Here is a 71263-nt window from a genome sequence, read left to right as displayed (position 1 = left end):
CTCAACCGCCTATTTGCCGAGGAGAAGTCCCTTCGGGAGGCCGAGGTTGCTCGAGCCAGGAAGGCTGCCAAAAGGGAGGTTACCGAAGAGTTCGCCAAGCAGATCAAAACGATCGAGGCAAAGCTGGAACAGTTCGACCAGGTCGCTGATCGATACATGTACTTCTCCCAAGCTAAGGCTAACGCCGAGCTGATTGCCGAGCTCGAGGAGGGCAAGTCGATCGAAGACGAGAAGAAAGAGGTAGAGGCATGGAAAGAAGAGTTCGGGGACGCCGAAGCGGAGTATTCTCAGCTCGCGGTCGAGCTGCTCGAAACTTTGAAGATTCCTCCGGTGTCGCCCGACTCTGCTCATGATAGCCTTGGGAATAGGTCGGTGGAGGGCGAGGCGATCGAAGTTGGAGTTATCGATCAAGCAGGGACGAACCTGGGCTCCGAGGCTGCGCTTGTTCCAGACGAGGAGCAGGATAAGTGATCCTGAGGCGCCCCTTCTTTTATGTTCTGGATTTGTTTTGATTCTTCTCCTTTTTGTAAGACTTGTGCCTGGACGGCTTTATCCCTTTTGAATGCATGTTTCTTTAAATACTTGAATTGTTTCGTTCATCTTGAGTTGCTTCCGAAGTAACTTCGGAAACATGACTTGTTCATCGAGGAGTTAGTCTTTTCCGAGTCGTTTTAACTTCCGAACCGAATTATACACCAATGTCAATGTAATTGGGTTTTGGTAAAAATGAGTTTCGGTTCAGTAGAAGTTATCTTTCGGAATAGCGAACCAGTGTTAAGATAACTGGGTTTTTGTAAGTGTGATGTGAAAAAGTTAATTCTCCCGAACCGTTTCCACTTCCGAACTGAAAGTGAAATGGATCGTTCACCAGTGTTAAGATAACTAGGTTTTGGTTATATGGGACTAATCTCTATCGGTTGCGACCCGAGCTGATATAGTCGAAGCCAGTGCTTAGAAGCGAACTGGGGTACCAGTGTCGAAGTCGACTGGGTTTTCCGAAGACAATCTCTTGGTGGTCAGATATCTCCGACCGAATTGTCTCGAATACTTATATAGCGCGCTGTAACCGAAGCGGTGAAATGAGCTCTCTGTTCGTGGACGTGGCCATCATCCGAATGAACTGTTGGCTTTGTGGGTCGATAAGAGGATAGTAAAAGTTCCCGAGATGAGTTTTGGGAAAAATGTCGAGGTGGATTTGAGTTGAAAACCCGAAGGGTAAACTTTAGAAAGAATGAAATTTTAGTGGGAGTATATGTATACAGACCCACTCCCCCCCCCCTTTTTTAATTAGGGGGGTAGCTGAACTCGTCCGAGGACGAGCTGCCTACGTACCCTTTTCAGGGATCAAGCCACCCCGTAGTTCAAGTACATGCGTACCTTAGGTTTTTAGCGGTAATATTTCCTTAGATGCATTGTGTTCCAGGATCTAGGTACCGCTTTGCCGTTCATGTTGATGAGTTCGTAGACGCTGGGACGGATTACCTTTGCGATCGTGTAAGGTCCCTCCCAATTCGTGCCGAGCTTACCTGCGTTCTGCTCGGCGGTATTCTGGAAAACTTTGCGCAGTACGAGCTCTCCTTCGTGGAAGCGGCGATGCTTCACGTGAGAATTGTAGTACCGAGCCGTTGCATTCTGATAGTTCTGCATACGGATCAAAGCCAAATCTCTTCTTTCGTCAATTAAGTCCAGCTCGTCCAGCATCATCTGAGTGTTGGAATTTTCCTGCTCGGGGAGAAAACGTCTTCTCAGTCCCGGAATCTCGGCTTCGGTGGGAATCACACACTCCGTGCCGTAGACAAGGGCGAAAGGTGTTTCTCCCGTGGCCCGCCGCGGCGTGGTTCTGTGCGACCATAGTACTCCTTCTAATTCATCGGCCCAGCGGCCTTTCTTCGCGTCGAGGCGCTTTTTTATTCCGTCGAGAATTGTCTTGTTTGCCGCTTCGGCTTGTCCGTTCCCTTGAGGATACCGAGGCGTAGACTTGCTGAGGCGAATTCCCCATTTCTCGCAGAATCCTTCGAACCGAGCCGAAATAAACTGCGATCCGTTGTCTGTAACGATCTCGTAAGGTATCCCGTGGCGGCATATGATGTTCTTCCAGACGAAGTTCTCGACCTGCGCGTCTTTGATGCTGGCGTAAGAGTCCGCCTCGATCCATTTGGAGAAGTAGTCTGTCAGTACGAGGACGAGTTTCTTCTGCTTGGAGTCGTGTAGAGGTCCGATGATGTCCATGGACCATCGCATGAATGGATAAGGCGAACTGATGGAAGAGAGGAGCTCGGCGGGTTGATGAATGGTTTGTGCGTGTCTCTGGCATTTATCACACCGTTGAGAAAACTTCTCACAGTCTTTGACCATTGTCGGCCAAAAATATCCGTGGCGTTTGATCTTTATAGCCAGGGCTCTCCCGCCAGAATGGTTCCCACAAGATCCGTCGTGTACTTCTTCCATGACTCTCCGAGCCTCATTTCCTTCGACACAGATAAGGAGGGGACCGGAAAATCTCCATTTAAAGAGTTCTCCGTTGATCAGAGTATACCGAGCCGCTTTGGCTTTAAGCTTCCGAGCTGCCCATTTTTCAGTAGGAACTTTTCCATCGGCTATGTAGCTTCGGATGGCTCCGATCCATTTGGCGTCGCTTCCGTATTCGGGCTCAGTTGCGTCCGTAGTTTGCTGGTTTAGTAGTTCGATGTCCATTTCTTCCGGTTCTTCTGTCTCCCGAGCTGTTAGAACTTGATCCTTGCTAATTTCTTCAATGCTCGGCTTTTCGATGAACTCGACCGGTATGATTCTTTTCAGATTCGGGTCGGAGGTTGAAGCCAGAGCTGCTAAGGCATCGGCCGATGTGTTTTTACCTCGTGGGATTCTGGTTAATTCGAACTCGCCGAACTTTTTCACCAAGTCTTGCGTGAGAGCAAGATACGCTTCCATTCGTTCGTCGCGAGCCGCATATTCTCCATTAAATTGATTAGCCACGAGCTGGGAGTCGCAAAAGGCTCGCAGCTTGTTGATCTTAAGTCCCCGATCCAGCTTAAGTCCTGCTATCAGCGCTTCGTACTCAGCCACGTTGTTAGTCGCGTCGAAATTCAGCCGAAAGGATTGTTCAAGGATTTCACCCTCTGGTGATGATAGGCGGATTCCGACGCCAGAACCTTGTTTCGAGGATGAGCCGTCGACGTGGAGGATCCAAACAGCGTTGGGTGACTCTTCTCGGGCGTTCTCTATTGGCAGCTCGATGATAAAATTGGCCAGGACTTGAGATTTCGCACATGTTTTGTTCCTGTATTCGATGTCGTACTCGCTGAGTTCTACTGCCCATTTGGCCAGGCCTCCCGATTTGCTCGGACTGTGCAGGATGGTTCGGAGTGATACGGGCGCCATGACGACAATTGAGTGAGACTGGAAATATGGCCGTAGCTTCCGAGCTGACATTACTACGGCGAAGGCGAGCTTTTCAGTTTGCGGGTAGCGTGTCTCCGCGTCGGTGAAGGTTTGCGAGACATAAAATATCGGCTTCTGCTCTCCTCTGTCTTCCCTGACTATGACTCCACTTATCGCCGTATCAGAGACTGCGATGTACAGAAATAATGGCTCGCCTGGGACTGGTTTCGCCAACACCGGTGGATTAGCCAAATACTTCTTCAGTTCCTGGAAAGCTTCTTCGCAGCGATCGGTCCATTCGAATTTCTTGTTTCCGCGCAGAGTATCGTAGAAAGCCAGGCATTTGTCAGTGGACCGCGAGATGAATTGGTTCAAGGCTGCGACTCTCCCGGTGAGACGTTGGACTTCGCGCTTGTTCTGTGGTGAGGGCATGTTCAGTAGAGCATCGATTTGCTTCGGGTTTGCCTCGATGCCTCGGTGAGTTACGAGATATCCCAAGAATTCTCCCGACTTTACCGCGAAACGACATTTTGCCGGGTTGAGCTTCATGTTGTGCTTGTTGAGCTGGCGAAAACAGTCGCGTAGATGGGCTATGTGATCGCTCTCTTCAAGGGATTTGACTAACATGTCGTCGATAAAAACTTCCATCGTCTTCCCGAGCTGCTCGGAGACATCCTGTTGACGAGCCGTTGATACGTTGCGCCAGCGTTCTTGAGTCCGAAGGGCATGCCTGTGTAACAGTAGATACCTCGGTCTGTGATGAAAGCTGTCTTCTCGCGATCGTCGGGATGCATGAGAATCTGATTGTATCCTGCGAAAGCATCCATGAACGATAGCAACTTATTTCCCGCAATTGCTTCCACTAAGCGATCGATATGTGGGAGTGGAAAACTGTCTTTAGGGCAAGCTTTGTTCAAATCGGTGAAATCGACGCAGACTCTCCACTTGCCGTTCTTCTTTTTAACCACGACAGGATTTGCTAACCAGTCCGGGTATCTTGCTTCGGAGATCGAGCCGATCTTTAAGAGCTTTTCTACTTCGGCGTTCACGGCATCTGCGCGATCCCGACCCAATTTTCTTCGCTTCTGCTTGATGGGTTTGAAAGATGGGTCAACATTCAGCTCGTGGCAGATTACGTCGATGCTTACCCCAGGTAGATCTTCAGCCGACCAGGCGAAGGTGTTGATGTTCTCTTTGAGGAATGAGATGAGCTCGGTCTTGATTTCCTCGGTTAAATCGCTGCCAATTTCCACGCATCGTTCGGGCCGTTCGTCGTCGAGGCTAATGGAGATTACAGGATCCGAGGTAGGCTTCTTCTCCTCGCGCGCCTCCTCGATCTATAATTGCTATAATTGTTTAGATTTAGCCTTCTCTTCACTCCGACCAAGTTTTGATTTCTTGTGATCGGTTTCAGCCTTCGCTTCAGTGACAGGGTTTCAGAGTTTGTGTGCTGCCATGAAACACATCCGAGAATTTTTCTGACTGCCCCAGATTGTTTTCACGCCATTGGGGGTCGGGAATTTGACACACAGATGATATGTTGATGCGACAGCTTGCATTAGATTTAACCACGGAGTTCCCATTATGACGTTGTAGATGGTAGGTTGATCGGTGACTGAGAAGTTGACGATCTTTGTTACCCCGCCGGCTCGGACTGGTAGTTGGATGGTTCCAAGCGTCATCAAATTTTCCCTGAAAACCCGAGGACAGGCCTCGGGGTCGGAATCACCTGTGACATGTCGATGTTCATTTGTCAGAGCGTTTCGCGAAAGATTACGTCGATGGTGCTGCCGGTGTCGATTAATACTCGGTAAATATCGTGGTCTCCTATCGCTAACGTGACGACGATTGGATCGTTATGAAGCATGTCGAGCCCGTTTGTCTCGCTTTCTTCGAATGTGATCATGTCGTTAGGTCGATCAAATTGTCTTGTCCAGTTGCTAGGCGTCTCGGCTCGGCGTTGATAAGCTTTGATTGCCGCTACGGTGTCAGGACAGTATGGCGATCCACCCATTATGGTGAGAACCTTCTGCCGCGTACCATCTCGGTCTTCGTCTTCCGTCCCCTGGGTTCTTTTCTGAGACTCCTGGTTCCTTGGTTCGGGATCTCTTCCCGGGTTGGTCTGCTCGGGCTCTGGCTCTGGCTCGAGGTCCTTAAGAGTAACGTTTGTCCCGAGCTCTCCAGCTAGGAATTTGGTTGCTAACTTGGCTCCGAGGCTTCGGCATCTCGAGGTATGATAGCCGAAAATTTTGTGGTGTTCGCAATATTCTTGATCATTGCTCGGTGGCTGATCCCTTGTCCAAGTAAAGGACTCTCTTCCTCGCCCACGGCCTCGGCCTCTGCCGCGGCCACGGCCTCGGGGCGTGTCAATCTGGTAGCTATGGTATCCTGAGAAATTGCGCCCTTCGTGATGCGTATACGTACCGCTCTCACGCGTTTTCTTCTGGACCGGAGGTGTCGCTTGGGCTTTCTCGGTTTTCTCGGCTCGGGGCGCCTGTTTCGTTGGCTCGTGCCTCTTTGCTAGTAGCGCCATTTCTTCTTCGTGGGCGACGAAATCCGAGGCTCGATGCAGCGCGTCGCGAATTGTTGTTGGTTTAGACAGGTTCAACTCTTTCCTGAATTCTGACTTGTACCAGAGAGCTTTCTTCAAAGCCGAGAGAGCTGCTACATCTGTAATTCCTTCGACCTTGGCTAGCGTCGATTTGAAGGTCTTGAGGAAATCTCTTAATGGCTCGGTGGGCTGTTGAGACAAGGACCACAGATCCGCGTCGGAAGTTCCGGGGTCGATGAGCACAGAGTATTGTTTGAGGAACAATGTCGACAGCTCGTCGAAACTATCAATCGAGTTTCGTTCCAATCTTGAAAACCACTCTAATGCGGGTCCTTTGAGGTGTTCCACGAACAGTAAGCACAGACCTGCGTCTTTTTCCCCGGGCTTGAACCTGGCTCGGGCCACAGATATCACGAACGATTTAATGTGGCACTTCGGGTCGGTTGATCCGTTGTAAGAGTCGATTTTGAACTTCCCCAGATTGGACATCGTCGTTTCGGAAATTCTTTTGGTGAAAGGCGTATTCCGAGATTCTTCCAAAATTCGGTTGATGTTCGGTGCGGAGGATGAAACGCTATGCATCTGGGTTTTGACGAGCTTCATATCAGCTTCCGCCTTGGCTAGGGAGGCTCGGATCTTGCTCAGCTCGTCTTCTCTTTCGGATTCTTCGGCTCACCTTATGTTTTCCTCAGTTTCTTCGTTATCAGTAAGGTCCGTTCGCTCGGTGGAGTTAGCTCCTGCTCGGGTGCGCTCGTCTTGCAAATCATCTGGTTCGTCCGTCAAGTCCACTGCGTCTGGCTCGGTGGGATCATCTTGGTTCTCGCGTCTGGCAGGGTCGGCTCGGGTTGCGACTCTGGTGTTTTCGGTTGGTGTCGCGAACGTGAGTCTTGTTGGGTTGATGCCAGGCAAATCCCTCCGAGCTCGTGGCGGCCGAGTCTGGAAGCGCGTGGTTTTTGGTTGCCCACGTGTTGCGATTTCGTCGACTCGCTGTGCCAAGGTTTTGTTAGCTTTCTCTTGGTCGTCAGCTTTCTTCTGGAATTTAACCATCAGGTCTTTCAGTTCGGCTAGGGTCGCTATGATCGTCAGATCGGCTTGAGGATTTTGAGGGTTCGGAGCATTGGGGTTCCCTTCTCCGGCTGATGGTGTCTGACGACCGTCTTCGTTCATCGTCCTTTTCGGTAATCGAGTTCTGCGTCTCAGGGTAAGAGAATTCTAAAGTATCCCCACAGACGGCGCCAAACTGTGGAAGTCGAAACTAACACAATCGAGATTTGTCTAGGGTTTTAATTTAGGGATACGATTTGCGAGAATTCTCAAAGAGCGACAGAATCAATTGATACGAAAGATGGTGTTCTTGATATTATTAAGGAAAAGATGACTTTGATCGTACAAGAGTTTGATCGTAAAGAAAAAGATGTTAGTGCTGTGAGAGCTTTGTGTAGTGTAAATTCTAGAGAGATATTGCCCCCTTCTCCGCTTGAGCCTTGAGTTCTTTATATAGGGGTGATAAACCGCCTCTCCCGCGATATTCTCGGAAGATTTCCATTTATCTTGAAGTCGGCTTAGAATATCGCGGAATAAGGATAATTTCCTTATTCTTCGGAGTTTCTTGGAAGATATCCTAATTTGAGTCGATCCTTTGAGATTCTTCCTTATCATTTCCGGGTTTATCGGAAATGATCCTTCTCTTTCGGAAATGACGACCTACTTGGAAATGGTACTTTGAAGACGAATATTTTACCAAGTCTTTGCCTCGGGTGACTTGTGCAATCGGCTCGGGGACAAGAGAGGCACGGCCCAAGCTCCCGAGGGAAACCGGCTCGGGTCCACGGAAGGAGCCAGCTCGGGGGTCTTGACACGAACCGGCTCGGATTCCCGGAGTGAACCGGCTCGGGCACTTGAAGGGAGCCGGCTCGGGTTCACAAGCTTGCTGACAGACCCCGAGCAGACTACGGGCGTTCCCCGAGGCAACCAATGCAATGACCCGAGGTGAATGGCAGTTTGCACCGAGATGAATGGCAGTTTGCACCGAGGTGAATGGCTCGCTTCGCTGAGGTGTCTTCAGAAGTTCCCTGAGGCGTTCGAAGTTCGGCTCGGTGCTATGGGATGAAATCCGACCCCAACAGGAGACTTCTCAAAAGACTGACGCCTTGCTATCCATGGTGGAGTGTAAGCGTTGGAGGCGTGCTCATGTCCAAGGAAACTGGTAGAAGCTGCAGCGTCCTTTGTACCTTTTCCTGCATCAACAACAGAAGAAACAAGCACTCGAGAATCTCGTGGCTTGTTAACCTGTGAAGCCTTCTTCGAAGATATGGAAGTATTAACTGAAGAAGGGGAAGGATGAGGAGGAGAGGAGCAATACCTTTGCTGATCAAGGCGTGGAAAGCGGGGGCGAGGTGTTGTGTATGGCTCGGGAACAGCTCCCGAATACTTGGTATTTTCTGCAGTCCCACAAGAAATGTTTGCTAAAATCTTCTTCTTTGCTCGTCGTTTGTGTCGATCGACACAGTTGGTGTCGGTCGACACCCGTTCGTCTGAACGATGCTGAGTTGCAGGCTGAGCAGTTTCAGCCTCTGCTGGTGCAGTAGAATCCAATTGCCTTGCAAATGATTCCTTTATAGATTCAACAGAGAAGGACTTACCACTGAGAATTGGAGGTGATTTAGAGCCATCCATGTCAAAATTCATCTTCACATCACACACATCCAATGAAATTTGTCCCTTCTTCACATCAATCTTCGCACCAGCTGTGGCTAAGAAAGCTCTACCCAAGATAAGAGGATCCTTGGGTTCTTCATCGTAGTCTAGTACTACGAAATCAGCAGGTATGAGGCATTCACCAATCTGCACTACAACATCTTCTAGGATTCCTTCGAGAATTCGCTTAGAACGATCCGCTAGAAGCAAGGTGATCCGTGTTGGCTTGTAAGCTGTCATAGCGAGGCGCACAACAACTGAATGTGGCATCAGATTGATAATGGAGATCTCACAACGATTTAGGGAACCGACCTATGGAGATGGAGCAATCAAGAACAAAGCTTCTTGGATCAGGTAGCTTTTCAGGCATCTGACTTTGAATTATTGAGCTAATGTGTTCAGACATAATCACTTTCTTTTTCTTTTTCTTCTTGGCCTCTTGCAGCACAATCAAACAGATATCCTTGGTGAGCAACGCAGCTTCTTCAGCACAGATTCCATTGTTGACCAATCGCTTGACATAGCGCTGAAGTGGTGGAGAAGATGTCTCGGGATTGACTTTAGGAATTGTAGTCAATATCTTCTCCATGATAGCCTTGCATCGCTCATCGTGAATCTCCTGCTTAGATCGACGCTTATTAGGAAAAGGGACTAGAGGCGTGTAGAAAGGTTTCGCAGGCGGAAAGACAATTACATAAGGAATTATGCGGACCTAGTGTCGATCGACACTAGGTGAGTGTCGGTCTACACTCCGAGATGGTGTCGACTCCTCTGTGTCGTGCTCAATCGATCTTTGTCCGTTGTACATCGAAACTGTCTCGTGGGGGAGATGGTGTCGATCGACACCCTTGTAGTGTCAGTCGACATTGCTGCTTTGTGTCGAGCGGCTCGAGTCTGTATAAGTCGATAACTCTCCCTCGAACGTCGTGTTCCACACGAATCGAGTGGGTGTCGATCGACAGCCTGGGGTGTCAAGCGGGCCAATAGCCCACGGGCTTTGTCCAAGTAGCCCACAGCGGGGCGGGCTTGGACATCATTTTTCATGCCCATAAAATAGCGGGCCTCGCGTACAAGCCCATGCGGATTGCGGGTTTTTGCGGGTTTTGTCCGCGGATTTGCGGGCCGGCCCGCGGACTACAAATATTTAATAAAAATAATTAATTAATATAAATAAATAAATATTTTTACATAATTCTAATTTCTAAAAATATATATGTGAAATATATGAACATATAACGAAATTTAATGTATAAATTATAAGATTTACAAAAAAATTAATTCTAAAAGTTTTTTTATTGAAAAATTGTTAATTTTAAAAATTAATTTTATTTTTTCAATTATTTTTAAAATATTTAAAGCTAAGCCCGCGGGCCGGCCCGCTAACCTGTTGGGCTTAGCGGGGCGGGCCTGGACATATTATTTTTGCCCGCGGTCCTAGCGGGCCGGCCCGCCGCGGTCTCATAAATTTAAATGCCCATCGCGGGCTGGCCCAGATGGACGCGGGCCGGCCCGTTATACACCTCTAGATACTGGCTCTACATCGGTCGACACTAGCTCTGCAGCAGCGAGCTCAAGCTCGTCTTCGGTGTCCAATTCTTCCCAAACATCATCTCTATCGCTGACTAGAATTGCATTGCAGGCTCTTTTGGGATTAGTATCAGGCATACCAGGAAGAATACCATCTTGTCTCTTAACAGTGGCGGCGGTTTGAGCAACTTAAACATCGAGCTTCTTCATGTGATTATTCAAAGTATCAATCTTGCCATTCAAATCAGAATAGATGGTGTCAAACTTCCCGTTGAACTCAACCGTAAGCTTAGTCTGAACCTCTAGAATCTGCTCAAGCATCGTCTCCATCTTACTCTCGGGAGTGAGTGCAAGTGGGTTCTGGTAGGTTGTGTTCCCGTAGGTTCTCTAGAAGCTACTACTCTGTGGATATGTCTTCTGAAACGCAGGCCTATTGTTGAAACCGAAGTTGTTCTGATTTCCTATGAACCTCTGACCGCTGAAGTTACTCTATGGAGGACCGAATTTCTGGTATCCTTGGCCATCAATGTAAAACACTCCTTCTTCAGACTCTTCTTTTGGCTTAATAGTCTCAACCTATGCAGCAAAGTGAACAGCTTTCTTACCTGTGGGGAGGCTGTAGACGGAATCCAACTTGGCTTTAACCTCTGCAAACTGACTACCCGTAATTGCATCTGTGGTTTTCTTCCTTCCGAAGTTTGCATTCTTCGTGCTGTTGCTACAGGCGAGATTCTCAATCAAAGCTACAACATCGTCGGGGTACCTGTTGTTGAAGTTGCCATTGCTTGCAGCATCTAGAGCCATCTGATATCTCCTATCAACTCCTCTGAAGAATGTACCTATGAGCTGAACTTCACTGAAACCGTGATGCAGGCAATCTCGTTGGTACTCCTTGAATCTGACCCAAGCAGCTTTGAAGGCTTCTGCTGGTCCTTGACTGAATGTAGATAACTTGTTGCGCAGCTCCTCAGACTTACCATCATCGTAGAAGTTGTTGAGAAAGGCTACCTTTATCTTCCTCCAGCTAGTCAAAGATCCTTCCTTCAACTGCTTTAACCAAGAAGCTGCTTCCCCAGCAAGTGAGTATGGGAAGAGCTTGCAAAGAAGATAGTCATCTAAAACTCCATTACCTTTGATGGTAGATACCAATTCCTCGAAGCGCTCGATGTGGTCCATTGGCTGTTCGTTAGAGAAGCCATGGAAAGGTCGCTGTCCCATAAGAGTAAAGTATGCAGGATGCAGGTTTCAGCTCAAAGTCGTTTCTCTGGAAGACGGGGGCGGGGGGGGGGGGGGGGGGTAGGGTACGATCACTGATCGATTAGCATAGAACAGGTCTGGCCTGTTGTAATCCCCAAGAGTCATGTGACGTTTCGCCGCGACAGGCGGTTGTTATTGACCCTGCTGGCCAACTCTTTTCTGCTCGTCTGCTGGGAGTGGGTGTCGAGCGACACCCTGATGGTGTCAGTCGATACCAAGAACGTGTCCAGCTGCTGCGTCATGTGGAGCAGCAATCTGGGCGTTAGGATCATCCACAATCTGATCCTCAGGTATGACGATTCCATGATCGTCCAATCTCTGTCCAGCCTCATTGTAGGCTTGTCCATCATCATCTCTCAAAATCCCTTGTTCATCAGCTCTGATTTCTCCACGAACCATTGTTGATGATTTTGGAGCTTTGCGGTTAGTGCGTTCTAACTTTGCCAATTCAAGAGTAGAGTAATTGACGAGGTCTTTTTTTTTGCTGCTCGAGTTATGCGTTTAGGCATGCACCTGAAACACAAGAAAAAGAAAAGAAAGAAACGCGTAAGTATCAAAGGAAAAGAAATTTTTTGACAAAATTTATAAACTAAACTTAATAGTGATTCCCAAGAACTTCGGCAACGGCGCCAAATTTGATAAGGTTCAAATTGAATCCTAAAACTACTCTCTCAAATAAGAGATCAATTGCAGTATTTTAGGGTCGAATTCCACAAAGTTTTTTTGTTCACACAATAAGCTAACAGTTTCGAAATTATGCTAAATAAAATAATAAGAATTAAATTAAACGCAAGCAAATAAATCAAGTAACAAATCAATAGATTAAAGCGTCAGATTTAGGAAAATTCTCAGGAAATAAACTAATAGTAAATCTAGCAAATAAACTAATGTATAGCCAACCACTTCTTGAATGTATTGACTAACTAATCTAATATCAGGTAGTTCCTCCTCTCGAATGTAAACTCCTAGATTTAGACTAGCATTAAAAACAGGTTTGATATGTTCACATATATTCCTAGACCACCTCTCGAATGAATCTAGTAATTTCTGCCCACCTAAGATAGTTCAAGTAACAGACGCCCTCTCGGATCAAAACATATTATCCTATGATCAAGTTCTAGTTAGCTACTCTAGAACTAGCATTAAGAACAACCTAAGGCGAAAAACTCTATAGATTAATCCTAACAGGTAATCGATCTACTAATTCATCTAAATCCCTAATGAGAATCCCTAAACCTAATAGGGAGATTACTCAGACATGATTAATGAAACAGAAAACATGTTTGAATAGATTGCAAATAATAAATCAAAAGAAGGAAAGAGTTTAGAATAAATCTTCTCTCTACAGGGTTTTGAAATCTCTGAAAAGTTGCTCTCTCCAATTATCTTCCAAAGGGTTCAACAACTTGCTATTCTACTTCAAGAATAGAAACAGCGTGTCGTTTCTAATTGTAAGATCAGTGTTTGAGTACCACAAACCAAAACCATTCACCATCTTATTAATAAACCAATTCATAGATACACAACTAATCCAAACAATCAATTCATCATTATGAATAAAAAAAAATTACAAAACTATGATATAAATTACAACCCCAAAGAATTGAAATAATGAATTAACAAATTTTTTTTAACTCAAAAAAATGATCACTCCCATCTTCTTCACGGCCATACCCGGCAAGAGATATTAAAACATATTACTTCAATGCTTCCATAAGCTGAAAAACAAAACCAAAATTCGAAGACAAATAGCGTATAACTCCCACAGAATACAATACCTGCAATAACAATTGTTGGACCAGTTCAAGAGATTAGTTTTTCATCAAACACCAACGTGAAAAAAAAATTCCGAGTTTTCAGACAAACCTTATCAAAACTGAAAACTGATGCCAGCTGATATAAAGACTGTTTCGTCACTGAGGCCCTGAAAACACATTTTCTAAAATATCATGAAGTTTTGGTGACCGTCTCCGGAACAAAGGTTCTAGCCGGAACGATGGGACACCGATCTGCCATCTTTTGGCATCATACATTTCATTCCATGCCTGTACTATCTCATCGATCTTGAATCCCATACCTGCAGTTGATGTTTTGATTATTATGTATTGCCCATATTCGTCAAGTAATTTTCGACTTTAGTATTCATATATTAAATAACGTAATTACCTTCAAGTGCATTGTCACTTGAGCAATGGTTCTTTACCATGACAGCTATATCGGTTGCAGAAGCTCCAGCTAGTTCAAATTTCTCCACTGCAACCTCCAAACATTCATCCCAGGTTGGTAGGCCAAGCTTATACTCCACGATGGACCGTTCATACAGTAAGGAACCCCACAAAAGATTGATCTGGGAACTCATATTAGCTGTTTGTTCTGCGCTTTCTTCATCAGACGCTTCACTAAAGACTCCATCCAAGCCTAACTTCTGTAGCAGTTCTTTATGTTTATCGAAATTGGAGATTCCATTCAGACGGCGTTCTTCCATCTCTTCCCATATTTGCATGCCCTTTTCCATGCTCTCCTCAGCTTTGTTATAGAGCTTTAGAACATCCTGGGAAACATCGGTTTCTATATCTATCTCGCCACTCAATGCATGATACCAGCAAAGCTTAGCCTGTTCAAACTGTTGTTGCCCGAGTGCTAGAAGAGCTTCATAGAAATCAGATTTAATTTTAATCGCGCCTTCGTATTTTTCTGCAGCTTTGTTGTACTCATTCTTTGCCCACTCAAATCCGGCCTCAACTTTCTCTAGTATAGTTTCTCTTGAACCATCCTCGGGAAAATAGATCTGCCTTCTTGCCTTGGACATATGAACATTCCCCCAGTTAAACATTGCAAGCGCAGCCATTTCTTGAAACTTATCAGCAGCAATATCAAAGAGTTGTTGCGCATCTTCGCCAGTGACAATATCTTCCATTGCTTCTGTATACAGTTTCATCCCAAGGTTATGAAGTTCCAAGTAAGAATCAGAATCAAACCCGACATGGTTCTTAAACAGTTGCGCAAACTGGAAAATCCAGTGCTCAAGGGTGGTAGATGCTTTCTCAGATTCCACATAGTCTCCGACACTTCCATTATCAGCAACACTACTCGATCCCTTGGCAAACTTATCAGTTGATTCATCATTTGCGATGACATCATAAGTTGGTTCTTGATTGGGGCTAACTTCAGCTATATACAATCTAAAGGAGCCAAGTTTCTCCCTAGTAGATGCAGCCAGCCTCAACTCATCTGTCGTAGTAATGGTAACCAAATCACCCTCTGAGTCCCTATATTTGATCAGGAAACCCTTCAGAGCAGGAAACCGATCCCTGATAACGTCTCTTACAAGTCTAACACTAGAATCCAACGGCAATTGTGCCCACCTTATATCATCTCCATGAACCAACTTCACTGTCCTAGTCACTGTTGCGTCTTCCTTAGCGCTCTCAACAATCTCTGAAGCAATGACCTCTTTATCCATGACAGGACTCACTTTCTTTTCCTCAACCACAACCTTATCCTCTACCTTCCTTTTCTCTTTCGACTTCCCGCTATCCGCTTCCTCTCCATTCTCAACTTTCGCATCCTCAACAACAGCTTCAACACTATTCCTTTCACCATCATTTCCACCATTCATCGTCATGGTCTTCTTCTTCTTCTTCCTCAACCTCTCCTTAACAATCTTTCTCAACCTCGCCGCACCAACAGGCTGAACATTAACCAAATTCTTCTCCATCTCCTCAACATCAATCCCTTTACCAACCAAAACCTTCTTCACCCTCTCAAAAATCTCATTAGCAGAAACATTCTCAGGCTCCATATTCAAAACAACGCGCGAATCCCGAAAGGCGAAATCCAATTTATTCAAAGCCTCATAACAACGAGCTCGTTTCAACAAAGCTTTACTAAACCTAGGAGAAGCCTCTAAAGCCAAATTACATTCGTTAATCGCATTTGGATACTCTCCTAATCCCATTTGCATATAACAAGAAGCCATACTTGTTCTCAAATAAGCTACATCTCCATGATCTCTAGGTAATAGCTTAACGGCTTTATCATACCTAAACATTGCTCCTTCGTTATCACGTTTCTGGAATAATTTGTTGCCTTCTTCTTTGAGTTCTAATGCTCGATTTATGAAGATTGTCATATCGTTGTCGAATGATTTGGTGGTTGATCGATCGAAGCTTTTTCTGGTTTTACCTCCGCCGCTGGTGGAAGAATCCGTCGCCGGGATCTCGGAGTTATTCTTCTTCTTCCCCGTTGGTTTCCCCATTTGAAATTTGAATCGCGATTGAAACAGAGAATTTGAATTTCTTAGAAATGTTAACAATTTTTGATCGGAGAGAGAGAGAGAGGAATGTGTTTTTTTTTTTTTGGATTGAGTGATCTCTAATCCACGAATAAAATTAGAAGGAAGAAAGAAGTGTGTATAACAATATACCGACAACTTTTTAAAAATTTAGAAAAGTCAAAACTTTATGTTTTGTTGAGAAAAAAAAAAAAAAAAATTGATATTAGTTTATGTGCCGTTTCATTGCAACAACATTCTTTGTATTGAAAAAATTGTATGTTGGGAAACTTATTGGACCAATGGGTGATATCTTTTTTTGCGCAAACATTTTTGTTATCCATTCGTTCAATTCCAATGGAAGATAAAGAGTAAAAATTTACCGTTAGGTTATAAAATGCTAATCAAACACAAACTTACAATAAAAGTAGATAGATAGAATGGAAAAGTATTATGCTTCCTTGATAGATCCATAGAAGTTTGGAGACAGAGACGCTAAGGTGCAACATGCCATAGACGAGATCATGGTGTGTCAACGACACTTCCGCAAACACTTCAGAGAATTTAACATTAGCCACTATCAACAGATTTCATGACGTTCAAAAAGGTTTTTTAGTTTCATTGGTTGTCGGCGCAAACCACTTGGAGATAGCTAAGAGACGTGGACATGTTCTCTCCACAAGAGAGGAAGACGGAGCCGAGGTTATCTCCATGATGGAGAAGCTTGGATGCCAAAGACCTTCAAAGTCAAATAAGAGTGGAATTTTATCAACAAGACTTGGTTCAGTATCTAATTGAATTGGACATAGTCTAGATTAAAGAATTAGATCCGAACTCCTAGGGTATGGGGAATTGAGAGTTGCAATTGCTTGAGGCCAATGAGATAATAATAGACTAGATATTGTATCGATGTTGACACAAGCCATGGAAAGTGTCCTCGGCCAGCCATGGCAATATGTCGTAACATCAAGATAGAAGGACTAATCGAAAGATAAATTCATATCTTGGTGCAGATGGAAATATCTCCAGTAAAACTATTAGTGACGTGATAATGTACTATGTTTAAAATGATATACTAGAGATGTGCATTGATATATCGTGGGTTTTACCGTTTTTAGCCATGATATATGTGTCAGTTTTAGAGTCTTTTTGTTGTTCCTAGAGTCTTTTTGAGTCTTTTCAGGTTTACACGTTCGGGACAAATTTGGAGATAATGAACCATTCTGGAGCTAAACCGGAGATTAAGAGCTGAAGGAACGAATTCGGTATCAGACCAAGGCATGAGTGTCGACCGACACCCCCTAGTGTCGATCGACACCACACGCGTCCCAGCAAGAGCCTCGACGGTTTAAGAGTTTTAAAGCCCGTAGAATCAACCTAGAAGACTTCCCTATTTGCAACTTTAGTCCCTGCACGTTTTTGGAGATATTATAAATAGTTTTTAGGAGTTTCTATTTCACTATCTTGCATCTTGCTTTTTTGCTTTTGGCTTTGAAATTCTCTGAGCTTGAAGCTTGGGCATATTAACCAGAACCGAGCCGAAATTTGGTAAAACAATGAACGGTACCCATAAAACCCCGAAATAATACAAAACACTAGGATATGACCCGCGGTACACCGCGGGTTAATTATTTGATTTTTTTATTTTTATAAATTGATGAATTTATTGTGTATAATATTTTTTGTTGTATACCGCGGGTCACATGCGTTGTATCTAAAATAAAAAATTTTAAGTTGTATTTGTTTTGTTTAGTGTTTAAGATTGTATAATTGTATTTTGATTTGTTATTTATAGGATTTCACCTGTGGTATATTGTCTCGTATTAATATTGACCCAAACCCGACCAACCATATAATCTAAAATGAAATTAAACATCATTTTGTTATTTTTTTAATAACAATTTTATTTAAATGTCATATAATTCGAGTTAATTTGAAAGTTGCTTTCAAATAGTTTCCATGTATATTTTTAAATTAGTGTGTGTTTTTGGACCAACCAGTAAAAACAATTTATAATTGTATCTTAAAATACTAATTAGGATTTCACCCGTGATATACTGTCCTATTTTAGATAATTGTAAAAATTAAAGAAAGATCCGAATGACTCAATTTCGGGTATGAATAAAATAACGACATGATTAAATGCTCAATTTGTTCTTAAAAATGTTAATATAGATTACACACATATTTTTATTCATCGATTGAGTAATATATGTCCGTTTTAAAAAATTTGAATTGTAACATATGCAGAAAAAAAAAAACTAAAATTTACTAACTATTTATATATTTTATAATAATTTAAAATAATATAAATATAAGATCAAATAAAAGTGAAAGAATCATATATTTATGTTTAAATTAGGTAGAGAGGTTTTAGGAAATTAGTGCAAATTTGTTATATTAGCATTAAATCATCATATTTGATTTCTTTATCTATAAAAATCGTGGAGAATATACCATAAATAAAGCGTTTAAATATAGTAATTAGTTGAGAAAGTATATATATTTTAGATTTTATTAATTATTTTCGTTTTTTAATTTTGCCAAAATTTAAGGAAAGATCCGATTGAAGATTTTCGGGTCAAAATTAAACAAATTTGACTCGATTTGGGTACCCCAAAAACTGCTGCAAAAATGTATAGTAGATTACTCATGGTTCTCGCTTCGGTTCAGATTGAAGTGGTTTTGACCATATGTTTATGGTTTTGTATGGGTATTTTTGGTTAAATCGGGTAGTTTGCAGACCCAAATTACCCGAAAACCGAAAGAACCGAGCACCCAGACATTTATAGGAAACAGCACGTATGTTTATAGGAAACAACAATAAAACGGCACACAGTTTTTCACTGAGTCTCTTCCCCGAGTTGGCGAAGAAAACCAGAGAAACAACAACACAGAAGTAGAATCTTCTTTAGTCATCTCCCGCAAGTTAAGGAAGCTCTGAAATTAGGGGTTTTAGTCTGCGATCACGATCCTTCAATTACTTTGGCAATAATGGAGAAAGTGAGACAACCAACGCATGCAGGCTCTTGGTATACCGATAACCGTAAGTTCTGATTTTTTTCTCGCTTACTTACAATCTCTCACTTGCATGCTCAAGCATCCTATTTTGGGCTGAAATTAGGTTTTAGATTTCATCATTCTTATTTCTGGTGTTCTCTATTTGTTGATCACTGATTATGGGTTAAAGTTTTGATCTTGTGATTACTGAAATTCGTTTACTAAATGGGTTTAATTTGATCTGATGTTTAGTATCAGTGACTTTGTTTTTAGAAACAAATGCATTTAACAGTGAGCTTTGACTTTTCTTAATCTTTCTAGATTTGTCCGCTATCTATTTGAAAGATTTGATTAAGAATCTCGAGCCTGTTTTATGTTTCTTTAACAGCTACGAAGTTGTCATCTGATCTTGAAGAATGGCTTAGTGCAACTGGTTTGACCAAATCTCCTCATGTTCGAGGCGTCATTGCACCGTAAGCTGTTCTTGCTTATCTCATTTCGCTTAAAATATGATTACACTTGCACTAACCTTTTGAAGGGAACCAGACACGCAGGTTATTCGTATTCCGGTCGTGCCGCTGCTTATGCTTTTGCAAACATTGATCCTACTAATATGTAAGATCAATTGTTCTTTCATTCAAAACATGTTTGCTTCCGAAGACTGTCATGAATTAGAATTCATGGATTCACTCTTGTTATTCTGTCTGACTAGTGCTGTGTTTTTTTCGAGTCTCGTTTCAGTTCGCGGATATTTCTTCTTGGTCCATCTCACCATTTTTATACTCCAAAATGTGCCCTTTCGACTGCAACAGTTTACAAAACCCCCATTGGAGATCTACCCGTTGATGTGGAGAGTAAGTTTGGCTACATTAGCTTATCTTACCAAATAAATATTTTTCACTTGATGAGGAAAGATGTTCTCTTTTGGTTTTCTTATGAATTCACCAGTGATTAAGGAGATAAGAGCTATGGGAAAATTTGGAATGATGGATCTACGGGTCGATGAGGCTGAACACAGCATGGAAATGCACTTACCGTATTTGGCCAAAGTATTTAAAGGGTAATCACAGGGGTAGTAACGTTAAGGTTCTCAATTACTTTAAATAACGTGGCGGAATTTTCTGAGACTGGCCCATTTTAATATTTGATCAGGCACGATGTGAAAGTTGTACCCATCTTGGTCGGAGCAGTAAGTGCAGAAAATGAAGCCATGTACGGTGAATTGCTTGCCAAATATGTGGATGATCCCAAGAATTTTTTCTCAGTGTCCTCTGACTTTTGCCACTGGGGCTCAAGGTTTGTCTTAGCTCTTCATCTCCTTCCCCTCATTGAAATACCACATTCTGATGAAACTTTACTTATATTCATATGTTTTTGCTTATAGGTTCAATTACATGCATTATGACAACACTCATGGTGCTATACACAAATCGATTGAGGCTCTAGACAAGAAGGGAATGGATATAATAGAGACAGGAGATCCAGATGCCTTTAAGAAGTATCTTCTGGAATTTGAGAACACGATTTGTGGGCGCCACCCAATCAGTATTTTTCTCCATGTAAGCGGTTGTCAATAACTTCATGAAAAATAGCCTTAAGCTTCTAGATCTAGTTGTTGCCTTCATATTTATCTAGAAGTTTTTCTTTTAGATGCAATCAATATGATGGATGAATATAAAGGTGAATCTGGTACTCGACTAGGCTACTTTAGCCCGTATCGAGTGTGTAGATTCCTGAAAACTTACTGCTTCTGTTTTATGTTTGTGATTGCTTTCAGATGCTAAAACATTCCTCAAGCAAGATTAAGATCAATTTCCTGCGGTACGAGCAGTCAAGTCAATGCCAGACAATGCGGGACAGCAGTGTCAGTTATGCATCTGCTGCAGCCAAGTTGGAAACTTGAACTAAAGAAACTCGAAAACTTGGTGTGCAAAATTTCCCATTCGGTTTTTACATTTCGGTTTCAAGGTCTTTCATGGTCAAAAAGTTTCATCTAAATGCTTGTGAGCAATGTAAAGAACCTTAGAAAACCAAAGGCTTCGTGTTTACAATCCTCTGTAATAACAACAACAAAATCACAAGACCCTTTTCCATTGACTGATATCTAATTTTTAATTGTTCAGACAAGAAAGCACAATTCAAATGTGTTGAGACTTAAAACACTTTGCTTAAGATCTACAGAGACATACATCAAAAGTTAACTCTTACAATCTCCTTGCTGTCTGAAAATTCAGGTAGAGCTTCCTTCCGATGCCTTCTCTCTCTACTGTAAATAATCCAGAACATGAGTGAGAGCATCACAGCGGTCGCTAATATGGCCAGACCCACATAGACCCAATAGCCATAACGTTGGAGTCCAGGACAATGGTCATTGGTTATGTCTCTAAAGGTCTGCTTTGCATATGAACAGTCCTGAAGCTCGACAAGGAACGGTGCATCCCTGATCAACCCCGTGCTGATGTTCACTCCTGATGCCATCTGACTGTACAGCGCCGGTGTGAGCCTCCCTGTTGTGGCGCAAGTCCCGTTCTGGCTCACTTGGCACACAAAACTGGTCCATGCCTGTGAGTGTTGTGACATCACTAAGATTTCTTTGTACAAGTGCAATTTTTATTCCTGCCCCTTGACTAGTGACGGTTTCAAACAATAAAAAAATTGGACAGAGGGACTTACTTGAGTAGCATTGTTCAAATCGAGCTCACCAGGGGAACAAGAACGATCGGTAAGGTCATGGTTAAAAGGATTGCAGAGCAATGGAAGCAACGGTCCAGATTGGTTATAATACATTGGGACAAAGACTGGAGAGAAGTTGATGTTAGAGACATTAGTAATGACTGTGTTGATTAGATCCACGAGCTGACCGGTCACCTCTCTGCTACGCATCAAGGTTTCCTGAGCTGTGGCATTGTCTGTACAAGGCAAGATCTCGTCCAAAGCCGTGTTGCTTGATGGTCTCTCAACCCATTCGCTCATTGCCACACATGTGTCCGCAGTTGCACTGACGGTGAAAGGAACACATTGAAGGTTTTTTTAATTTATTCAGTTATGTTTTAATAGAGAACAAGTTGATGAAGAGTCATGAGACATACTTGTGTAGCACAAGGAATGTTCCGCTCAAAATGAATGTACCAGTCACCAGAATCCATCCCAAAATCACAAGGCTGCACAAGAGGAAAAAGATTCAGATAGTTTTTACGAATGGCAGTTGCACGGAGAACATTTCAGAACATAACAGTTACTCACGTGTAAACGATGACCTGCATCCCAAAAATTGAAGAAACTGCAAGAGAAATGATAACAAGATCACTAGAGTCAATACATTAGTTGATAGTTGAGAAACATGTAGTCAAAAGATGTTGAACTTTCAGGATTCATAGATGAAAACATTACCAAAGATACGGATTTGTGACTTACCGAGACCAAGAAATGTCACGACAAGCATGACGATTGAAACTACGATAAGCGCCACCCTCCTGCAAGAACAGAAATCACCGTTATACATTGTTTTTCAAGATCCAAAAACCAGGTTCCTGTAACAGATAGAATGTTAGGAGGAGTTTGTTTACACAGAATCAAGGAAATGTCTAATGTTATTGGAGCTATTAGTCGATTTCTCAGTGATGGTAGCTACAGAAGAATTCAGTTTCGCTCCGATCTGATCGATTTCAGTTTGGACATTTGCAGGTAAAAGAACCTGAAGAACTGCAGCCTGCTTAGCTGAAGCAAGATAATCTGAGATAGCTCTAAGCTGTGAAATCGTGCTATCCGCTTGACTCATGACATACTCTAATGTCTCTGTCGTGCTTTTGTTGTACCTGATCTGACCCGAATATAGAAGAACACATCCGATTCTGCGATAAGATGAACTCATAAGATAAGTATTTAACACAACATTTGCAACTTTTGAGTATGTTATAGGTTTTGTTCACCTCTTACTCACATTGCAATAACAGTGAAGATGAGGAGGAATATGAGGGACACAACATAAGCAACTTTAGAGTATCCAACAGAGTTGGTTCTATGGCAAATGTGACACATACAGATGACTAATAAACAGATGCCAAACCCAAGAAACCAAACAGCAGCAAGAACAAAGAGAGGAACAGCTGTATAGCTCACTGACTGCAATATCAAAAACAAATAATCTAAAAATGACAGCAACACAAACAAGACCAACATCTAATTGAAGTGGAAAGATCTTACAGCCCAGTAATGTTGGTTGCTGATATTCCATCCTCCAGTATATTTCTCAAAACCATTAAGAGGATCTTTTCTATATGTTCTTTGAGCAGCTAAAGCTACTGAAGCAACTTCATTTACTTGAGGGTTGTTGAAACCTCCAGGTCCCAATAATGGCGCCTCTGCCACTATAAATTTCATTACAGAACCAGTTTTCTCTGAAGCTGAAAAGAGACAAATCAGATTAAAATTCAAGAAACAAAAACATTGTAGTAAAGACTGAAACTTTTGTTTGTCAACCCTAGAAATTGCATAGATAATGTTCATGAGTCATCAAGTTCTAGAAGCTACAGAGAAAATTCAGATTATAGACAAAACCCATTGTGAAATCAGTTGAAAATCTGTAAAAGGATTAAGCAAAGTTTTGAACTTTTGAGCATTTTCATGGAATCAAGAAACAGAGAATGTAGAAGATAAGAGAGATAGCTTTCTCAAGAGAGGAAACACAAACCTGTTGGAGGCTGAGTAGGAGAAATGTGAATAGTAGAAGCTTCATGAGAAAGAGAAAGAAAGGTCAAGAAGCAACAGAAGAAGAAGAGAAGAAGAGACATTAGTACTACTGTGACGCAATTTTGAATGAAGAGAGAAAGAAGAGTTGCAGAGGAGAGAGACAGAGTGAGAAGAAAGACAATAAACTTAAATGTGCTTTTTTAGAATTTCTATGACCCACAAAAGACTTTTTGCAGTTTTTCTGTAATGAGTTTAGACTTTGATGAAACACAAAACCAGGTTTTTTAGAATTTCTGAAGTGAATTATTGGACAAGGGTTTGATTGGTGAACAAAAATAAAGTATTATAAGTTGTACAGCTTTTATTTTTATCGCTCACCAAAATTTTATCAAAAGCGTTACTAAAAGTTTTATTTCAGTTTTTTTACAGCTTTTGGTTACCAATCAGACCCGAAATCTTTGTAGAATTAACTTTTATCGACAATATTATGTTAACTTACAAAATCCTTCAATTTTTACAAGACATTGAAGTTTAAAGATTATGTTCATTTGGAAACCCCTTCCATTATCCTAAAGATATTGATGTCAAAACTCTTACGTTAATTTTGATATCATGCTCTTCCTCTCCAGACTATTTTAAATAATTGCCCACTCGTCAATGACTGGCTTCTTGGGAGCAAATTCAATCTGATGAGTGTTGTTTTTGTACTTTTGTAACAGAGTATGGGATCACCTCATGCTCCTCTGTGAGATCTTTCGAGGTATGGAATTTGGTTTTCTCTAGGATTTATCCTCGACAAAGATTGTTTTGATTTTGGACTGAGATACTTCTTGGACCGACACTCTTCTACCCATGAGATACTTAAATAATTGTCAACTCGTCAAAGATTGGGTTCTTGGGAGCAAATTCAATCAAATGAGTGTTGTCTATGCACTTTTTCAGCGGAGTCTCGGGATCACCTCATGCTCCTCTGTGAGCTCTTCCTAGGTGTGGAATTTAGTTTTCGCTAGGCTTTATCCTCGACAAAGGTTGTTGTGCTCCTGGACTAAGCTACTTTCTTGGACCCGGCACTCTTTCTCTCTAAAGTCACTTAAATAATTGCCGACTCGTAAAAGACTGGCTTCTTGGGGACAAATTTAATCCGATGAGTGTTGTCTTTGTACTTTTGTAACGGAGTCCCGAGATCACCTCTTGCTCCTCTGTGAGCTTTTCCCAGGTGTGAAATTTAGTTTTCTATAGGTTTTTTCCTCGACAAAGATTGTTTTGCTCTTGGCCTGAGCTACTTTCATGGACCGTCGAGAGTCACTTAAATAATTGCCCACTCATCAAAGACTGGCTTCTTGGGGCCAAGTGCTGTATTTTCACTTTTGCAACGGAGTCTCGGGATCACCTCGTGTTCTTCTGTGAGATTTTTCAAGGTGTGGAATTTGGTTTTCTCTAAGATTTATCCTCCACAAAGGTTGTTTTGCTCTTGGGTTGAGCTACTTTTTGGCACCTGACGCTCTTTTTCTGTTGTGACACTTAAATAAATCTCGCTCCAATCGTCCTCTTCAGTCGTTAAAGACTGGTTTCCTGGGGACAAATTCAATTCGAGGAGTGTTGTCTACGCACTTTTGCAACGGAGTCTCAGGATCACCTCATGCTCCTCTGTGAGCTCTTTCGAGGTGGGAAATTTGATTTTCTCTAGACCTTATCCTTAACAAAGGTTGTTTTAATCTTGGGCTGAGCTACTTTATTGGACCCAACGCTCTTCCTCTCCTTACACTTTTAAATAATTGCCGACTCGTAAAAGACTGGCTTCTTGGAGATAAATTCAATCCGATGAGTGTTGCCTTTGTACTTTTGCAACAGAGTCTCGAGATCACCTCTTGCTCCTCTGTGAGCTCTTCCCAGGTGTGTAATTTAGTTTTCTCTAGGCTTTGTCCTCGACAAAGGTTGTTTTGCTCTTGGCTTGAGCTACTTTCTTGAACCGTCGAGAGTCACTTAAATAATTGTCCACTCATCAAAGACTGGCTTCTTGGGGGCAAGTGTTGTATTTGCACTTTTGCAACGGAGTCTCTGGATCACCTCGTGTTCCTCTGTGAGCTTTTTCAAGTTGTGGAATTTGGTTTTCTCTAGGATTTATCCTCCACAAAAGGTTGTTTTGCTCTTGGGTTGAGCTACTTTCTAGCACCTGATGCTCTTCTTCTATTGAGACACTTAAATAAATCTCCAATCATCCTCTCCAGTCGTCAAAGACTGGTTTCCTAGGGAAAAATTCAATCTGATGAGTGTTGTTTATGCACTTTTGCTACGGAGTCTCAGGATCACATCCTGCTCCTCTATGAGCTTTTTTGAGGTGGGAAATTTGATTTTCTCTAGGCCTTATCCTCAACAAAGGTTGTTATACTCTTGGGCTGAGCTACTTTATTGGACCCAACGCTCTTCCTCTCCTTACACTTTTAAAGAATTGCCCACTCATCAAAGACTGGCTTCTTGGGAACAAATTCAATCTGATGAGTGTTGTCTTTACACTTTTGCAACAGAGTCTCGGTATCACCTCATGCTCCTCTGTGAGCTCTTCCCAGGTGTGGAATTTAGTTTTCTCTAGGCTTTGTTCTCGACAAAAGTTGTTTTGCTCTTAGGCTGAGTTACTTTCTTTGTCCTAACGCTCTTCCTCTCCAGAGTCACTTAAATAATTGCCCACTCGTCAAAGACTGGCTTCTTGAGGACAAATTCAATCTGATGAGTGTCGTCTTTGCATTTTTGTAACGAAGTCTCATGATCACCTTTTGCTCCTTTGTGAGCTCTTTCCAGGTGTGGAATTTAGTTTTCTCTAGGATTTTTCCGCAACAAAGGTTGTTTTGCTCTTGGATTGAGCTATTTTCTTGGACCTGACGCTCTTCCAGTCATGTGCCTTCTTTGCTTAGAAAAGTAGCATCTCAAGTGGTGGTCTATAAGTTCTGGCGACAGCGTAATAACATTCTCCATAACTCCTTGCGGCTGGCTGCTCAAATCATTTTCAAGATGGTGGAGTGGAGCTACGAAACATCATCACTTCGAGATGAACAAAGCTTATGCTTATTTGGATTCGTTATCTATTTCCAAATCTTTCTTTACTCTACTGTAGTCTTGTTTTTATCTCTTTTTTTGCCAAAGTTGCTTTTGTGTAATTATTTATCTTTTGTAAAGCCTCAAACTTCATTTTAGATCAATTGAAACATCACCTGAATCTTCTTCATGCATCGTGGTTGCTTTCATTCATCCAAAACATACAATCGTTTAAAAATACAAACACTATTAGAATTTATAGTAACGAAAATAATATGTATAGCCAAAAAACAAGAAGATGAGCATCCCAAGGCTCCTCGGAGGCAACGATTGGTGTCTGAAAATTTTAGCAGCGTTGTGCCTCTTGTTGGTTGGAATTGGAACACCAGCTGGTGTATAAGGATCACACATAACCTGCATGTATCAATAATCAATAATTTCATGGATCTGATATAGTTCCAATTGAATTTGGTACACTAATCAGATAAAACAAACCAACCAAGATGTTGTTGCCTTTATTGAAGTTTAATATAATAATTGATGATTAAGCGTTACATAGATGGATAAAGACGTGACAAATAAAAAAAGATAGATAAAAGCAAGCTTTACGTTTTTACACGCCTTGATTCAAGGCAAGACACCGAAACACCCCGTGAAACGAACCATGTTCATACCTAAATGAAAAATCCATAAAGAGATCAGTATTTAAAAAAAGAGATAAAACTTCTGATCGCATCAATACAAAGAAATAATAATAATTGAGACTCCTGATGAAAGATAATCAAAGAGAAGCAAGAGAAAAAGAAGAGTTCCCAACGATTATAGTCTATTGGGGTTGTTGAGAGGCCGTAATTTGCATCATGATGGAACCAATAATCAAACTGATATCAAATTATGTAAATACAAAATCAAAGCTTCTTTTTTTTTAGTGAAGAATATGGTAAATACAAAATCAAAGCTTCTTTTTTTGTTTACTGAAGAATATGAAATCTAAGCTGCTCGCAAAATATTATGGGAAAGCTTATAAATTTCTCAATACATCCAAGCATAATTTAAATATTAAACATGAAAGTACTAAAGTGAAAAACTCACCATATGTTCGATTGAATCAACAATTTAATTGTCCTGGAATTGTTTAACGACGTTGCATCCGTAACCTATAACCATACATAAACACCATGAATTCATATGTGTAAAGCCAAATAAAATAAAACGCAAAAAAAAAATAGAAAGCAAAAAAAATGGGGTTAGTTATGATTTGAAAGTGAAACCTAGAGAAGGTATTTATATTAAACTGAAAGGCGGTGTACGATCTAAATTTTTTAATTTTTGAAGATAATTACAACAACAAGAAAGGAAGATTTATATATTGTGTTAGATCAAATCTTTATCAAAACAATTAATATTCCTAAAAACAATTAATAACTACTATGGATATTAATTATAAAAAATATTCCTTATTTTATTTGTTAAAAAGTGGAAAAATAACATAATTTTTTTTAGATTTACAATTATATTTGACATTTATTTAGATACACCATCATTATCGGTATAAAATATAATAGAAAGTTTCTTTTATTTTATCAGATTTGTGAATTTAAAGAATATATGATAGTTGTTTTGATATTATCGGCAATATCTATATATTTTAGAAAAGTAAATTTTACTTTTAAAAACAATTGGCTCGTAATTATCACAAAATAAATTTATCATTAATATATCAAAAATATAATTAAACGATTAATTATGAGACACATCTTTTGTTGAAAAAAAAACAAAAAGAACCAAAAAGGAAAAAAAAAAAAAAACACGGAAAAGGAAGAGAAAAGAAGAAGACACGACCAATCATTTCTCCGACGTAATTGTATGTGACTCACGACCATGATTAGATTGGTGGAGATTAATATACCCGTCGATTTTGTGCATGCTCCAAAACGAATATCCTGAAAATCTTTCCCACGAGACTCATTAGTCTCTTTATTATCTAAGGTAATTTAAAAGAATAGTTTGTTTGATTGGTTGCAATTGTAGGATGCAAGATCATAGCAATATGATGGTTTAAAGAAAAAAGATGGCCAATAAGATGGTTTTCTATGATGATTCAACATATCAAAAGGTGGTTTTCTATCATTAAATTGCCAAATTTCTGTTATTGCTATGAATATATGTTTTATGGTAGGGTAACAAGTTCTTAGTGGTCATTGGATGTTCTTGGTCGAACGATAAACCGTCATAAAAAAAGGTATGTAAACTACATTTGAGCCAAATTTATTTATTTTTTTTTTATTTTTTCGTGTTTAAGAATATTACTATTTTTTAAAATGTAAAATATATCGAATTTTTATATTTTAGGGTCAGTTATTTTTTTAATTTTAATTAATATTCGAATTAATTTAATAGAAGGTATTTAAGTAATTACGCAAAATCAATGGCTCAACAAAAGCCGAGAGTCCGACACGTCAGCAAAAACACTTCTCAAATATTGTTATTATAGAGAAAGCTTATAGATTTCTCAATACATCCAAGCATAATTTAAATATTAAACATGAAAGTACTAAAGTGAAAAACTCACCATATGTTCGATTGAATCAACAATTTAATTGTCCTGGAATTGTTTAACGACGTTGCATCCGTAACCTATAACCATACATAAACACCATGAATTCATATGTGTAAAACCAAATAAAATAAAACGCAAAAAAAAAAATAGAAAGCAAAAAAAATGGGGTTAGTTATGATTTGAAATTGAAACCTAGAGAAGGTATTTATATTAAACTGAAAGGCGGTATACGATCTAAATTTTTTAATTTTTGAAGATAATTACAACAACAAGAAAGGAAGATTTATATATTGTGTTAGATCAAATCTTTATCAAAACAATTAATATTCCTAAAAACAATTAATAACTACTATGGATATTAATTATAAAAAATATTCCTTATTTTATTTGTTAAAAAGTGGAAAAATAACATAATTTTTTTTAGATTTACAATTATATTTGACATTTATTTAGATACACCATCATTATCGGTATAAAATATAATAGAAAGTTTCTTTTATTTTATCAGATTTGTGAATTTAAAGAATATATGATAGTTGTTTTGATATTATCGGCAATATCTATATATTTTAGAAAAGTAAATTTTACTTTTAAAAACAATTGGCTCGTAATTATCACAAAATAAATTTATCATTAATATATCAAAAATATAATTAAACGATTAATTATGAGACACATCTTTTGTTGAAAAAAAAACAAAAAGAACCAAAAAGGAAAAAAAAAAAAAAACACGGAAAAGGAAGAGAAAAGAAGAAGACACGACCAATCATTTCTCCGACGTAATTGTATGTGACTCACGACCATGATTAGATTGGTGGAGATTAATATACCCGTCGATTTTGTGCATGCTCCAAAACGAATATCCTGAAAATCTTTCCCACGAGACTCATTAGTCTCTTTATTATCTAAGGTAATTTAAAAGAATAGTTTGTTTGATTGGTTGCAATTGTAGGATGCAAGATCATAGCAATATGATGGTTTAAAGAAAAAAGATGGCCAATAAGATGGTTTTCTATGATGATTCAACAGATCAAAAGGTGGTTTTCTATCATTAAATTGCCAAATTTCTGTTATTGCTATGAATATATGTTTTATGGTAGGGTAACAAGTTCTTAGTGGTCATTGGATGTTCTTGGTCGAACGATAAACCGTCATAAAAAAAGGTATGTAAACTACATTTGAGCCAAATTTATTTATTTTTTTTTTATTTTTTCGTGTTTAAGAATATTACTATTTTTTAAAATGTAAAATATATCGAATTTTTATATTTTAGGGTCAGTTATTTTTTTAATTTTAATTAATATTCGAATTAATTTAATAGAAGGTATTTAAGTAATTACGCAAAATCAATGGCTCAACAAAAGCCGAGAGTCCGACACGTCAGCAAAAACACTTCTCAAATATTGTTATTATAGAGAAAGCTTATAGATTTCTCAATACATCCAAGCATAATTTAAATATTAAACATGAAAGTACTAAAGTGAAAAACTCACCATATGTTCGATTGAATCAACAATTTAATTGTCCTGGAATTGTTTAACGACGTTGCATCCGTAACCTATAACCATACATAAACACCATGAATTCATATGTGTAAAACCAAATAAAATAAAACGCAAAAAAAAAAATAGAAAGCAAAAAAAATGGGGTTAGTTATGATTTGAAATTGAAACCTAGAGAAGGTATTTATATTAAACTGAAAGGCGGTATACGATCTAAATTTTTTAATTTTTGAAGATAATTACAACAACAAGAAAGGAAGATTTATATATTGTGTTAGATCAAATCTTTATCAAAACAATTAATATTCCTAAAAACAATTAATAACTACTATGGATATTAATTATAAAAAATATTCCTTATTTTATTTGTTAAAAAGTGGAAAAATAACATAATTTTTTTTAGATTTACAATTATATTTGACATTTATTTAGATACACCATCATTATCGGTATAAAATATAATAGAAAGTTTCTTTTATTTTATCAGATTTGTGAATTTAAAGAATATATGATAGTTGTTTTGATATTATCGGCAATATCTATATATTTTAGAAAAGTAAATTTTACTTTTAAAAACAATTGGCTCGTAATTATCACAACATAAATTTATCATTAATATATCAAAAATATAATTAAACGATTAATTATGAGACACATCTTTTGTTGAAAAAAAAACAAAAAGAACCAAAAAAGAAAAAAAAAAAAACACGGAAAAGGAAGAGAAAAGAAGAAGACACGACCAATCATTTCTCCGACGTAATTGTATGTGACTCACGACCATGATTAGATTGGTGGAGATTAATATACCCGTCGATTTTGTGCATGCTCCAAAACGAATATCCTGAAAATCTTTCCCACGAGACTCATTAGTCTCTTTATTATCTAAGGTAATTTAAAAGAATAGTTTGTTTGATTGGTTGCAATTGTAGGATGCAAGATCATATCAATACGATGGTTTAAAGAAAAAAGATGGCCAATATGATGGTTTTCTATGATGATTCAACAGATCAAAAGGTGGTTTTCTATCATTAAATTGCCAAATTTCTGTTATTGCTATGAATATATGTTTTATCGTAGGGTAACAAGTTCTTGGTGGTCATTGGATGTTCTTGGTCGAACGATAAACTGTCATAAAAAAAAGGTATGTAAACTACATTTGAGCCAAATTTATTTATTTTTTTTTATTTTTTCATGTTTAAGAATATTACTATTTTTTAAAATGTAAAATATATCGAATTTTTATATTTTAGGGTCAGTTATTTTTTTAATTTTAATTAATATTCGAATTAATTTAATAGAAGGTATTTAAGTAATTACGCAAAATCAATGGCTCAACAAGAGCCGAGAGTCCGACACGTCAGCAAAAACACTTCTCAAATATTGTTATTATTATAGATTATCAGATTATGTGTATTAGAAATTTAATTAGATCTGTTGCTTTAAATGTTTACATATTATCTAAGTAGATTAAAGTAGATATGTTGTTAAAAAAGAAGAAGATAAAAGAATCGATGTATTTTTAAAGCTATATATTTTTTTTTTGCTATAGAGATATGACTATTTAAAAAAATTTAAGTCAAAACTTCTAAAATTTGATTGGATTGTTTATCAAAAAAAAAAAAAAAGTTTGATTGGATCCAATTTAAAGCTTTAGAATTTTTTTTTACTTTGTAAAGCTTCTAAAAAACTTGCCAATCAAGCCCATCATCTATATAGATAACTGATGAATATGTTTAAATCAAAGAACTTCATAAAGACAACCGATCACAACTTTCCGAATGGAAGTCCGCCACTCAAGTTTTTGACGGAATTATAAACAATCGATAACTCAAATAATGTATTCAGAAAATGAAACATAACATTTTATAACAGTATTTTTAGAATTTTATAGATGCATGATCATATATAAGTAGATAATGCATAATCTCATAGTGGAGTTTAGATCATAGGAGAGAATATGTTGTTTTAGAAACAACTTCAAATTCAATCTCAACATTCAAAGTGCCGTCCTCATCCAAGTAAGTCTTCCTTAGTTCAGCTATAGAAAGAAATTGATCCCAACCCCAACCGGTGTTTGACTTGACGTGCCAGTCCATAACTGCAACATGATGAATGAGTATGCAAGGTTATAAATTAAAGATGAACGCTAAATAAAACTCAGTGTAAGTTTTAGATGTAGTGATCTCATATCAAAAACTGGTGTTAGGTAAAAAAAGAAACTATAGTGTAATAAACAATTATCATATGACGTACGTTCACGTGAGAAGTTATTCAATCCAACTGGGTCTAGAATTCGAATATGCCCTTGGGCAAAGATCTTCTCATCTTCTGCTAGTGATTCACTTTCAGCTGAAAACAGATAAATGGATAACCATTTGCCATCTTGTTTAGTTTGGCCTTGGGGATACAACATTATAGCCTTAGATAACATTTTAGTGCAAATGTTAACAATTATTCACTACATATACTCCTTGTTTGAAAAATCGCTAGGCGCTAGTCGGGCGCTCGGCATGGGCCTAGCGATTAATCGGAAAATCGGATTAAAATCAGGGATTAATCGGGGATTAGTTTTAGGGTTATTTTAATATTTTTAAATTATATTAATCCAATATTGTAAAAATTTATGATTTTTATTACAAATTTATGATTTTTATTAAAATTTGAACACAAGTTATTGTAAAACATTACAAACTCTCCATTCAAATGATTGAATAACAAAAATTAAAAGTTTTTTTATACTTGCAATCTAAAAAATAATCGGAGTATATAAGATTAGGCGGGAAGTAATCGGATTAAGCGGAGAATAATCGGGTTACTGATTTTTTAGGGGATTAGTCATTAATCGAGGCGGATAGGGTGGGCCTAGCGATTAAGCGGGGAGTAATCGGGGCTAGGCGGGGATTTTTAGAACAGTGCATATACTATAATATAAAATAATTATTCCAAACAAAAGAATCCTTTAGTATACTCACCAATTGCTTCCTCCCATTGCAAAACAGTTTGATGTGTATACATACTCCAACTCAGAGAAATTCTTGATAGTCCAAGAGAACTTTGGATTAATAAGTTTTGCATCAAAAGAGATAGTTTCCCATTTGGTAGGAGGTGGAGCAACAATGACATCAACACCAAACTCACATTGATCTCCCCCAAAAATATATCCATTTTTGGGGTCATTGAATGTAACAAACTGAAGCACTTGAGGCAATCCCCACACCGGTCTTAAACTATTGAACGGCTTCGATTCAACATCTAAATATGAAAACACATATTGACTAAATAGTAGACTAAAAGAAGACATATATGTATAGTAAGACATGTACATATACCTTGAATAGTAAAATATTTGTTTTCGTTTTTATTAAAGACGAAAAACCGAACATCTGCAAACACCTCGCTTGGTGGTGTGGACATGAGGCTTTCTCCATCTATTTCCACATACATTGAAATAAAGCCACTTCCGTTATCCTTGTTGTTTCCATTTGGGTATATGATCATTCTCCTGTATTATTTATGAACAATAATATTGCATAACTTAAGATGATGCATGCATCTTTTTCAATTTTCATGGTCAAGAAAAAAGGTTGAAACAAAAGTTATTTTGATGATGAAAATGTCATACTTACCAGTTGTATCCACCAGAAGAGAAAAGACGAGATTGATATTGGCCGTCAGAGGAGAGTGTTGATTTCTTGAGTTGGGAGAAGTTTTGGATCTTAAGTGAATAGGAAGAAGGAGAACGTTCTCTCTAGGTCTGCACAATTGTTGAAGACACTCTTGAACTCATTATTTGCACAAAAGCGACCTTTCTGAATCCAAAACTGTTTTTTTTTTTCCAATGTATATAGTATAGAGAGAGAGAGAATAGGAAGCGTTGAAGGACAGATTATATTTTTGTCATCAATAGATGTTATTTAAAAAGAGAGGTGTCTTGGAAATAACATTGGAGGGAAGACGAAGCAGTCACATAACACGCTACTAGAATACAAAGAGCCATTCCTCTAAGTGTTCAGTTTCTAAGCAGTGTTCTAAAAAGCGGTCTAGGCGGTCGCCTAGGCCCCGACTAGGCGCTAGGCTCTCATGCGACGCCTAGATTACCGTCTTGACCGCCTAAAATCACATAGATCTTGTTTAATGTATTTTTTCAATTTCAATTAGAGATTTATTTATATATATAGTTATAAATATTCATATATTTTTTTAATATAAATATAAATAAATGTTTTATCTAGTTTTTGTTTATAATTTCATAATTTTTAGTTTTATATAGATATTTTATATATAATATTATATTTATAATTTTTTATGTTATAAACGTCTAAACCGCCTAAAAAATCGCCTAGACCCCGATTAAGCGTTCTAGGCGCTAGACACTGGGTCACCGCCCGCTTAGCGCCTAGCGCTTTCTTGAACACTGTTTCTAAGTAAAGACTAAAGACTCCGTAATTAAACTAGGGTTCCCATTTTTTGTTTTTATTGGGCTGGATTAAATTATTGGGCCGGCCGTGTAATTTCTTCCTATCCTTCTGCAATATAACTGTAACACCCCTCTCCCACAATTGTGGGCCTTTTTGTTTTAACATTTGGATTAAGCCTATGTGATGGGTAAGCCACAAAAACGTCAAAGCCTAGTTATTGTTTGCACATGCATATGTAAATATATAAGCATCTCCCTCTCCATTAAGATGAGTAAACCCTAGCCGTTTTTGCCGAGAGAAAAAAATAAAGAGAAAGAATTGACGTGAGCCTTTGCTATCGCCGTCATCGTCTTGTTCGTGTCTCTTCCACCACTGATCGTGTTGTGTTTTCTCAACAACCACGTCAACAACCACGTTGCCTTGATCTGGAGAAGAAAACAAAGGAGAAGAATAAGAAACAGGATCAGATCGTGAAAGAGGAGAAGAAAGCAAAGAAGAGACAGAGATGGAGGGCGAGACGTGGCGGAGAATAAGGGATCATCGATTCATCGTCACCGCAAAGGAGAAGCATCGAAAGGAAGAGATATGGTTCAATGACAGTAAGGAGAAGCTGCTCTGAATAAGATCAGAGTATACCTCAGCTGGGCAAAGCAAAAGAGAAGCAAAGGAGGAAGAAGATGAAAGAAAAGGGACAGATCTGAGTTAGGGTTTTGTGCGACTGATTCCCGTCAAACTAGTGGGAATCAGATGACAAATAAGATGTCCCTGGAAAGCTCACGTTTTCAAGAATCCACAGTCGCTGACGGAGTTTAAATCGAGTCTATATTCGAGAAGTTATGCTTGTTTCTTCCAGGACAAGCAACTGTAGAAAACAGTTTCGTATTGGTTATTGCGGGCATCTTTTGGAGGTTGTAACGATGTCCGATCGAGCTGAAACTTTGTGGAGTTGTTCATGGTATTGTGGGCTAGATAATCAACGGTGGGATTTCGTTTTTAACGGTTAGTTCTTGACTTATAAGTATGTTTCCGAGACAGTTTTGTATGAAGTAAATTGTGACGAGTTTGTGTTGTTGGTTGGGTAAATGAGCTCGGTTTGAACTGAAACCTTGCAGGAGCTTTTATGACTCATGGAGTAAGATCTTAGTTGATGGAGAACCAAAGTAGAGCTAAAGAACACTTGGTTACCGTTAAGATATTAAGTCCTTTCAAAGGAGAAAGGAGAAGAGATGTTTTTCATCTTCAACTAGGCTAAGGTGAGGGTGGTATTTGCGAAGCATAGTATCTTTTTTTTTTGTTATGCTTCTTGACGCATGATATGTAGGCTTAGATCTGATTGTATAGGATATGATTATGTGATGATATGTGATTTGATGATTGTTGAGTTTGATATGTGTTAGTATTATGTTTGATAAGGTGATGTTATGTATGAGAATGTTAAGTATGATTATGAGTATGTATGAGTGATGGATAGTGATAGACCGACGGGTTAACAGCTGGTCAAGAACGGCTGACGAGCCCGGAATGGGAGTGTCTGAGCCACGAGGGCCAGCCTCCACTCAGGAGGTTCTAGTCGTCACGAGGATGACTAGACCTAACAATGTATATGTATGGTTATGTGGTTAAGATGAATGTTGTTATGTTTAGCAAGTAAAGAATGTTATGTGATTGCTAGTGTCTAAGTTTATATGTTATGATTATGGTTGTATAGCTTAAGAAAGTGTTCTATGTTTCAGTGGGCAGAGTTGATTCCCCTTACTGAGTATTCTTTACTCATCCTTTTTTTCCCTTTTGTCCTCAAGTGAATAAGGTTCATGAGTTGTTGTGCAATGTTTCGTGCGTGGATGAAGTTTAAAGAAAAGGTTTTGGCAAGATCAGATGAATAACATGTTGTCTTGGCCTATATGACAGGACGGGTGTTACAATAACTCTATTCAAAAAGGGGTTAGCGTTGTTAAAAAGCGGTAAGAATATAGATTTTTCGGTGTGATTTGGCTCATACTTATTGGGTTTTGAGGAGAAAAAATGACGTAAAGTTTTGAAAACATGGTCTTGATTTTTTCCTCGTCAAATAAAAGGGCTAAGTGGCACTCCTTTCAGCAATGACGTGCTTCTCACATGAAAAGCTTATTTCCTGTGATGAAACTAATCTTAACAATTTCTTTTTATGACCGAGGTGGACTTAAAAAAATTTTAGGCCCAAACACTAATTCTAGATCCAGAAAAACTATGTTAGAATTCGAATCGGTGGCAATTTTAACATTTTTAAGTTTCTAATAATTTCCCAAGTCCAACTCTCTCTACAATGAGTATTTTTTTTTAGTAGCTAAAAAAAATGTGACTTTATGTTTTTTAAAGGCTGAACATATTTTTTATAGTTATAATTTTAGAAAGTTATCAATTTAAAATAAACCTACTGGTAATCAACCAATCACCCTCCTTATATATATATATATATATATATATATATATATATATATATATATATATATATATATATATATATATATATAAGATAATTGTTGTTGCTGAAATGTCACTTTTGAATCACAAGATTCTCCATGTTGAGTCCTAAATACTAAGAAATTCATAATTTGAAATGTGATCATCAATTATATCAATAAAAACATATATTCAAATATTAGGTTGATTTACGTTATCTCATCTAACGTTGCAGATATCAAAATATCTCTATACTATTAAAAGAGAAGTACAAATGAAAATGGGTCGGGTTAAAATCAGAAAATTGACCCGAAATTCTGAAATCGGATCTTTGAAATTTTTTTTGGAATATAAATTCGAATTAATAATGATAAATCGAATAAAAATCAAATATTTATGGAAATAAAATAAAATATGATTGTACTTATGGTAACTAATTATATTATACAGTAATTACGTATAATAAATTTGTTCATATATTTTTGGAACTAATTCCATAACAATCAACATTTTTGTCATTAATTTCGCTCCTTTTAGCCAATTATCATTAATTGAAAGATATCTTACTTGTTTCTAAAGATATCTAGAAAATTTATCACAAATAAGTAAATAACCCATCTGTTTTATAAATTAAATTGATATTTGCGATGAACAGTGCGGCGATGAACAGTACAGCGATGAACAGTACGGCGATGAACAGTACCGAGATGAACAGTGTCGGTGATGAACAGTGCCGCGATTTTTAGGGTTAGGGTTTTAGGGTTTTCGTTAAGAGCAAGTCGTGCTGATAACGTGTTGTAAACTGTGTTGTTCTATTGATTAATGAATGAGATTTCGATACATATATATACATGATGAGGGGAGACAAATCCCCATTGGGCTAGTAAACCCTAAAGCCCAAAAGCCCACTAAGTACAATATAGGCCGTCATAAGGAGAATCTTCAAGAACATGGGCATGGGCCTTCTAGGACATGGACATGGGCCTTCTAGAATATGCATAAGGTCCACGGTTATGGAGTCCATCCAACATGTGGTTTATAACAGAAAATTAATAATTAATTTTTAATCATTATATTTCATCTTTCAATCTCTCATCTAACAAATAAGATACATATTCTATTATTCCTATGTCCAAATTTCATTTTGTTGTATGACTAAATAATATTCCCATTAGAGCTGTCAAACCGAGTTGATTTGTCCCGTTAAGCCTGTTTTGCGAAAAGGCAAAAAATATTTTGACTTGTACTTAGTCGGTCCGTACGACCCGCGGATAGCATATATGAAATACAAATCCGTCCCGCGAATGTATGCGGATTTGCGGGATTGTCCGTGGATTTTGTTTAAATAATTTTAAAGTAATCAAAATTTAAAATACTACTAAAATAAATAAATAAATAAAAATACTATTAAGAGTTTGTTTAAATTACCACATGTTGAATAAATTATAATTTTATCAATAAATACTAACATGCGAGCTGATCCGCCAACCAGCGGATAAAAACCGATTAAACCTATGACCCACTGCGAATTAATCCTTGTGGCCCGCTTATTTGCGGGTTTAATATATTTCCCCAATTCTGCCCCATAGTGAGATGATTTTGGCTCGATCCGCGGTTTTTGACCTAAAGTGACTGCTCTAATTCCCATGAATCGTCTAATTTTATAATTGTAAAACACAAAATTCTATTTTGTAAATCATAATTAATACGATGGGTTTGTTTATAAAAAATTTAACATTTTTTCTACAATTCGTTATTATGAATATTTATAAGTATACTACACGATTCGCTCTACTAAAAACACACACAATATTAAACTCAACGTATGTAAAGCAATATTCCCCCGCGGTGCACCGCGGGTCCGATCCTAGTTTACTAACAATCTAATAAACACAAGAAAACCCACATAAAAACACATCAAAATCAAATCTTAAAGATAAACATTCCAAAATATACACAATCTCCATATGAAGCACAACATCAGAACCACTTGATTTCCAAAGTATCCTCTATATTCACCTTTTTTCCTCTATAATCTCCACACAAAAAATGTCTCCATTTTTCACCGTCAGGATCAGTGCATGCACTAGAATCTACGAATTAGTCCAATGCTGTCCAAACATTGCATAGCCTAAGCGAGAGTCGGTAGCTTCAGTCTCTAGGCTAGAAGGTAATTGAGGATAAGCCTTAATTAGTTCCTACCCATCTAGGATTTTCATTTTTTTTTTTACAACAAGCAAATATCTCTTTTATGCCTAAACATTATTAAATTTCTTCCCCCAGTCCCAGATTTTAATCCGGTCATAGATGACCATCGACAGATCTCAGACATAAAAACTATAATTAAAGTTAAACCCTTCACCACTCCTTAACAATTTTTTTTTTAGTATCAATTTAAACCACTCCCTAACATGTAAACATTGGAGTTGTGGAAATCATCCAAATTTCTTAGTTTGGCATCTCGAAATCGGTGCTTCTTATTTTGTTTCTACTTTGGACATACGTTTTTCTCCTTTCCTGTTTTGTTATTGTCTTATTTTTCTGTAGATTTTTGTTTTTTCTGCTACTTGTATGTACTCTTTTTCATTTTTGTCGAAACTTTGAAAAAGATATAAATACTTTACATTTTATCAAAAAAAAAAAATTTGCACCCGTGTAATTTTCTTAAAAACGATCAAGTCATCTCTTTTAGAAGTAAGAAATGGTTTTTTATCTTTATTGTTAAGATGAGCTATTCTTTTTGGGCTTTTATTGGCCGAAATCCGATGGGCGATGGTCGGATCCAACTCCAACACCAACCATTTGGTTAGTAGTAACCAATTAGTCATCTTTTGTCCAGAACCCAAATTGCTTTCGTGCTTATGAAATATTCTCCGACAAGGACAAAGTGAAGAAAAAAATAAAACAAAAAAACAATAAATAGAATCATATTGAACAACAAAGAAATACAATTATAAGACAACAAATCATACTATAATAATTCAAAAATAAACAGAAAATGAAACGAAGACCAGAACGTTGTGGGACCAGCCACTTTGTGACAACTAACTACTTCCATTTCTAAATAACACCAATAAGCGACGACTTTTCATACAACTTGAAACTGCATATGCATTTGCATATGCACATGAATGAATTTTTGATACAGAAAAAGAGAGAAAATGAGATTTCGTGGGAAGTTTTTCTTCCCAATTCTCATGACTCTATCGTTATTTCTAATAATTAGATACAACTACATAGTCTCCGATGATCCTCCTCTCCGGCAAGAATTCCCCGGTCGCCGAGCAGCCTCTTCCAGAGATGAGGTCACATATTCCGTCAAGACTCCGTCAAAGAAGACAAAGAGACTGTTTCACACGGCGGTGACAGCCACGGATTCCGTGTATAGCACGTGGCAGTGTCGGGTCATGTACTATTGGTACAACAGGTTCAGGGACGAACCGGGATCGGATATGGGTGGGTATACCCGGATCTTGCATTCGGGTCGACCCGATGGACTCATGGATGAGATCCCTACCTTTGTTGCTGACCCTCTTCCTTCCGGTGTTGACAAGGTTCTTCATCTTCTTTAACTTCCTTGTTATTGGTGATATGTGTATAAATTTATGTAGCTCAAAACTATTGGTTACTAGTTAGATTTTAGAATGATCATGATGTTACTTTTAGCTTTAGAGGTTTATTATTGAAAATAAGTAATGTTCATGTTGAAAATAAAACTTCTCTTTATCAAAATAAAAGTAAAACTTATTTTCAATAAACATAACCATCTTTATTAATCTATAGGATTTATACAAAACCATAGAAACAAATGGTAATGTGTAAACTTTATTCCAATGATGATGAATGTTGTATAAAATATGCAGGGATATGTAGTTCTAAATAGGCCTTGGGCGTTTGTGCAATGGCTTCAACAAGCACATATAGAGGAAGAGTACGTATTATTTACAATCTCAGTCCCTTATTTTCATAATACTCTTTTGATACCTAAAACTCTTACATTATTTTTAGTAATACCCTATAGTTATAGTATGTTGATTTCCGACCCCCATATTAGGTTGGGGAATGCCATTTTTGATTTTCATATATTTTCCTATGTTTCTTGATCATCATGTCAGTTACATTCTCATGGCGGAACCTGATCATATCATAGTTAAACCAATACCAAACCTAGCCAGAGGCAATCTCGCGGCTGCGTTTCCCTTTTTCTACATTGAACCGAAGAAATATGAATCGGTTCTCCGCAAATTCTTCCCCAAAGAGAATGGACCAATATCAAGAATCGATCCCATCGGGAATTCTCCAGTGATTGTCACTAAGGTATATAGTAATCACATAGCTAATTAAAGTCTTTGCGCGGACCGCATATATGGTCCTATATATGACTAATACTTTTCTTGGTTTTGTAGAATGCATTAATGAAAATTGCTCCAACATGGATGAACGTTTCTTTGGCTATGAAAAATGACCCACAAACAGATAAAGCTTTTGGTTGGGTTCTTGAAATGTAAATTTCTCTCTATTCTAATGTGACCCCTCTTGTTCTAGATATATATAATGTTTATCTAATTGCTCTATGTTTGATTTATACTATAAGGTATGCATACGCTGTTTCTTCTGCGTTACACGGCGTGAGCAACATTCTACACAAAGACTTCATGATTCAGGTTTTGATCAATAAAACTTTATTTAGTATACCAAAAAGTTTCAAAATTATGGAACATAACAAGTCATGTTTCATCTATTGGTATAGCCTCCTTGGGACACCGAAACAAAGAACACGTTCATAATACATTACACTTACGGCTGCGATTTCGACATGAAGGTATGTCAATCATGAAACAACAATTAAGCAATAAAAGAAAGTTAATAAAGATATTAGATAAGCTTAGTTTTATATTTGTCTGCATTGGTATTACAATTTACAGGGGAAGATGATGGTAGGGAAGATTGGAGAATGGAGATTCGATAAACGGTCTTACGGGAGTAAACCGCCCCCAAGAAATCTCCCATTGCCTCCACAAGGTGTTCCCGAGAGCGTGGTATAAATATAACTTCAAGCAAAACTTCTCTCATTTGTTTCTTTTTTTGGTTTTTCTTGCACATTCTTAATCTTTAAGTGGTCATAAACACAATGCAGGTGACATTGGTGACAATGGTGAACGAAGCTACAGCTAATATTCCCAACTGGGAATCTTGAAAAGAAATTCTTTTTTTTTTCCTAAACAAGACTCTATTCCTTTAATTCTGTCCCAAAAATGTAGTTGTAGAAAATATACGAATGAACGTTACGGCTTTCTGTTTCATAATCAATCATACAGCAAATTAGAGAGAAAAAAACAAACCTTAAAATCGCCTTTCTTGATTTACCAAAAAGATAAAAAGTGATGTTGATTTAACTATTGTCACCCAAAATCTATATATATATATAATGGCAGAGTTTCCTCTCCGGGTGTACACATCATCATCAAAATAGTACTATAGACCCTACCTATAATCATTTCAAAATAATAAATTATGTGGTTAATTACATCTAATATTTAAACATTAGTATTCAATTAATACACAATTTTAAATAAAAGTTACTTGAATGAAAATAAAACACGTGTAACATATATACGTATAACAAAACTTAAAATTAAATGTGTGGTAATTATATATATGAAAGTTGGCTAACTCTTTCCATATGAGTGACACATCATCATCACATAAGAAAATGACATGTGTCATTTTGCATTAATTAAATAAAAAATTAACAAAATTAAGTAAAGAAAAATCAAAAGTCATCAAGTGTATTAAATCCTTCATTAATACCACTCTTAATTGAATTTTTCAAATAAAATAAATAAAGTAAAAAAATCATGCTAATGTATCAATTACTATTTTTATTATACTCTTTTTATTTTACTAATTTTTTTATCAATGGTCATTGTAATGATAAAATTTACAGTTTAACTATTTGCTACTCAACCTCTTATTAGTTTAGTATTTTACCTTGATTTTTTTTAGAGAAATTGTTAAAAATGCCCCTTTTTCAATACCCCTTTTCAAAAATGCCCCCTTTGAGAGTCTATTTTTAAGTTTGTCCTCTTTTAATTTTTAATGACCATTTTACCCTTATTTGAAACAAAATTAGGTCCACAAAATACAAAATATTTTTTGGCGGGAAAAGTAATCCCGCAATTTTCCCGCCAAAACACTTGTAAAAACCTTTAAAATACCTTGTAAAATTTTCCCGTAAAAATTTTTTCCGCAAAAAAATTTTCCCGCCAAAAATTTTTTTTTGCGGGAAAAGTGATACCGCAATTTTTTTGGCGGGAAAAATTTACAAGGTATTTTAAAGGTTTTACAGAGTATTTACAAGTGTTTTGTAAGGTTTTATAATGTATTTTAAAAGGTTTTACAAGGTACTTATAAGGTTTTATAAGGTATTTATAACTTGTAAAACATTATAAAAAACTTGTTAAACCTTATAACTTGTAAAACCTTATAAAATAGCTTGTAAAATCTTATAATATCTTATAAATACCTTATAAATACGTTGTAAAACCTTTTAGAATACATTATAAAACCTTATAAATTGCCTGTAAAAAAGCTTTAAAATACCTTGTAAATTTTTCCCGCCAAAAATTTAACGCCAAAAAAATTGCGGAATCACTTTTCCCGCAAAAAAAATGTTTTGGCGGGAAAAAATTTTACGGGAAAATTTTACAAGGTATTTTAAAGGTTTGACAAGTTTTTACAAGTGTTTTGGCGGGAAAAATTGCGGGATCACTTTTCCCGCCAAAAAATATTTTGTATTTTGTGGACCTAATTTTGTTATATTTCCTTATATATTTGTGATATCTTTTATTAAAAGAAGGGTAATTTAGTCATTTTGTACATAAAAAGGGGTATTTTTAAAAATGGACAGCCAAAGGGGGTATTTTTGAAAAGGGGTATTGAAAAAGGGGCATTTTTGTGAGTCTCCCATTTTTTTATTATTATTATGTTTTGTGGTTCACATATAATCATATGACCTTCTTTTTTTTTTTTTTTCATTTTGTGTTTTTTGGTAAGTTGGTAACATTAATCATATATATAAAACTAAAATTTTACTCTCTCTTAATTGGTCCACTTGGCAATAAGACTTAAAAAAAAATATTTCCAATTAAACCACAAATAAGTAACACATTTAATCATATATATTTAATTCACACTTTAATATAAAATTGAAATCATAAAACTATGCATTAACTATATTTTCACTCAATTTCATTCAACACACAATAAATTAAATTGTAACTCCTGTAATTGATTTTTTAAATTGTAACTCCCATAATTTTTTTTTAAAATTGTAACTCTCATAATTTAATTTTTAAATTGTAACTCCTATCACTTCTCATCCTATAACTAATCATTTTCTCATTCACTCATTCACTCATTCTTTCATTCTCTCATTCTCTCATTTTCTCATCCTCTTCCACTTTAACTCAAATCTTTTTTTTTTTGTTTTAAGATTTTTTTTGGTTGGTTGTTGGTGTTATATTGGTTTAAGAAAATCAAATTTAATATCATTGTAAAAGCGGAGTTCTAAATTTTAATTTTAGAGACTATATGATATGTATCTTACATTATTTTGGATTTTTTTAAAGATTTATATTCATTGTCTATTTTAGATTTAAGAAGTCATTTTCTCATCCTTTTCCACTATATCCATGTATCTATTTTTTATGTTGCTATATGGGTTAATATAACAAAACATCATTGTAAAAATTTGATTCTAAATTTATTTTATAAAGTATGTCATATATCTAACACTGTTGTTTTATTTTATTTTCGACACCGTACTAGATTATAACATTTATTCTTTAATTTTCAGAAACAAAATAAAAGTTTTGATAATTATAACAAACATTTAGGTTTACTGGTATGGAGAATTAAGAATTTCATTTCTAATCATCTCAAAACAAGGAAAATAATGTTAAGAAGATCTATCTTTATTTTCTAGTTTAGATGTTTGATTATTTTCTAACATATTCATGTATTTGTTTTTTAATTATGTAATATTTAATAAATAAATTATTGTAGTACATATATCAAATAATTTTTTCTTACCTCTTTATTATCTCAAATAAATTTTTGTAATCATTTTTAATATATGTATCATTATATTTAGCTTTTTCTGATCCATTAGATAGTTATATAGTCGTTATAATATTTATTATAATATTCATTATTTGATTTGTATAAAGTTCATTATATTTGATCCATTATTTATTTTATTTAAAATTTGAGGTTTAAGTGTTTTTTTGAAAACAAAAAGCTTCATTAAAAAATATTGGTCCTTAAGATTAAAAAAATTAAATCATATGTTTCCTGAAAATTTAATTTAGTTATAATAAATTCATTAGAATGAAACATGACACTCATACTTAAATGGAGTGAAATATAGAAAGGAAAAAAAAACTAAAAATAAATAATATTTTATTTATTAAATCCTATAATTAATGATGAAACCAATATTATGAAATTTAGCACTAGAATTTAAATTGATGAATGAAATTAATTTTTTTTTTTAAAATTGAAGTTATCCTTGGATTTTTTTAAAAAATTATTAGATTGAAGTTCATAAGAAAAAAAATTTAGTTTGTTTATTACAAATAATATGAATTAGAACTATTATGTGTGAATTTATATCAACAAACAAACAAATTATGTGTGAGTTCAATCAATTATTTTGTAAAATTAATATATAACATAGGTTATACGGTACATTTATTTTGTACAAATAATATATAACATGTTTATTAATGTATACATTAATAAATAATATAATAAAGTAAAATTTTCTAAAATATGAGCAAATGCAAGATATCAAATGTTAAGAGCATTTTAATTTTTTTTCAATTATACTTATATTGAGACAAAATTATTTTATAGAAACATATCCCGCTGCGTAGCGCGGACTTTAATCTAGTAAATACAAAATAAAAGTATTACTAGTGATATTCTTTAACACATTTTTTTTATTAAAAATCTCACCACGTCTCTCTCTCCAATCTCTCTTAATTCTTACTTACCTATTTGCAGGATTCTCAAAGACAAACAAAATGTATTAAAATTTGAATATAAAACTAATCATATTAATAAACGAACCTCATTATCCTGAAATCTGAATCATAAGAAACTTATCTTAGAACCTCATAAATAGTTTCCAATAAATACATTTTCTGAAAAACAAACGAAGTTCTATTGTTAAAACAAAACTAACAATCTCACCTAAGACAAGACAGCTAAAACTTAATCAGTTTATCAATTGTCTGATTCTTTTTTAGTCTTACCTCCAACTCTTGCCACTTAGCCATGTAAGGAATATGGCAATCCCCTATCATAACTGAAAATGTTTACTTGATTTCAGGATTTATGATATCGAATTTACAAGTAAGCTAGCTGCATTTGATGTACTTAAGATTCACAAGGTAGACCATATACAAACCACAGACCTTTAGAAGGTCCGAGCAGAGACCGCCGGATTCTTTGGAGAGACCGCCTACAACGACTTATAACCGGCAGAAGCGGCATCCTCTATTGTGACATTTGCTTTCTTCTGTTTCTCGTAAAGTTTAAGGAGGTCTTTCAGGGCACATTCAAGTTCAGGTGCGACATAGGGTTTTATGGGAGGTGGAGTCTCTGACGGCTTCTCGATGTGGTTGCAAAATAGGTACACTTTTGATCGATCAAAATTCGTTCGGCTAAGTTTAGAATACGCCTTCTACATTTTGTATGTGTTCTAAAAAAATGTATATTATATTTCTATACACTCTACATTCTATATGTTCTATGAATTTTAGGTTCTATACACTCTACATTACATATGTTCTATACATTCTACATAGAACAGAGAATTGTTAGACAAGTTTCAAACTATATAAGTAACATAATTACATACCATTGTATCAATATATCATATATTGTTGTTGTATGTATTTATGATAGTGAAAAAATTAGAATCTTAGGTATATAGATAATTAGATTTATGTATGCAAAATGTATAATTGATATTTCGAGTCAAAAATAAATCTAACCATAAAAATTGTAACTACATAAATTAGCAACAAAGAACAGTATGATTTATTTTTAACAGTTTTCAAAACAACAACCCACATGTAGCGTAGGTATTCACCTAGTATATGACTAAAAGTATAAACTTATTCCCTAGATATATAATTAAGAATAAAAAAATTAACAATAAAGATTCCTTTAAAAATAAATGTTATTTAAGATGGACAAAAGGATTCTTGATGAAATTTATCATATGATTACAAATAAAATTAACTTATTAAAAATATAAAACTAAAAATGTTTAAGAACTATCATTTTTTAAAATAATAAGGTAACATCAAATATAATTTGGGTGAACAAAATAATTGAACTGAAATGGAAGGCTATAAGATTTTTATATATATATAATAACAAGATATTCATATTTCCTGGAAATATTAACATATTTATCTATTTTAAATAAATATTAATATATCACGTGTTATATGAAATAATAGTGAGTAATTTAAAAATACAATAAAAATTTCAAATGACTACTAAAATATAGACGTATACTATAGTTTAGTTTAAAATACAAATTTTTTGTTATCTATAGTGTTATAACTTACTAGATATTTGTTTATAGTTACTATATAAATAATAATAATCTACCATTTTTGAATTATATATTGTTATAATGAATGATTTATGGGGTCTTAATAGTATTGTTTTAAGAGAGTTATCTTTTCCATCTAGAATGTCCACATCAACATGTCAATAATCTAATAGAATATCACCATATATCATAAACCAATATTCTTATTTTTGTTTATATATATTTATCAAGAACAATAGAATTAAAATCAGTACTTAGATATAATGGTTAATGACTATTTTTACATAGAGAATTAATAATGAAGCGGAAGAATTTTTAAAAAACTATTATTTTCTTTAGGTTAGAAAAACAAATAAATGGTTAAATGTTATAGTGAACGTATAATTGTATAAGTTTTTTAATTTATACTAATCATCCACTAATATTTGTAACGATTATTCTACAAAAATTCAAATTTTTTAAATCTGTAAATTCCATCAAATCTTAGTAAAATTTAAAAGTATATATCCAAATAAATGCAAATCATTGATTCAATATGTTTTATAAAAATTTTTAGTTTGTACTATTCTATACACATGAATTTTTCTACAGAACTTGACCAAATTAGTGAGAAGAGCTTCATTGCGCCATATAATGGGTTATATCAAAGATCAATTTAATCATCTTTTGTGTTGGTGCTTTGTTGCCTCTGACATGGTAAGTGGAATGCGACTTTTTTGTGGGTTGGACGATCACTATTCTCCTCTTTCCGTCTGGGATCTTTGTAGTAACTGCGCTCCATATCGCCTAGGAACGAATCTTCTAGCAAAGCCTCCACATATGTTCTATGGCTTCAACACTGCCGCCGCATTACGATACATCCTAGATTATGAGATCTATAGAGAGTTTCTAACTGAAAATGTCTCATTTATGTGCCATGAACCATTCTTAGCAATCCTTAGTCCTCTTCTAGTGAATTTAATAACGGAACAAGAAGTATCTAATTAAGGAGAAGAAGAGTCTAATCAGTGAAACGCCATAGAAATTGCCAGATTATTATATATAGACTAAAACATAGAAATAAGTAGAGCTCCTATCACGTTGAGACAAAACAAAGCACATAATTACATGAATGAACATGAATATGATCATAAGAAAAAAAATTCAGAATAAAAAATTTCATCTACCAAACTACAATTGTTAAAAAAAATCTAAACACACACAAAAAAAAAAACAATCAAATTTTCATAAAAGCATGGTACATGGTAAGTAAACTAGACTAGACTGGATGCTTGAAGAGTCTTCCAATCATATATAACTGAATATGTTTTAACTTATAAACCATGGCGTTATCTCCACCTCAATTTCATAACTTTTGTCGTAGATGACATCTTGATTGAGTGTGAACAATAACTTCAATCTCGATTTTTAGCTTAACTTTATAAAATTATACATATTGAATTTGATAAACAGAGAAGCTTCCGCTTTATAGCTTAATTTTATTAAGATTTGACAAAATAAAGTGTATACTGTATTACTATATACTTTGTATGTACCCTTTGCAAAAAAACAAAAAAAAAAACATAATCACATAATCAAGTAACCAAATCGAACCCTAGACAAAACTACATTAGTTACACATCAATGCCGGAGTTAACAGAAGAACATTCTGACTAGAGGTGTCAAACGGGCCGTCCCGCGTCCATATGGGCCGGCCCGCGATGAACATTTAAATTTATGAGACCGCGGGCAAAAATAATATATCCAGGCCCGCCCCGCTAAGCCCAACGGGTTAGCGGGTCGGCCCGCGGGCTTAGTTTTAAATATTTTAAAAATAATTAAAAAATAAAATTAATTTTTAAAATTTGAAATTAACAATTTTTCAATAAAAAAAACTTTTAGAATTAATTTTTTTGTAAATCTTATAATTTTATACATTAAATTTTGTTATATGTTCATATATTTCACATATATATTTTTAGAATTATGTAAAAATATTTATTTATTTATATTAATTATTTATTTTTATTAAATATTTGTAGTCCGCGGGCCGGCCCGCAAATCCGCGGACAAAACCCGCAAAAACTCGCAATCCGCCTGGGCTTGTCCGCGAGGCCCGCTATTTTATGGGCATGAAAAATGATGTCCAAGCCCGCCCCGCTGTGGGCTACTTGGACAAAGCCCGCGGACTATCGGCCCGCTTGACACCTCTAGACCTGACCCATCAAAATCATGAAATTGTATACTGCGGGTACACCGTATGACAAATTTTTAGTTATTGTATTTTAGATAATAATTTTCAGTTTATTTGGTTTTTTAATTCTAATTATTTTTTTTTATCTAAGTAATTTATCATTTTGTTTTGACCCGTGGTACGAAACAAATATTTTTTTTCTTATGTTTTATACTTATAGTTTATAATGGTAGGGAGTATTTATAGTCGTGTAAGTTAGTTTTTGAAGATCTTGGTGAGCAAGCATAGTATCTTAGAAACCATAACATATTTGGAATAAATTTTTGGAAATCATTTAGTTTAAAGGAATATGCAATATATTTTTTGTTATTGATTAGTACTTAGTTGGGATATCATAGATATGTAATCGATTTATGGCCAAAAATTGATATAGAAACAATATTGATTTTAGTTACAACTAGGGTAGTTACCCGCGCCTTGCGCGGTAAGTTGATTTTCCAAAAAAAAAATTCAAATTATGAAAATTAAAAATGGTTTACTGACTTTAAAATACGATCGACTTATTACAAATTTCAAACATAACGTGTATAGTATAAATGATTTATCCATCAATTATAGCTCATAAGAACACCAAACTAATCAAACATTTTTTTAAACTTCTCCATGACCCATTCAATCATCCAACTCTGAATATATTGCATTCTTTGTAGCCCAAGTAAAAGCCATCGAGAGTGTAATATGTATAGAAAACTTGCTAGGTTATTATCCGAAACAAATGCGAACATCCAATCTTATATATAATGATAAACCATGCATATTACCGTTCCTTGATCTCTTCAAGATTGTAAAACTACGGGAAACATTGAAATTTTGATGATAAAAATTTTAGTTATGAGATTTCAAAATTCGACCATAATATTACAAAAGATGAAGCATACTGTCTCTAAAAATAAGTAATTATACATTCCTTAAAACCCATAACAACACAAGACTCATTGATAATATTTGTAGAAAATTCCATGATGACTCAATCATCCAAATCGGAACATCTTGAATTCGTAGCGGCCCAAGCATAAGCGGTGGAGAGTGTACTATATATAAAATTGTAATAGATCATTAAACATATGAATTACGTATATGCAACAAATATATGATTAGAAATACCGAATATTACCGTTCTTTGATTTCCTCAAGTTCATCAAACTCCGGGTCAAGATAAAATCTAGAGCATCCAACCCTATTCATGAGACATGGTTTTCCTGTAAAATATTCAATCCGATGAGAGAAAATAAGATAATAACCGGTTAAATTTTGGTTATTGGAAAATACGATGAATATATATAAATCAATACATTTATACTCTTCAACATGCCAAAACCTCAAAACACAAAATACAGGATCACGAAGGTACGAATGACCATATTCTCGGTTTACCCATACTCTCATAAAATAATCGGCTAAATCTCCTATCGCGAAACATCTCAATCTCAATCCCCTATTAATTTTCAAACCAGAACTAAACGTCATAAAATAAATGAATTCTGGCATACAAATTGAAAAATAAACTCACCTATGATTCTTTATGACGAAGTAGACACAGACATTTTCCTATGAATATCTTGTATCCTCGCAACCCAAGCAAAAGCCGTCGAGAGTGTACTATGTATGGAAAACTTTCTAGGTTATGAACTGAAACAAATGCGAACATCCAATTAATGTATCATGATAAACTCTGAATATTACCGTTCTTTGATCTCTTCAAGATCGTAAAACTCTGGGTCAAGGTAAAACATTGAACATCCACCTCTATTCATGAGACATAGTTTCCCTAAAAAATATACAATTCGATAAGATCATATAACATATTAGCTGCCTTAAGTTTTTTATTTTTTAATATTATAAAGAAATATCTATCAATATCTTTATATTCATCAACCCGCCAAAACCTTAAAACACAAAACACAAGATCACGACGGTATGAACGATCGTATTCTCTGTTAACCCACAATCTCATAAAATAATCGGCTAAATCTCCCACCATGCAACATCTCAATTTCAATTCCTTTTAATTTACAAACCAAAATAAAACGACATATATACGAAAATACTGGCATGCAAAATTGAAAGGAAACTTACTTAAAATTTTTTAATATGAAATAAACACAGTTACATCCATTATCCTTATTCAATTGCCCACAAACGTAAAGGATTCTTTTAAGACCGCCAATATGGACGACAAATCCCACCGTATCTAAGTTTTAGGGATTTAATTTGTTAGCTAACCCATATTTACATTAAAACCACAAAAATAAAAGGAAGCAAACGAAAACGTACCAATAGGAATCTCGGCCAAGAACCTCCATCCCCTTATACGTCTAAATCTTTCAAGCTCATATAAAATAAAGACCTATCGATTAAATCCAAAAATTTCTTTATCGTTATGAAAACATAATATATATATATATATATATATATATATATATATATAAATTACTATTAAAAAAACGATGAAATATTCAAAACCCTAACATAAGCAAAAGTATAGTAATGCTAAAAACCATAATGCAATAATCAATACGTAAATGTGAGAGATAATTTTTTGATCTCGTCTTTGATTGTCAAGAACTAAATATCTTCATCTCTACCAGCAAAAACACTTCGCATTGCCTCTATTTAAGGTGTCCAAGTCGTTGATATCTTCATCTCTAGCTTTCAGAGACTTCTAGCATTCATATGTCCAAGTTGTTGATGTCACAATACCGAATCATCCTTCTAAGCTCTAAAACATGTTTCAGGTTCTTGCCACATGTAACAATTGTTTCTAGTACGGAATCTCGAGAGAGCATTGTGGTTCTTCTCATCTGTAGTCCATCATTTCATTTTATTGAAGCTCATTGTTAAGCCTTCATCACACAACTGACTTACACTGATTAGGTTGGTTGTTAACCCTTCAACAAAATACACATTGGTGAGTTCAGGGTTTTCAGCTTCAGTTAGGTCTCTTTTCCCTTTAATCTTCCCTTTTGCTCCACCACCAAACGTGACTTTGCTCTCTTTTACTTTAGTGTAACTGTTGAGATTAGCTTGATTCTTCCTCATATGTCTAGAAGCTTCAATATCAAAATACCAAGGCTTAGACATACTTGTTTCAGTTGAGATATACGCAACATGGTAGTACATATCGGATTTTCAACATAGGCTTTAGACTCTCTTCTTTGATGTGGATAAAACCTTCCCAATTTCATTAGCTTCTTCAGTTTAGCTTCATATATATGTAGCAGTATTTCTTTATGTGACTATGACGACCACAATAGTAACATACATACCAAGTCAGTGATCTATGACAATGGTTCTGATTCTAATGCAGACGTCTTGCTGGAAAAACTTCAGTGTATTTTCGAGATACAGACTGATAACGACCTGCATGTACACCATTACTTGGAAAAAACTTGGTCTTCCCACTTATGCTCACCTCCATGGTAGCCAAATCTGAAATTAGATTTTCCAACTCTCCTAGATGCTAAGATGCTATCCAAATCCTTTTCCCCACTATTCATCATGTGTATCTTTTTCCGAGTATCAATCAACTCTTGTGTGACAGCTCTGTTTTTTTTCCTCCTCCAAACCACACTTCCAAGGCTCGGCTGAATTATTTTGCCATCATACTTATCTCATCCTTTAGCTCTTGAATCTCATTTTTTCACTGGATGCAGTAAGTGCATTCCTCTTAGAGCATTACTCTGTCCAGCAATAATATCCATCTCATACGCCTACATCATTCCTACTACTTCTTCGAACTCAATAGTATTCGTATTCGAAGAGGTTCCCATAGCCGTCTTCTTGCTCTCAAACCTTCAAGGTAAACATCTTAGAAGCTTTTTCAACATTTGTTTCATCTTTGTATTTCTTACCAAGATTTTGAGCTTCACCTTCTATTGCTGACAGTTTTCCAATGCATTCTTCAATAGTTTCTTCATAGCAATAGTTTCAAAGCGATATGAAAGTATGTTTGAACTGGTTTTCACTAACCGAATTAAAAATCAGAGATAGTGCTGTTGAGTTTACTGTAGCAATGCTGTTCCCAGCATCATTCCATTTTCCATCTGGTTTTAGAGTAGTTTTTCCATTTTTAGACTACACAATCGGAGGATCCCATCCTAGATTTCTTGCAGTCCATGCATCTACTCCAAGTCAACAAATGAGTGGACGTCTTACAGTTACAAATTGCTTGGGAAAGTCCATCATTTCCGCAAGATCTTCACCTGTTGTTAAGATACAACTTTGTTCAAATGCCTGCTCTGATACCAAATGAAAGTCCAGATGAACACAAGAACGATTCCCCAAAACTTAGCATTAGAGCTTATACATTTATTAGAAATCTAATTAAGAAGTTACAACTCTCTTAATTGGATTTACACAAAACCTAAACTACTTTAACTTGTCACCGGAGATTTCTAACACACACAACAGATCTAAAGAACATGATCTCTTATATTCTTGTACGCCGAAACAGAGTAAACGTTACTCTCTTGGATTGAAAAAGAGTGTGCTACTTTTTCGATCTATACGGCTAACCTAGCAAATTACTTAGCACCACTTTTATATTCATGAGGCCTCTAAACCCTAACCCCTACCTTATAAACCCAATTTAGTTATTCAAATTCGTCTAAATGGGTAACACCAAAACCTAACTTCTACCTTATAAACTCAAACCGATATTTAACTTCGTCTAACTGTATAACACTATACCCTAACTCCTACCTTTTAAACCCAAACTGATATTTAACTTCGTCTAAATGTAAAACACTATACCCTAACCCCTACCATATAAACCCAAACATTATAAGTTAAGTCATAAATCATTTTAATATAGTCTAATGAGGTTTCCCATTGTTTGAATCTGTTTGTTTAGATAGTGAACTAAACATATAAGTTTACATGATTGTCTTATATAAGTCAACCATGTGGTAATGTAAACTCCAAACATATCCAGATGTTCGTATCTATATGGTTACAATATAAAAGAGCGATATCAAGCCTAAACCCTAACCCTTGCCTTATAAACCCAATCTGATATTTAAATTTGTCTAAAGGTATTACACTAAACCATAATTCCTACCGAGTAAATCCAAACAGATATTTAACTTCGTCTAAATATAAAACACTAAACCCTAACTCCTACTTCATAAACCCTACCTATATTTAACAGTCCCCTGTCAATCAATTGAAACATCACCCAAATCTCGTTCATCGTGGTTGCTTTCACGCATCCAAAACCTACAATCATAAAAAAAAACATCACAACTATAAAACTATAATAATATATATATAAAAAAACAATGTAAAAAAGTAGGGTTTAGCTATGAACCGTAAGTAGAAACATGCAAAATATTTATATTAAGCTAAGAGGCGGTACACTTTAGGTTTTTTATTTTTTTGATGATAATAACTACAAAAAAAAGGAAGTTTTATATATTTTTAAATCACATAGTTATCTTATCAACTAATATTGGTAAAACTGCCATTTTCATTTTTATCCATGTTAAAATATAATAATCTAAGAAAATTTCCTTACTTTCTTAGAATATATGGATAAAAAATAAAGAGATCAGAGAAATTATTTTTTTTATAATATCTACCTAAAAATAGTATAAATTTTATATTTATTAATTATCTACATAAAGTTTAAAGAATTGTTTTATTAATTTTTAAAATATATTATCGACCCAAAAATTAGAAAATAGCTTTACTCATCACTATTCCATGTTAAAAAAAATTAACCAAGATCTATAGTGTCGAGAAAAGTTAATCACCATTATACATTAATTAATTACCCTTTGTTCTTCATTTTTCCCATTTTTATGCCGTATATATATATATATGAAATAACAATTTCAATGTAATGCTGAATTTTTATATATTTCGGAAAGATAACAATTACCAATTTGTATATTCTCCAAATTTAATCTTAATATATTTTTTTGTCAAAATCTTAATCTTAATTTACATATTTTCATATCAGATAATAATCTGAATATTTTATCATCTCGGATAATTTAAAAATTTATCATTCTGATAATTAAGTATAAAATAAATTTATCACACTATATGTAAATTTTTTTAAAAAAAACTTGATAAGAAAAGATAAACTTCTTTTTGTTACAATGTTACTACATTTAGAAGTTTCTGCAGCTTAAACTCAAACACATAATGACAAATAAAAAAAAAAAAACCAAGCACATGTGATTATCATCGTGGTCTCACGGACACATGGAAACATATATAATTACTTAATTTTTAGTTAGGTTCAAATAATTGTTTATCAATATGCAAATTAATATGATTTTTTTTTTTTTTTTGCAAGGATAGCTTCCGTTTGTTGTCCTCATTTTCATACAAAAAAAACACAAAACATTATTTTATATTTTCTTGGAAATATATATCTACTGGTGTATAATTATTGAGACATTTGACATTGTCACAAAGTAAAAAGTTTATTTATAACGAAAGAAAAACAAACAATTAAAATCTACAATTTTCCACATTTAGTGGGAACACATGACACCGTTTCTTTCTCAAGATCATGAAGTACATTAAAATTCAGCTGCTGAACATTTTCAAAAACAGACATCCCGATAGAACTTCCCATGGCAAAAAACCAAAACGCCGGTGATTGAATCCACCACCATGTAATTTTTTCCTGAAAGCTCCAAATCCAAACCTTTAAAATGAAAATCATCTTAGGAACATCAATATTCTTGACTGCATTAGGTAACTTGAAGCACAAGTCAAGTTTCGTCAATCTATAGTCATCAAACTGGTAAACTAATCCGAGAAGTAAAAAGCATGTGTATTCCACAAGACTTTTGTTTTACAGAAAATGGAGATCTGTCTCAAAAATTTATTCATACTATAATAATGTTCTTAATCAGAACCTTAAATTTGAGAAATATGAATGTTATGCTTATATTATATCACATCTAGAAAAAAAAAGATACAAAATGGGCAAAAAAAGTCAACAAAGAACTTCCAACTTTCGTAGCCTTTAAAAAGGCATCAGTGTTTGCGTTTCTATATATCTCCGAACACAATCTCCAAAGCGAGCTCTGTTCCCCGTGTTGGCAACATTTTTTTCTTATCGGTTTGGTTGTGACTCACACAGTTTCTCCAATAAACTCGCCTTCGCCAAAAGACGATTACTCTGAGCTTCGACCTTAGGTTCTTTTCTCCAACAACAAACCAAACGATACCGTTACCATCGCCTTTCACCACCATCGAACCTCTTCTTCTTCTTGGATTGCTTGGGGACTTAACCCAAGTAGTACTCAGATGGTTGGGATGCAAGCGCTCGTCGCCTTAACCAACTCAAGTGGCCAATTCCAGGCCTATACCTCTTCCGTGAGTTGATACGGCATCCAGTTCACGTAGTAGCCTTACCTTCCATGTGAACCGTGTTATCCGCGAGTCTGGTCAATGGGGAGGCTACCATCTTCACAACTCTTGAGTTACCACCGAATTTGATCACGACCAACCAGTTTTGGCAGGTAGGGCCTGTTGTTAATGCCTTTCCTTGAGGAATAAAAGGACAGGAGATAATATGAGATCGAGTGGTAGGACTGATTTCCGAACATGTCATATAAAAGACTCCATTGACCACATATCTTTGTTTTTCGCTAATCAAAGAGCAGAGTTGGAGAAAACAAACGAATTTCTTGGAGTGATCTTTTCGTAGTGGAATTATTCTTGAGGTTTATTGGTCTTCCTGAATCATGCAAATAAAAAAGAAGAAAATCTCTTGCCTTCTCCTTTTCTAGTCGAAGATCAAAAACAAATAATCAAAAAATCATCGAATAAAAAATAACCATGTTTATTTAAAAAGAATAGAGTAGGTCTAACTACACAGAAACAGAGATATTCCAAAAAATTATTGTTTATGTAGGTTTCCATTAATACAATTTGAATCAGCTAAAACCATCTTATTTAAAACCACATCATAACAATAAATAATAAAGAAGATGTATGTACTACGGTCTAACGTACGAATTAAACTGATGTATTTGAAACAGCGGTGGAAGTCAAAAAGGCAAATTTACAGCTTTAGCTATGAATCTTAGAGAAAATTTTAGGGATCGAGCTACGAATCTGTTGTATTTGAAACTGGTATTCGTGAGTCCAAAAGCGAAGGCCGTGACAGCTCCAAAAGATAAGAGAGACATATGTTGTCTTTTGATGGATGAGACACTGGAAGCAATGAGAGTTGAAGAAAGCTATATCCTGAGTTATTTCAAAGCTCATCCTGCGAATAAAATCAATAAATAGATCAAACAAACCTAAATGCAATTCATTGCTTTAGAGGCAATTCCTCAAACAGGAGTTGAAGACTAAATTTTTGAATAATGTTCGTAATCTTTAATGATCAATGAAAACAAACGTCTCTTTGTTAACAACCTGGTCAAAACCATGAATATTGGAAAATCATGAACATAGACAATAAGAAGATCAAGTACGTTTCTGTCTAATGAACATGTTTAGCTAACGGAAAAAAAAAGTGTTTAGCTAACGAATCTAAAAGGGTTCAAAAAAAGAAGCATGTTACCTCTGCAATCTCGCTCATGATCTCATCTTGAAGAGCCGCTCGTGGATACGACCCATGATTTGTCCCTGAATTTCAAAACATATTTAATGTGTTTTGGAAGAAAAATATATATACGCTAGGGTTTATAGCAGCAAAAAAGAAGAGCAAATAAATAAATTCACGATAAATAGAAAATATAGTTTGATAAGAGACTACCTTTTCGCAGGATGTAACAAACCCTAATATCTTTCGGAGATTTTATTAATTAAATCAACACGCATATAAAAACAAACAATTATGAAAAGCAAAACATGTAATCGATTAAAATATAAATCTCGTTTAAGAAGTTGATCAACAATTGGCAAAGATCTATGAGATCTTACTTTGATTTGAGCTTCGTTCGCAAGTCCACAATCCAAAAAGTTTATCCTTGTACCTGAGAAAAGAAAAAAGTGATAATCAAAAACATGAGAATTATCATGCATATAAAACCAAACAGCTACGAAAATCAAAACATGTAATCGACCAAGCTATAAATCTCGCGTAAACAACTCATCACAAATTGGCAAAGATCTTTGAGATCTTACTTTCCAAGTGATCATAACATAAAAAGGAGAAAAAAAACCCGACGACGATGCATCATAGAAAGGACCAAATTTGAGGTACAAAAAAGAACTATAAACCATAATTGCTATGCATAAAAAGTCAGCGGTGATGTTTGATTTTCAAGGGAGGCATCATATATTTATAGGAATTTCCAGCATAAGGTTTTAGGGTTTTACATATGACGGTGTAAATTATACCGAGCCTTTTTCGTAAAAATATAAACCCAATAAGCGAATAAGCGAATTAGGGTTGAAGAAACGAAAACGATATGTTTCCTTTTTTCACAATTTCGATTTTTTTTTGTTAATAAAATGGAAATTTCACTAATCTAATCTCATTAAAGGGAGGGGGGCAAAAACGACTGCTCATATTCTGAGAGCGAACGTGAGCACTTTCGACTTCTCCTTTAATATATAAGATTTTTGGAAACACGTTATCTATAGATTAGCTTTAAACGATTGTTATTTACATTAATTGTTTTTTTTTAAATGGCAATTAGAAAATAAGCGAATATAGATATGGAAAGATAAAGTTTAAGAGATAATTTAGGATCTAAATAGTTTTGTTAATATCTTTTATTAAATTTTTCAAATTTTGAGAATTAAAGTCAATGACATTTCTTGTAAATACATTCCAACTCTAGGATTTATTTCATATTTGTACTTGGAATATATATATATAGATCATTATATATTTGTTTTTAACATTGATTAAATATATAAACTTTTAAAAAAAGAAACATTGATTACATATAACACAATAAAATAGCACGAAAACAAACGAAATGAAGGTTTTAATAAAGAAAAACTTAAGCAAAAATTAAGCAAAAATTAGGAAAAAATGAATTGAAATTTTATATTTAATTGATGAGTTGCATTATTATTATTAAGTAAAATAATCTACTATTTTTTCTCATAAACCATCACACTTACAGAACTATGTGTATACGCTTAGTTGTGCACATTTATATAGAAAATCTGATATAATAATGTTTTTTTTTTGTTTTGTAAATTTATTGTGATTATCACTTAAAAACTATGTTTTCAAAATATTACTACTAGATTTGAATAAACAAAACATATATTTATTTTTGATTAAAAAAAAATTGTAGAGACTAGAGACAATCAAAATATGATATTTTACATATTGATATCTCTTGTGTACAACCAAACTGGAGTATGTTCAGCGATATAGATAACGGATTCGTCACACCAACGAGTCAACGACGTTTGATCACTCCAACCTATAGTTTGAGTACAAGAGAAGCAATGACGGAGTAATCCACTATTCGTTCTTGATATTAAGGGATGTTCGTTTGATGTTTGTCCTACAACGCTGGTGTTTTAGGAATCTTGAAGATAATACTTAGTACAAAAAAAAGTTTCAATGCGTTACAATTACCTTTCTGTTTAAGATTTGTGTCATGCATTATAAAACCTTTCGCGGAGAAATAGCAAAATTGACATAATTTTGTGGAAATATCCATTCAGTCACCGTCATTACTAATTATTTCCCTTCCAAGATTTTTTTTTTGTTGGTCTCATTTAGTGTCCTCGTCGTTTATTGGGTTTTCTTGGGTCAGACTTCTATATTTACTAACAGTAACCATTTTTTATTAGTCAAATGAATCCAGTAGTAATTACAATAAAATAAATATTTCCACATGTAAAATATATACAAAAAACAAACATTTTAATCTAAATGGACTATAAAAACAAAAAATCAATAAAACATAACTTCAACCTCACCATCAAAAGATTTACCAAAGAACAAGAAACTTAACTAGTGAAATGAAAAAAAAAACACATCTACTTTGAGAATGAAAATAGTTTTCTATAAGATTTTGTTATTGGGTTTTCTACTTGTAGCCGTCATCCATAAGTAAAAAATAAAATTTTTTTAAAATTCATAGAGGAATTGATAAGCCTGTGGGAAAAAAAAAACTTTCAAGTTCACTTTTTCTTTTTGAGTGAATTTATAGAACTGTATTATTGGGCCTAAATGGGCTTTGTCACTTGGATATTGTAGCCCAATTACGTTTAGATGTTGCTTGTGTATTTTTTTAGCCGTGCATTCTTCCCAGTACTCGAATCTAGATATATCTCTCATAAATTTGACATGTCTCACAAGACCATAATAAGTTTTTCGGTTTGGGTTTTAAAAAAATGTCCAAAAAATTAAATTCAAAAGTTTTTCATATGTTCACAAAAGCTTTGGTTCGAACTTGGAAACTTCACAAACTTTTGAAAATCTTCCAGTAAAAAGAGTAATTCATTTTATTGGTCAACTTTTAAACTATGTAAACCCTATATTATGCAATTCAATTAACAATTTCTTTAAAACATCGTTAAATCCATAAAATGTTCAATCACGAAATTGAAATCCTAAACCCACTTCATTCTCAGTACTTTATCCCGCATGAAGCATGACCATAAAATATTTGGAAGATGAAGGTGATCACAAACTTACATTCTTGTTTTTGCGCACACACACAAAAAAAAAAAACTAAATCAATAACTAGCAACCACTTTACTTTTCTTTGTAATCCAACTCACACAGTATAATCTACAAAAATCTCATTAAAATTCAAATGATGATCAACAAGAGGAAAATATCAAACACATAAAGAGCTATTTCCAATAAGAAATACTTAGAAGATTACATTTCTCTACTTCAAACCTAAATCACACTTAACAGATTATTATTATGAAAACTCTAAGAAAAAAACATTACAAGCCAAAACTTTATTCAAAAGAGAACCTACAAAGAGACAATGAAATGCTTAACTGCTTAAGCCTATTCACATATTACTACATACTAAACCCTAGAAGCGAAACTAAAGACTTGTTTAACAAGATTCCTTCGAATCTTCCCCTTGAAAAAATAAAAGAAGAATTCGAAAAAACGTTTCATAACAAAAGATGTCTCTAGAGCTCTTTTAAATCCCGACGATCAGAGAATGCGAGATCGGACCGGTTTAAACGATCGGAGAACCGGACATTTTCGTTGGTTTAAGGTGGATTTGGATGATCGGAGAACCGGACATTTTCGTCGGTTTAAGGTGGATTTAGATGATCGGAGAAAGAAATGAATCATGCGATATCCAAACGCAGGATTCTGATGAGATCATTAGTTGCATCGGAGACGTTTTTCTTAGCGAAGAACGCCGGTAAAGGGACTTCGCTAGGCGGCGGAGAGGTTGATGTGACTGGACCAGCGTAAAACAAAGCCGGCATCAGTTTCCGGTTTGGAATTCTAATCGGATCCGAAATCTTAACCGGATCTGAACCGATTTGACGGTTAGGTTTCAGATCTGGCTTTTCAATTGGTATCTTAACGGTGATATCTTCGGCACATTTCAGAATTCGTACCGGATTGGTGTTGTTGAGAGGAGGCGGAGGAGGATGAGAGATCGGGGTTCGATGACGTGGCGGACTCCGGCGACGGCGATTTGTTACCGAGTTTTTATGAGAACAATCATGAGGATGAAGAACAGTGACTCCCATGGTGATATCTGAGATCTAGAAGGGAAGGGAAATGAAATGTTGGGAGGAAAATGAGAGAATTGGGAAGGAGAAGGGTATAACTGTAAATGGGAGATATTTTTGAGAGAGTGGAGGAAGAGAGATTTTTTATACAGGATTGTTTGTTTAGTTTAGTTAGGTAAGCGTGTCTTCTTCGATGGCAGAAATGTGGTTTGGTTTTTTTTAGCTACGTCTCTCACTTGTACCACAACTGTATGTATCTCACGCGCTTTATTTTTTATTTTTAATTTCGTTTAAAAAGTTCATCTCTCTCGTTAAACGAAACGTATTTTCACTATTTTCCCTTGGACCCAGAGAAAAATAAATGAATTTTTTTTTTTTTTCTGATTGGTAATTGTTGGAGTAATAAAGCTGAAATGAAAAAGATGGAGGCATTGATTGGTACCATTTTACAAAGCGATACAAAGCGTTACTCCCTCTGTTTCAAAATATATGAAGTTTTGTTTGAAATCACACATTTTAAGAAAATTTATTTTGCTTTTTTAAAACTATCATTTAATATTTGGTTTTAAAAATTCAACCAATTAGAGAAAAGACTGTAGAATACAAACAGCCATAAAATATCAAATACATTTAAAACTGCATAGAAAGTGCAAAACATCATATATTTTGAAACAAAATAAAAACTCTAAAACATCATATATTCTGAAACAGAGGGAGTACAAAGTATACAGTTTTGACAGTTACCAATCACAAAAGCTTTACCAAAAGCGTTACTAAAAGTTTTATTCTCAGATTTTTGTACAGCTTTCTCGTACAGCTTTGCACTATTCTGGAAAAGCTAACAGCTAACAGCTTTTGGTTACCAATCGAACCGAAAGTGGAGGAAAAAAATATTATTAAGGTTTTCTGTAAAAAATACTTTCCGATTCGTCAATTTTTTCAGTTTCATTTTTCATCTAAAAAAAATGCATATTAATTTTATGAAGTTAAAAATAATACGTAATATAATTCTTATACGTTAATTGTAACCGTTTTTACGGTCGCATACATTTTTTTTTGTCAACAGTTATATTAGATTGGCTCAAGCAAACCATTATTGGGGAAAATTGTTTACATAGGTGATTAGATGCGGCTGGATACGAACAGTTCGACCCAGGTTATCCGTTTTCACATTTGCATTTCGAGAAACTAAAGATAAAGAAAATACGTCGAACTCTTCCTTGTCACTCTGAATCGCATCTAGGTATGTTGCAAACGCTGGCCACTCGTGCGGGGAAGACACCATCTTCACCAGATCGGAGCAGTCTGTAAGGAAAGCTACTTCTCTCTTGTCTTGGCCGATCATACATCTCATCGCCCAAATTAATGCTTCGACCTTTGTGTGAAGTGAGGTTAAGCTTCTTCGAAGATTTGCAGCTCCCATATCTTGCGTTCCATTATTTGGTCTAAAACAAAACCATCATATCCCGGAAAATCGATCACTCTCTTTCTAGTACCCTTCTACAAAACACCGAAACCCATTCCCGGTCACATATATTAAAATTTTAAAATTATAAAAATAGAGGAACTCCTCGTAATAAACTTTTAGGTAGCATAAACTTTTAGATAGCATAAATTTTTTAGGTAGCATAAACATTAAAATTATTGTAAACCCTTATAAGTTAAAATTCGTATTATAAACTTTTATGATAGATTAAAAACTCAATGCTTTATCTTTTTTTATGCAACAGCAAATAGCGAGAATAGAAAGAAAAAATATTTTTTTTCTTTTAATTGGTAACTTTTTTCAAAATTTAAGAGTAAATATGTTTCAGCTATTTATTTCTAGCTAATATATCATCTAGCTATCATCCAATTAGACTCTTCAATTTTATATTTATTGGATTCGATCTATAGTTGTCACAATAAGAGATCTTATTAAGAGAAAATCACTATCATAAATATAATAACACGTATAGTAGTATTTATCACTCAATGAGTCAATGGTTTTAAAAATATTTTGATTTCTGATTCCACCTCCTATTATATAATCTTTTATAAATCATTAAATCAAATGAATTATAAAATAAAATATCAACTATCAAAAAAATAAAAATAGCTTTCAATCTTCAATCTAGTAAAATTCTATGTCTATTTCTGATTTTAACGACAAAAAATACGAACTATCTCTATCGCAAAAATTTACATTTTTTTTGGGCAAAAATTTACATATGAACTATTTTATTGATGTAGTGACAGCTATGATTCTTTTAATATGGGACTTTTTCATTTTCGTTTATTTTTTCATTATTGTTGGGCTTTTGATTCATATCGTTTACTTTATGTTTATATATCGGCTAATAGATTGCTTTGTCTCCAAGCTTAGACAATTAGGGTTTTCATTTAAGAGTAGTATTTGTACTAGGCCTGGGCAAAATATTCGTTCGATCCGCTTTGATTCGGTATTCGATTTGATTTGATTCGAAAAACCCGAATATCCGTAAAATTTTGAAGCAAAGTAAATAGAAAAATATAATATTCGTTAAAACCGAACCAAATACCAAATACTGTTTTTTAAAAAGTTGGATATCCGCTTCGATCCGTATTTTCCTATATATATTAGAATATATATTATATATATATATCATAATATAGTTTGTGTATTTGTATCTTTTGGGCTTGGGAATTAGTTTGATGGCAAGTTCTTGATCGATGATATCAACAATGGTTACGTTTGTTTTTTGGAATATATTTTGAAAGCATATCAAACAAGAACTTTGATATCTGATATTTTGTTATTTTATATAGTTTACGGTTTTTTTTTAAACATTTAGATGTATAGCGGATATCCGCAAATATCACAAAAAAATCTGGATATTCGAATTTCCGGATATTCGCAAATATCACAAAAAAATCCGGATATTCGAATTTCCGGATATCCGAAAATTTCCGAATCAAAGCAAATCACAAAATCGAGTATTCGGTTAAGACGAATCAAATATCAAATATCACAAAATTTCTAGATATCCGCTTCGTGCCCAGGCCTAATTTGTACTATTATTCATGTATCGTTAAGTCTTGGTTTTTGAGTCAACAAGAAAATAGATTTATTCTCGTTTATTCCTTGTTTCTTTGGGTATTCCCGTCGAGTCTCTCTAAGTCAATAAGACAAGAGACTCGGTATTCCTTTGAGAAACAACGATCCCTTTTGTGTCAGTATCGTTTTCCGGATCAACCACTCTTTATCGTAGCTTAAGATACACCATTTACCATATCGATTACTATAACCATACAAACGAAATTTTTTAACGCTAAATATAACACGAAATATAATAATTTGGACGAATCTTACATTGACCTAATTAGTGAAACTTAAAAGAATCTTAAGTCCTTAATCATTTTTGGGATTATGAATCTTTGTAATAAAAAAATAAGAACCTCCACCTGTGGTTTTATTTCACTGTGAATTAATATATCACGTTGAACTTATCACTACCAAAGTAACACACCTACATTTTGCTAACAAATTAAAGTAACGTTAAGTAAAGATTTAGGAATTGATTTACGATTAAATAAATTTTAATAATCCCAATCCCTAGCTTTCTTCAACAGGATCGTTTATTCGAGAATAGTACCGATGTTAAAATGAAATGCACTTAAATTTGTAAAATCTAGGTTTTTTTTTTTATTATGATCAAACAAACTTTTAGTTTATCCAAATGAAACGAAAGCTGCATCACAAAACTGACCATTCCACCTCCGAGTCATAGAAGCCTTCATTATCTCAACGGAAAGATCTGGATTCCTGCTCACAAAAACCTTAAACTCAGCAGAGTCACACATCGTCCTCAAATTCCTTATGATAAATTTGACAGCATAGTCGTACAGGGTACTGTCGATAGGAATAACGGACAACTCGAAGATGTTAAAAACATTCGATGAGTTAAGAGATGCAATAAGCTCGTTTCTACATAGATCCCGCAAATGCGGAATCTCATATTTGTCTGCTGCTTTATAAAGTGATTGAACATGCTTCTTCTCTTTTTCAGAAAGCATGGATCGGTTGTTGTAGATGAACTCAACTAAAGCCTCCAATTCTTCTTGTTTAAGCTCAGAGAGAGTTACTGTCTCGATCTTCCCATCCGAAGCCTTGAACTTGTCGAATTCAAGAATCTTCTTAATCACCTCTGATCTTGCTGCCTATTAACATTTGAAGAATTATAACAATAAATAGTGGAAAGCATTTCAAGAGTAAGATCCAAGACTAACATAATCATTTCTAAAGTTAATCTTGTTATTATTGAAGCATTTCCAAAATTGTTTCTTAAGTCAGGTGATGATTAATAGAAAAGAGAAAAGAGGTAGAAAAAATTTAGAGACCATAACAAGTTTGTGGGCGGAGATAGCTTCACCCTCTTTAGTGTCCCCTGCCTTGAGCAGTAGATCGACTTGCCATTGTTCACCTAAGATCTTTGCAAATCCACCCAAGAAAGTTTCTAGGTTGCTCTGCGGTGCCATAATAGCTATGACTTGGACTGTGATTTAGTAAACGGTGGTGAGTTATATAGAGAAAACTCCATAAACGACCGTCAAAATTACCCTTGTTTTTACTTTCTTTGTTTCCCAAGACTTACGAAATGGAGGAGAAAATTAATGATAAAACATAAAGTCCCAAGTCCCAACTTTCAGTCACCCTTCTCTGTTTAGAATCCGAATTCTATGAACCAAATGGATGTTTCCGAAGTATTTTTGAAAATATAAGTTGATTGTTCAATGGAATATTTTGCTATATATTTATCTTTTGACCAAGTATTTACACTTGTACGTTTAGTTGTTTTCTTAACATCTGAATATTTATTGATTATAAAGCTTTGACACAAAGTAATATTCTATATGCTAGACAGTTTCGTAGGAAAATAACTAGGGCTAGGTGTCCGATTCTTCGGTTCCATTCAGTTCGGTTCTTCATTTCCAGCCCCTTAGGATGCATAAGGGAGCAAAAAAAATTGGTTAGGTTACTTGTCAGTTGGGTTTGGTTGGAATACTTAGAAAAAGAACCGTTAAATAACCGAACTCCAATGATAATCGGTTCAGTTCTACTTACTTATCCAAAATACTCAAAAGTTTACAAAAATTCATCTATTGACTATTGAGACAAAAATGTATTGTACCGAAAATAGGTTGAGTTAAAGATTGGGTCAACATGTATTGGGCTTAGTTCTAGGTTTGTAGAGGGTTGATCAAACATTTTTGGTTCCATTCGGGTATCCATGAATCTATACTATATAAAAGTCGAGGCCATAAGCTTCTACGGCCGTCCACATACGATTTTAAACGACCAATCGCGAATAGCCACTTCGTCGGTTAACATTTTTATATACCATGTTAATTAACATTTTTAAATTCTAATATTTTCTATAATTAAATATTAATAAAAAGGAAATGAATAACAATCTATGGAAAGAAGAAAAATGTGAATTTTTGAAATAACAAAATATAAAAATAAGAAAAATGTAAAGTATAGATTTGAATATTATTATGCAGCGAATATACTTTTATTTAGAAATTTTCTAATTAAGAAATGTAAAATTACATAAGGTAATTATGACGGTTTGTCCTGGACATTAAACTATAAATACTGAACCTCCACCACACACTTAGTATTTAGTTTCAAACGAATTTACTATTATGCGGCTTTGATTATTTTTTTCTCGTGCTACAGATTTTTTTATTTATTTTTCTATGAAATATTAACAAATAGTTTAATTTTACTGATTTTAGACTGTTTGATTTGTATTTCAGGTTACACTAATGAATCGAGTGTAGGTTCATTCAATTGTGACTTTTAAAGAAATTACAAGGTATTATTGATCCTAAAATTTATGTGGCTTTCAAATTGTTTCCTTGTGTGGATATTGTTAATTTCTTTGTGTTAAATATATGCATGAAAAGTGGTTCGCATATAGAAAGTAAAGAATTTAAATAAATAAAGTTAAAAGAATTATATATTGAAGAAGAAAAACAAGAGAAGCAAAAAGGTAATTCTTAAAAAAAAGGAAAAAATATATAATTATATATAGGGTTCTATATATTATTATCGTTTGATTAATCTAAATTCTATGTTTTTGAATTATCTTTTTAACCATGCAATGCTTCTTCAGAAACCAAAGTTTGGCGTGTTTGTTTGCCAATCTAACCTATTACGATGACAATTATATTAAAGATGGCAGGTGACTGTTTTTTTTTTTTAGTTGTTCGTATTATTTTCGAGTATCTTTTTATCATCAATAAGAAGACAAGTATGAAGGAGTAGATTTAAATATTATGAAGATTCTATTGTTATTCAATTTAAGATTTTTCAAAAATCTATCAAAGTTTGATGTTATTTGTTTATGTATTTGTAAATAGTAATTTAAGATCTTCATAAATTTGGAGTTATTGGAGACCATGATTTTATCAATTTGAAGCTCTAAAAAGTATAAAAATTTCATAGCTTAAATCGAAACCACTAGCTTCTATACTACATAAAATTCGAAGCTATAAGCTTCTGAAACTGTCCACAAAATTTTAAAATACTAATCATGATTAGCCATCTCGGTAATTAGCAATTTTAGATTCTAATAATTTTCTATATTAAGATACTTATTAAAAGGACAAGACAATATTTATATTGAAACAAGAAAAATGTAAACATGAAAAAAAACATATGGGAAAACAAAAAATGAAAATTCTGTTATTGAAATCTATAATAGAAAATTAAGATACTTTAGAAAAAAGTTAAAAAAAAAAAACAATATCTATGGTAACAAGAAAAATGTAAACTTAAAAAAAATATATATGCAAAAAAGAAAAATGTAAAAAAAAATTTATTAGAATATATAAAATAATATCACTATTAGTCTCACCAAATTTGTCAATATCCCTTTTTAATCACAATTAGGGGTATGTCGAGTTAAATTTGATTCGGTTATTTCGATTTTAATAAAACATCAACTCTCTAATCAAACTCATTTCGGTCCATAATTCGGTTTGGCTTGATTCGGTTTGTTATTTAAAATAAATTATTTATAAAATTGAAAGCATGGCAATAAATTGAAGCAAGAAAAATAGAAATTTTATAACTGGAATAAATAAATAAAAAATTTGAATTGAATAATCAATCCAGAGGTATGTGAAAAAAAATAAAAATAAAAAGGTATATAATATATATATATATATATATATATATATATAACATGTGTAAGTTTATTCATTTGTTTATTTTCATTTAAATGTTGATTGGTAATTTTTCATGTTTCAAGTTTGATTTTCGGATATTAGATCATTTTAATTACTAAAATTTTGAAGTCCTTTTTTATATACTTGAGTAAAATATGACACATCATATTTGTAATATGTTTTATACCAAGTTTTATCCTATAAGATTTTCTTTTATTAAAACAAATTTTTAACCAACATAAATGATACTAAATATATGAATAAAACAACATTTATGCTAAAAAGAATTTTAAAAATGAAACATTATTGTAATTAATTGAATACTAAACCCAAAAATATATTAAACAATCAATAAAACTAAACCCCCGCGTAGCGGGGGTTATAACCTAGTATTGGATAATAATTGAACCGATAACCGTGGATAGGGTGACTGAGATCCATTCATATAATTAGTGGTATCCATAATCGATTTGAAACTCTTTTTTTCGTTTCGGTTCGGTTAAATTCTTCAGTTTCGATTTTGATGCCTAGGCCTAAAAATAACTATACTTTTTCAATTAACAATTACAATATTTTTTTACGTTTCCCTAATTTAGCTTTCTATGTTTGTTATCTTTAATTATATAAAAGATTATTCTTAACATTTTTTATTTCAAATAAACTAAGAAATAATCCTTCCTTTACGAGGGGGTCATAGATAGTGACATGCCACATCTTGAGGTCGATGCTGAGACCAACCCAATGCTCTTGTGACCAGTTCAAAGGGACGTAAAGGACGTCGATGTCCTTTAGCCACTTGAGCATAGGTTGACGGTTAATGCGTTCACCATTTGCAATTTTGTAGAGCAGTTCACCCCATTTGAAACTCTCCTTTTTTTTTACACCGACTGAATTCATTTGCACGCCGTGAGAGATCGTACGTGAGTAATGAATCCAAAACAATTGCCCGACTTTTCCTCATATGTTCTCCATTCTTGTGCCACATCATGAGGGCGATTATTTCCAAGTGCTGAAAATGTAAACACGACTATGATGTTGTGTACGTATAAAATATAATAACCGTATAATGAGCATATAACGTGTACATATATCAATACATGTGTACGTATATCAACAAATGTGGACGTATACCAACAATACGTACATTAGATTGAACCCATTCACCAGGTTTTGCAAGGGTGGCGAAAAACCGGTTCTCTAGTTTTCGTAATCCAAAAACTGTGTGGACCCTGAACGTCGGAGCAAACAAAATATAGTTAAATACATG

At 35.0% G+C, this 71263-nt stretch overlaps 7 protein-coding genes and 3 long non-coding RNA genes across 11 annotated transcripts in view; 4 read left to right on the top strand and 6 right to left on the bottom strand.

The window, feature by feature from the left end:
* The window catches only part of LOC110229344 (uncharacterized protein At3g60930, chloroplastic-like), a 1567-nt gene extending 1073 nt beyond the window's left edge, over nt 1-494 (top strand). Inside the window, exon 2 of the mRNA XM_021029254.1 lies at nt 1-494. This exon is cut by the window's left edge and continues 234 nt beyond it. Within this exon, the coding sequence (XP_020884913.1) occupies nt 1-471 (471 nt within the window). The 3' untranslated portion in view covers nt 472-494.
* A 12379-nt stretch (nt 495-12873) lies between these two features.
* LOC9316737 (HSP-interacting protein) lies at nt 12874-15869 on the bottom strand. The gene is made up of 3 exons (XM_002878798.2): nt 13577-15869; nt 13277-13487; nt 12874-13188 (listed from the first exon to the last, which is right to left on the bottom strand). The coding sequence occupies exons 1-2, from the start codon at nt 15666-15668 to the stop codon at nt 13324-13326; spliced, it is 2256 nt and encodes a 751-aa protein (XP_002878844.2). The 5' UTR covers nt 15669-15869; the 3' UTR covers nt 12874-13188; nt 13277-13323.
* Nucleotides 15870-18504: 2635 nt separating this feature from the next.
* On the top strand, nt 18505-20805 carry LOC9314911 (protein MEMO1). The gene is made up of 8 exons (XM_002880623.2): nt 18505-18729; nt 19072-19156; nt 19230-19298; nt 19425-19537; nt 19632-19743; nt 19836-19979; nt 20068-20242; nt 20461-20805. Exons 1-8 carry the CDS (start codon nt 18678-18680, stop codon nt 20584-20586), a joined length of 876 nt encoding a protein of 291 aa, XP_002880669.1. The 5' UTR covers nt 18505-18677; the 3' UTR covers nt 20587-20805.
* On the bottom strand, nt 20722-23590 carry LOC9314910. Of its 2 annotated transcripts, none has more exons than XM_021029418.1 (9): nt 23374-23590; nt 22887-23080; nt 22624-22805; nt 22250-22534; nt 22098-22156; nt 21927-21963; nt 21773-21844; nt 21357-21681; nt 20722-21245 (listed from the first exon to the last, which is right to left on the bottom strand). In XM_021029418.1, exons 1-9 carry the CDS (start codon nt 23471-23473, stop codon nt 20874-20876), a joined length of 1626 nt encoding a protein of 541 aa, XP_020885077.1. In that variant the 5' UTR covers nt 23474-23590; the 3' UTR covers nt 20722-20873. The 2 variants fall into 2 exon arrangements, with proteins under 2 accessions (XP_020885077.1, XP_020885076.1); XM_021029417.1 differs by having other exon boundaries at nt 22887-23086; nt 23374-23589.
* A 2985-nt stretch (nt 23591-26575) lies between these two features.
* LOC110229467 lies at nt 26576-27651 on the bottom strand. The gene is made up of 3 exons (XR_002332859.1): nt 27495-27651; nt 27012-27076; nt 26576-26816 (listed from the first exon to the last, which is right to left on the bottom strand). It is a non-coding gene; the product is annotated as an uncharacterized LOC110229467 (long non-coding RNA).
* A 7317-nt stretch (nt 27652-34968) lies between these two features.
* LOC110229424 lies at nt 34969-36592 on the top strand. The gene is made up of 2 exons (XR_002332834.1): nt 34969-35881; nt 35995-36592. It is a non-coding gene; the product is annotated as an uncharacterized LOC110229424 (long non-coding RNA).
* A 3820-nt stretch (nt 36593-40412) lies between these two features.
* LOC9314909 (hydroxyproline O-arabinosyltransferase 2) lies at nt 40413-42643 on the top strand. Its single transcript, XM_002880622.2, has 8 exons — nt 40413-40875; nt 41185-41252; nt 41437-41638; nt 41728-41825; nt 41916-41985; nt 42072-42143; nt 42247-42360; nt 42459-42643. Exons 1-8 carry the CDS (start codon nt 40483-40485, stop codon nt 42516-42518), a joined length of 1077 nt encoding a protein of 358 aa, XP_002880668.1. The 5' UTR covers nt 40413-40482; the 3' UTR covers nt 42519-42643.
* Nucleotides 42644-57151: 14508 nt separating this feature from the next.
* LOC110228949 lies at nt 57152-59416 on the bottom strand. The gene is made up of 3 exons (XR_002332453.1): nt 59089-59416; nt 58727-58791; nt 57152-58426 (listed from the first exon to the last, which is right to left on the bottom strand). It is a non-coding gene; the product is annotated as an uncharacterized LOC110228949 (long non-coding RNA).
* A 2456-nt stretch (nt 59417-61872) lies between these two features.
* LOC9314907 lies at nt 61873-63047 on the bottom strand. The gene has a single exon (XM_002878794.2). It carries the CDS (start codon nt 62815-62817, stop codon nt 62404-62406), a length of 414 nt encoding a protein of 137 aa, XP_002878840.1. The 5' UTR covers nt 62818-63047; the 3' UTR covers nt 61873-62403.
* Nucleotides 63048-66484: 3437 nt separating this feature from the next.
* On the bottom strand, nt 66485-67296 carry LOC9314906 (putative BTB/POZ domain-containing protein At2g40440). Its single transcript, XM_002878793.2, has 2 exons — nt 67159-67296; nt 66485-66978 (listed from the first exon to the last, which is right to left on the bottom strand). The coding sequence occupies exons 1-2, from the start codon at nt 67294-67296 to the stop codon at nt 66490-66492; spliced, it is 627 nt and encodes a 208-aa protein (XP_002878839.1). The 3' UTR covers nt 66485-66489.
* Nucleotides 67297-71263: the final 3967 nt, after the last annotated feature.

This window comes from Arabidopsis lyrata (genome assembly GCF_000004255.2).
Source record: "Arabidopsis lyrata subsp. lyrata unplaced genomic scaffold ARALYscaffold_4, whole genome shotgun sequence".
NCBI lineage: Eukaryota > Viridiplantae > Streptophyta > Magnoliopsida > Brassicales > Brassicaceae > Arabidopsis > Arabidopsis lyrata.
Note: the sequence above shows the minus strand (reverse complement) of the source record. Positions and strands in the feature narration are given on the sequence as shown.

Coding starts and splice junctions, on each gene's coding strand:
- LOC9316737 (XM_002878798.2), bottom strand. CDS start 15,668: ATGGGGAAACCAACGGGGAAGAAGAAGAATAACTCCGAGATCCCGGCG. Junction 13,488..13,576: donor AAGTGACAATGCACTTGAAG/GTAATTACGTTA, acceptor CATCAACTGCAG/GTATGGGATTCAAGATCGAT.
- LOC9314911 (XM_002880623.2), top strand. CDS start 18,678: ATGGAGAAAGTGAGACAACCAACGCATGCAGGCTCTTGGTATACCGAT. Junction 18,730..19,071: donor CTCTTGGTATACCGATAACC/GTAAGTTCTGAT, acceptor TTTCTTTAACAG/CTACGAAGTTGTCATCTGAT. Junction 19,980..20,067: donor TTTTGCCACTGGGGCTCAAG/GTTTGTCTTAGC, acceptor TTTTGCTTATAG/GTTCAATTACATGCATTATG.
- LOC9314910 (XM_021029417.1), bottom strand. CDS start 23,473: ATGTCTCTTCTTCTCTTCTTCTTCTGTTGCTTCTTGACCTTTCTTTCT. Junction 21,845..21,926: donor ATGCAGGTCATCGTTTACAC/GTGAGTAACTGT, acceptor CCTCTTGTGCAG/CCTTGTGATTTTGGGATGGA. Junction 21,246..21,356: donor ATTTGAACAATGCTACTCAA/GTAAGTCCCTCT, acceptor CAACACTCACAG/GCATGGACCAGTTTTGTGTG.
- LOC9314909 (XM_002880622.2), top strand. CDS start 40,483: ATGAGATTTCGTGGGAAGTTTTTCTTCCCAATTCTCATGACTCTATCG. Junction 40,876..41,184: donor TTCCTTCCGGTGTTGACAAG/GTTCTTCATCTT, acceptor TAAAATATGCAG/GGATATGTAGTTCTAAATAG. Junction 41,826..41,915: donor TTTGGTTGGGTTCTTGAAAT/GTAAATTTCTCT, acceptor TTATACTATAAG/GTATGCATACGCTGTTTCTT.
- LOC9314907 (XM_002878794.2), bottom strand. CDS start 62,817: ATGGGAGTCACTGTTCTTCATCCTCATGATTGTTCTCATAAAAACTCG.
- LOC9314906 (XM_002878793.2), bottom strand. CDS start 67,296: ATGGCACCGCAGAGCAACCTAGAAACTTTCTTGGGTGGATTTGCAAAG. Junction 66,979..67,158: donor CCGCCCACAAACTTGTTATG/GTCTCTAAATTT, acceptor AAATGTTAATAG/GCAGCAAGATCAGAGGTGAT.